Source organism: Lates calcarifer, linkage group LG8 (genome assembly GCF_001640805.2).
Source record: "Lates calcarifer isolate ASB-BC8 linkage group LG8, TLL_Latcal_v3, whole genome shotgun sequence".
NCBI classification, from domain to species: Eukaryota; Metazoa; Chordata; class Actinopteri; family Centropomidae; genus Lates; species Lates calcarifer.
Genome location: NC_066840.1, coordinates 24,852,865 through 24,924,953, shown reverse-complemented (window position 1 = coordinate 24,924,953; position 72,089 = coordinate 24,852,865).

Sequence of the window (72,089 nt, the reverse complement as noted above, 5' to 3'; positions counted from 1 at the left end):
GCTAATGGCCTCTGAAAGGGAGAAAACACATTCAATCACATGTACTCACAATGAAAGATACAGTGGCGTGTAACGCTAACCGGAGCAGATCCGCCGTTCGTTCCGCCGTGTCACAGCGCTTTGATTTTGTGTTCGATACACTGTTAGTTATTGTGCTGCTCTGTGTTTTTCTGGATGTGTCGGGCGATCGCCTTTAATCATTAGCACAGGAAGGTCCAGGCTGTATTGATTTAGATGAGCGCTCGACCCCATCACAACAGCTCATCATTAACGAACTCTTTACAAAGACAAACCACTAACAGGACATCAAGACCTCATGCTGATCCACAGGTGTTGCTGCTGCTGGACACAGATACACAAAGACTGTGTTTAATGGTTTTTAAGGGTAGAGATTTGACACATAACCTTAGTGAGAAAGGATGAGGAATTATTATGGAACTATTACAGGGCAGGTTGAACTGGATTTACTGTGGCAAGGAATAGGAGCAGGTAAGTTGTAGACTGGAGGGTGAATGAGTGGGAAGCTCACAAAGAAGGGAGTAGATAGGTGGGCTGCACAAAAAACCAGAGAAACAGTAAGGAGCCCTGCCATAGTACTGTGTGAGCAAACTGAACAACCTGCCAATGAGTGACTTAAATACTGATGAGCTGATGAGCTACAGGTGTGCTGACTACCTTCAGGAGGAGGAGTTGATTGGAGCAGGTGAGAGGTAGGGAGGATCGCCACGCCCAGACACACACACACACGGAGAAACACACAGACGAAAAGGGAAAACCGTCATGTCACCAAAGACTCAGACTAATACAAGAAAAGCAAAACTTCTTAACTCAAGATATATAAAACAGTTTGGGACAGAACCACTTTGATTAAATCTAAACATGTTGGTACCAACCTGTGAGAGTCTAAACAGAACCATAGATAGTAACATAGTAGTCACTAAAAGTTGATGTTTTACTGTCATGACAGGAAACAGACAGTTCCAATCTATGTAAGCGAAATGAATTAATACATCAAATGTGGTGACTATTTGACCAAGGCTGTCGTGTAAAAAGTAAATTCATGTCCACGTGCACGAAATCAGTAATTACATTTTGTGAACATGGACACAAACCCTGATGGTTGGTGATTTGCAGTCGAATGTCATCCAGCTTGTTGAGGAGTGAGCGAGACGTCGGGGATTGCAGGTTTGTGTGGAGCGGCTTTTAGCTGAGCCCAATTTGCCCTCGCTTCTGCTTCCTCTCGCTCCTTCTCCTGTGTCTCCTCTCTGGCAGACGTTTGGTCTTAATACGTCCTTTTGGAGCGACTAATCTCTGCCAGTATCGAGGAACAATGCAAAATTCTTTTAACTGAAGAATGTCGGTTCAAGTAGAAATCCTTTTTTCGCTGCTAACTCGAGAGTGCAGCTTAAAGCTATCTATCTATCTATCTAAACCTTCCTGAGACTGAGTTGCTGGTGCTGATTACAGACCTATGTAAACCTAATGTAAACCTTTTGGGAGTCTTATTAAACATTGATCTGCTCTCGTCTCATCAGCCTGTGATGATCTCAGTAGTGGGAGTCGCTGTATAACTGAAATCTTTGGATAAGGTTTCAGAGTCAGTGCTGACATTCATGGATTCCCTTTTTATTTATTATTACTTACCTATTGACGAGTTTGAATTTTTTCTTGCAGTTTGAAACTTTTAGAATATTTTGGATCCATCTCTATTTTGGGCTTTTAGAGCAACTGTTTTTTTATCTGTTTAAACTTGTACTTTCTTTTTTTTCCTAGGTGTTTGCAGTTTGAATTTCTCAGTCTCTCTCTGACAGACTGACTGTCTCTCCTCTCTGACAGAAGTGCTTACTTGCAGTTGGCCTTCAGTCCTCAGACTAACTCTGTTTCCTTTGTGCTTCAGTCACTGCTGTCGTTTAGCAGCAGCAGCAGCAGCCGTCTGACAGCGTCTCACATCCCGACTCACGGCCTGTCGTTAGCTCCTCGGCATATCAGAGCGGCGTAATGGCACTGCAAAAAGCCTAATTAGATCTAAATTAGCGTCACTTTCTTGACTCAACATTATGGATTGAGGATGAGGGACTAATTACGCTGCTATTAATGCAGAGAGAGGTTAATGACGGGGGAGTTTGTCACTAAAACAGAACGAGGAGGGACGTGATCGGCTCGGCTCATTCAGCTGCTGGAACTATACCCTCCCACTCTTTCTGCTGAGGTTGGCTGTTCTGCCAGTTTGTGAGCCGGCTGCACTTTCACTCTGCTCATGATCAATGTACACTTTATATGTGGTAAACAAATAATAACTCAGCTTTACAGGCAGTCAACTGCTCAGTAGATTAAAGTATAACTGCGGTGAGCCTCAGGATGCATGAACGCAACTTATTCGCCTGTAATTATGTGCGTAACAAATCATCAGGAGGTGTCCCTCCGAACTTTAGATTACATCTATGCACAGGTGGGACAGTTAGCAGAATCACAATACTCTGTTATACTGCGAGAGATTAATGCATGAAAGGCAACACTGAATGAAAAGCAGTGACATCTGTTCACCAGGACCAGAAATACACTGTTAAAAACCTCCATGTGAAATCTCCTAAAAGGTACTTTTCTTTGTCAAAAAGACTTTTTTCTTTTCATTTCTTTCATACAGAAAGTTTTCATTAAACCAGGAGTTATTAGAGCAGAGACTTAGTAAACAAGACCATGAATCTGTGCAGACATTCAATGTCAGACTTCAGCACTTGACAGTTTTCAAAGGAGAAAAGCTGATACTCAATACTAAGAGCCATCCCCTCCTCAGCACAACCTCAAAGCTTCTTCATATTATTATTTTCCTGTTTGTTCGGAAAGTTCTTCTCATGCATTTCTTTGCCTTAAGTAAAACAGTTTGAACTGTCTTTGTGTAAGGGTGTTATGCAAAATAAACTTGACCTCGTCTTGAGTCTGACGGAACATTCTTGAACATTTTTTGAATTCTGTGTAGAAGAATGTGACTCATGGCTGCGTCCTCGTGTCATGGAACTCCATGTGAAAAGTTTTTCTTTTCTTTTTTATTGTTTCTTTTCAGCAGATGCAAACTGCTGCAGGCTGGAGCTGTGCTACCCAGCCCATATCTGCAGCAGTGTGGGTCAGTCCTGTGTGCAGAATTTCATTCACTCTCTTTACCTCCATTTTATTTGCTGTAACTTTCCTGATGAATATTTGATTAAAAGCTATTAGAAGAGCAAACAGTGAGAGCAGGAGTGAAGTTCAGACCCAGTTGAAATGTGTGACTGATAGGAGCTGAGATCTGGGAGCAGACGCCGCTCAGCCAGCCGGAGCTCCTCAACGTTTCCCCCCATTCAGCGACATTTAATGTGACTCCAGAGAGAAACAAAATCTAAGACAAAGTATGCAAATGAGTAATTAGTTCAATAACAGTTTCCCAAAACATCAGCCCTTAAGCAACTGCTCTGCATTTATTATAACAATTACCATATGCAGCGCAGCGTTGTGATGGATCTGCCCCTCGTTGCTGCTGCCGCCGCCATCCCCAGACCGCAGTGAACGAATGAGCAAACAGCGCGCTAATGGGAGACAGAGGAAGGGTAAAAAAAACCGAGGAAACACATCCAGCCCAACATGACAATCAGCTCATCCTGCAGACGAAGAGGGGAGGAAAAAAAACTCCATTTGTGGGAGGAAACTCTGCCTCATTGACCTTGACAGAGAGAAATATCAAGTAGACTTTCAATTAACGGACAGATCCTCCACTGCTCCGCGGCAGCATGTCACAGATTCCTTTACACTGTAGAAATCAAGATGGAAACTGGTGAAATCTATAGATCTTTTGTCAGTTTCAAAACAATCTCATTTGCATATCTATTTTCAAATGCCGGTAGAATTACAACCAAACAAGACAGAACAATAATTCTTTTTACACTTTAATATCACACACTCAACGTGTCCCAGAGCACTGTTTCTTTCCATTTATGGTTTGCAGATATCTGATAAAAAAGTGCACATAAAAACATTGTAATCCAGACCCAGATGCTTTATGTTCCAAATAATGGCACAACAGCATGTAAAAATGTAAAGATATGCTCTGGCAGACTTGTTCTATGTAAAAAAAGAACGACCCTGTAACTTGGTTACTGATGACAGTTCCTTAAAATAGTGTTGGATAGTTCAAACCTCCAGATCCAGTATGTGCTGTATTTCATGCACTGATCCTGTGTTTTGCAGTGTAAAATCATGATGTGTAAAGTAAACTGTCTGGGTGAGGGTTAGGTAGTGGTGAATGAAAAACTTACCTGACTGAATCTTCTTAGTGGGATGTTTTGTCCTGTGTTTTTTTTACAGTGTACAAAAGGATAAAAATACATCTGTCTGTAACAACAGTTAGCCCAACCTTGAGATACAGCTATGAGCGTCTCTATGGTAACGGGCCCTTTCTCTCCAAGCTGGCATACGCTAACGACACCGTTGATTTGTCGCCCGGTCTCGGCAACCTTGTAAGGTGACGGCGAGGCGCGGGCCCCGTGTACGCGGCGGCGGCTGGACTGCTGGTGATAATTAGTCTCTGTAGCGGCGCCGCTCTGACTGGGCGCACATGTTCCAGCTGTCACAGGTGTATTCTGGGAGATGCGGTTCGGTGACAGGCGTGACAGCGCCATCTGGACCTGTCCGTATCGCGGGACGCCGACTCTGCAGTGACAAGCTGCAAGCAGCGCCGAGAGACTGCGAGATGAGTGTGCACGTGTGTGTGTGTGTGTCCACTGTGTGTGTGTGTGTTTGATGGCTTGTCTGAATTTTCAGGGTGCCAGCAGGAGTACATGTTGCATGGTGTGTGAGCAAATGCATGTCTTCACACAAGTTGTGGTGTGTGTTTTATTCCGTGTGTATCCTGTGGGTTTAACTGGAATCCATGTTGATTCAGTGCAGTTACAGTGTGAATGTGTGTGTGCAGGTGTACATGTGTGTAGTGTGTGTGTGTGTTTTAGTGGAAAGCTTGCTCTTGGATCTGTGTTTCATACTGTTTCTATATCTGGCAGCCCAGCAGGAATTCATGCTGCTTTTTAGACACATGTTCTCAGGATTCATACATGTGCAGTTTAGTTGCGTGTGCATGTGATTGATCCTGTGTGTGTGTGTGTGTGTGTGTGCACTGAATGTACTGTAAATTCATATATTTGTGTGTGTGTTTCCAGCCTCTAATGCTAATCTAGAACAAACAGATTTTAACAGGGTTTGTGTGACAGTGCTGATTCCAACAGTTTGGCTCAAAACAAAGTAAGTGCTCTGCTCTGAATATTCATGGTCCAGAGGCTGAAGAGCCACCAGCTCCCGAATTCAAAGCAACCCTGAGCTGGACCCTTTTCAATTTCTGTGAGACACAAGTCAATCAGTTCACAAAGCATTGTGGGACGGCAGGAGAGGTAATACTGACCAGTGACGCAAACAAATGTGGGCAGACATGTCAGAGACAACATGGACACATGATGCACATGAACGCAGCTTCGCTGCCAGTGGGACAAGGTTTTCACCTACAGTAGCTAACAACCATGTACCAATCTGTCGTCATGAGCTTTGGCTGCTTTTAGATAACATTCAGTTAGTTCTCACTGACACTGCTGCAAGACCAAACTCCTCCACCACTAAGCCAGAACCTGGAACCGCTGCAACGCTGATATGCTGCGTTTAAAAGATCAAATAAATCAATAAATCATTCATTCCACCGGCTTCATGTGGTTCTGTGTAAACGAAGGCTGTGTATTTGACGGCCTTCTTAACACCACTATTCCACAATCTGTGTACAAAGGGCTAAGTCAATACACCAGGTGTACATGAGATAATCGAATGAGTAAATGAGCAGAGTAATGGATGGTGCAGCTTGGCAGCTAGCTAATACTTCAAATTTCAAAATTGACAAAAATGGTTTTGACAGGATCATCTGAAACTGAAAAAATCTGAAATCTGAAAATTGCTTCAATACGATGTGCAACACTCCGAACATGGTTCTTACTTTGTTCAGTTTCCCTTCAGTTGACCTTCTGACTTTTCCTCTAGCGCCACCATCAGGCCACGAGTCACTGTTTTACACATGACACAGCTAAGTAATCATGAAATTTATCAAGCACCATCAAACTGCAACTTAATGAAAAACAACTCCTTCACACTGAACGAGTCTGAATGAGAAACAGCTTCAGATGCTTTTCAGTCTGAGCCCAGGGTCTTTGTTCCTGAAGAAACACGACGGACGTGATGCTGCTGCAGCTAGCTAGTGTGCGAGTGTGTGTGTGTGTGTGTGTGGGAGAGATGAAACAGCAGTGCAGATGAAACGCTGCGTGTATGTGTTGGGGGGTGGGGAGGGGTGCGGCGGGAGATGGAGGCGAGGTGTTGCCCGTTACACCGAGCCTCCCCCTGGGCTGGTAGCTCTGGAAGCTCTCTGGAAGCTCACTTCACTCAGATACATGCAGATCAAACGCTGCATTGATCTCTGGGCTTCATAACACACACACACACACACACACACACACACACACACACACTAGTTCTACCAACACCCCCGTTCTTTTCACCAGAAGCTGTGTGAAATATGAAACATGTGTTAATTATGATCACCCCAAGTGTCAGTTACTGCTCACTGTAAAACTGTATGAGATGAGCTCTGTGAGCGTTTTTCTGATTGGCAGATCTAAAGTCGTACTGGCTGATTGATGATTTTAAACCACAGTAGCTTGTAGCAGAAATGTTTCGTCTTGATATATTTTTGCCTGACAAAGTTGTGGCTAACATGTTAGCAGTCGGCCTCCTCCACATCCTGCAGACACAGAGCGACATGATCGTGTCCAGCGTTCCTCTCTTTAGCTCTGAGTTTGGTCTCCTCCTCCTCCTGAGGGAAATCTCTGGCTCTTTAGCTGCTGAATGCTGCGCTGTGTTCAGCAGCTGCTCTCTGACTCAGTCTGTCTGCAGTGGACAGTGTTTTGTGTGGTTGTCAGTCAGACAGCTTTAGAGCTGTTCAAAGGTATATTTCGACTTTTATGGTGTCAGACACTTGATCTCTGCTCATTCTTCAAAAATGTTTTGTTTTTTAGGACTTCTGAAAACAGCACAGTGCTTGATTGATTATGGAAATTGGGCAGATTAGGAAAACCTGTCAGCCTGTGTTAGATGTATGTTTTGCTTGAAGACTACACATTTGTCAAAGGAAGCCTGTTACATGTGGTGTTTGAAACACAGGTGTTTACCAGGCAGGGTCTGCTAGCGTCCAGTGTTTCTGAAGTTTCACCCACTGGAGACAAAGAGTCAGAACATCTCAGCTTCTGTTCCTGAAATCTGTTTCTGTCCAATTTTATGCTAAACTTGATTTGAAAGGAACTGTTTTTGATCATTATAGTCCTGGTATCAAAACTCAGAGTCATAATTTCATCAGTTTCATTTTATTTCAGCATCCAGTTGCTTGTTTGTGAATTTTGCCTTTTTCTGTTTGATACGTGAATAAAGGGTTTACAGACATTTCCTACCAGCAGAGGTATCAGAAAGTTACCTGTCCTATTATTAACTAGAACAGGTCAGTCATGAGGTTGTCATAAATGTATGTGCACAGTTTAGCTTTTGGCTCATTGTGTTTGCCAGTGTCATCACTGTTTCCAGGTTTCAGTGTGTTTGAGCAAAGCTTTCTAACTAGCACTCATTAGTCTGAGAAACAGCTAAAGGTAGATGACAGGATTGAAAAGATGTACACACAGAGCGCACACAACTCTCCTTTAATTGTCTCCAGAGTCACCTGGAAACAATCATCAACACACACACACACTGATCTGTATGCTGTTGGTGGCGAGTGTGTTTCTGCAGCTTCACCTGCAGTCATGTAATCTACAGTGGAGCTGAGATGGACAGTGAATGGAAAAAGCTCTCTTATTTAATTCAAATACTTTGATTATGCATAACAATGGTGTGAAGAGCCCTTGATTTAATTAAACCCCCCCAGCTGCAATAACAGAGGCTTAACATCAGCGACAGACAAAGCAGGATCAGTTTGGTGAGGCTAAACATGCCCTGTAGCAAACTGACAGAACTAGCTTCAGCCTAATGAACGCTGCGCTCCGCTCTGCTCTGTATTCCTGCTGCACACGTGAACACGCCGCCGCTGTGTTCTCAATTAAGTTGCTCCAACACTTTGGTTCGCAGCTGAAAACCTGCGGTCCACAGAGGGTGGATTTAAATCATTTGGTGACCTCCTGACCTTTCCTCTGGAACCAGCACCAGGCCAAATTTTTCTCTCTCCATTTCTGTTTTGAGGAAGAACGCTACGTGTCCAAAAGTATTTGGACTCACGCACTTGGTTCTTGGTGAATTTGTTGGTTTCTCGTAGATTCACATTAGATTTTGGTGAGGTTGTATATATGAGGTATGAGGAATGATTTGTGAACAATGATCTGATTATTTTGACTATTTTTGTGCTGCATGGAATACACTGCTTCTTACGTACATGACAAGAAACTTAAAACTTGAAACTCAAACTTTATTAATAAACTGACAGCAAGTTATGAGCGGCGCTTCGTGCACACAGGGATTATCAAAGACATACAGAGACAGAGATAGAGACTGTCTGCATCACTGCACAGTAAGATGTATTTTCATTTCAAACTAGATTTCCAATCAGAGCCATCTGCCTGTTGAAGCCTCTTTTCTGTGTATTTAGACTCGTTTTGAAGAGCTCGGCTGCTCTCGTGTGAAACCCTCCTGGATGTCGCTGAAGGATTACACACTTGTCTGGCTGTTAACACACCTCGAGGATCCTGAACACCCCCCCATCCCACCCCACCCACCCCACCTCCAGACCTGACTGGAAGAAGTTGACAAAGGCAGAGAGTCCAGAGGGAAAATAAATCCTGAAGATTCTTGTGAAAAACAGAGTTTTGTTTTCTTCAGTATCAACAGGAAGTGACCCACCCGCCTTCTCTCTAATTGTCAGAATGTGCCTGTGATCCCTCCCCACCCCGCCCCACCAACACACACACAGACACACACACACCTCATCACACTGTCACATCTCCAACTCCCCCTGAATTTCCCGGCTCCGGGCTCCAGAGGCGTCACTCTTCCTCTTCCTCGTCTCTTTGATGAAGAGGAAGTGGATCAGCAATCAGGGCACCAAACATAGCGTGACCCCCCCAGACTGCACATGCACACACACACAACAAACACACATGCACACATGCTATACACACACAACAAACACACACGCGCCCTGCAGTGTCTCCCAGGCCTCCCTAATCCTCCGATTCGTTCCGTTTTTCCAGGCGGGCAGTGAAGTACTTGTGCTCCAACACATCAAAGACACACTGCAGCACTTCCTGTGTGTGTGTGTTTGTGTGTGCAAGTGTGTGTGTGTGTATTGAGAAAGCTGATAAGGTGAGCGCTGCATGTAGATGTTTCATGTTTGAGCGTGTGTGTGTTTGTGATTTGCAGTGTGTTTACAGACAGCCGACAAGTTTCAGCTTTGACACGCATGAGAAACACTGTGACACACACACACACACACACACACACACACACACACACCAGTACAGTACTGAACCGCTCTGTTTACCCACAACTGAGACAAAACCAAAACACAACATTGTGTAAACACTGATTTAACACTGATAATCATCAATCAGCCGTTTGTTTGGGATGGATTTAAAGTATCCAGGTGTGTGTGTGTGTGTGTGGTGTGTGTGTGTGTAGTTACCTGAGATCTGTTTTCTCTATATGCAGCCTAGTGCATCGTATAGAGCGTCTCAGTGTACTATGTGCTGCTCTGCTCAGGATCCTGTATTTTGCTAAAAATCCAAACACGATCTTTTTCCTGTGACAGATGTGAAATGACTGAGACCAGCTGTGTTAAATGTTATTGAGCTTTCTGTCTGATGAATACCTCTCATTCTGCTTCCTACCAGTGCTTTGTTTCCCTGTGTTTTGTCATTATGGTGATTAAAACATTTGTGTGCTTATGTACATCTCTGACCCCCATCTACTCATGTTCCTCTTTATGTTTTGTGCTCTGTGGTGGGACGGAGGCCTTCAACAGTCAGTAGCAGGATATTAACGCTATGATATGAAGTGAATACCTCAACCTCAAAGTGTGTTACAAAACATCATACAACCTTTATTTATATTTCAGCTACTTTGTGCTGAGGCCCACTAATACAAGGACGAGTGAATGAGCAAACAGTTGATGATTATGGCTACAGTCACAGAGCCTGTGTGTTAGAGACTGAAGGTTGAATGGTTTGTGGAGTTGAGTGTTTATTGGTGTGAATGGGTCAGGTCGCACCACAGGATCCAGTTGGCTTGACTCTATCAGCTGAACAGGCTGATTCACTCCTGATAAAAGCTGAAATGTTCTCTAACTGCCGGTTCAGACAGATAATAACAGAGGTGAAAACAGCACGTGGACGTTTTTCCTCTCTGCATTCGGCTGCAACGTGAAGTCCCACTGTGTGCCTCTGACCTGAAGGACACACACGCTGACACTTCATTCATCAGTAATTGCTCACCCACGTTATAGTGCTGACCTGTGACCTGCTGGCATTCAGACTTGACACATTGGTACTTTGTGTTCCTTCAGTGTGTCACTGTGGAGGATGTGCTGGGTGGTTAATTGCCAAGCGTGGACCTCTTCTTTTATAGAGAGATCCATCATCATCAGTAGAGGAGCTCTCAGTCAGCTGCTCAGGTGAATTCAAATCAAAATCAGCCCCTGCTGCAGTCAGGTTAGATAAAGCTGAAATGTTCTCTAACTGCCGGTTCAGTTAGGACTGACCTCACCTGGTCAGGGGACCCTGGTGAGCTCTGATGCTCAGGCACCACTTTCTGATTTTCTTGTGAATTCATCCACAGGCCTGCTGACAGAAAAGCATGTTTCGATGTGAAAAATGTCCAGTGATGGTGATGTGAGGCAGCGGTGCCCTGCTGCAACACACTGACATGGACGATTGACTTGATTAAAAGCAAAAGTTACACAACAGACTGGGACATTCAGTGTCATTAAAGACGACATGAGGTTTGGGGGAGCTGTCATCTGTGACCTAATTGAAGGGTCAGAGGTCACGTCATGCTAAACTCCTCCCCTGGCTTTTTCCTTTTAATAGACTTACAGCAGAGGAGAGAGAACATAAGTCATGTAACCTGAATGATGTTCAGAATGAGCCCCATTAAATGTTTTATGGCTTTTTGAAGCAATGCAGCGTCTGCTCAGTCAAATCTTTCAGCTGGATCCGGACGTCTTTTGTTGGAGTGATGGTGGTAAGTCGCACTGACGACTGGGTTTGCTTTTCAAAAGTTGTTCAAAGGGTTTTTTGAGAAAAGAAAAAAGCAAGTAAGTCTCTCCACAAAAATAAACTGAATACTAAAGCTGGAAGCAAGATTACAGCGACTGAATGCAGGTGTGGGGGGATAAAAAGGAAATTTAAGGTTTTAGGACAGCGTCAACCCACCTGTATACAGACAGTGTTTCACATTCTGCTTAATATTGAGGTTGTGTCTTATCAAACAGAGTCAGATGAGGTTCTCCTCCATCGTGACCTGAATCTATGTTTGGAAATTTGAAGTGAAGGTTTCTGTATATTTGACTTTTGTTTGTCCACCAGGTCTCTCATGCATTTTGTCTGAAGTCAGATTGTCTCACTCTTTTCTCTCAGTAAACCCTCAACAAAGGATGGAAACACACTTAAACCTAGAACCACGCAGAAAACTCATTCAGTTAAATTCCATCATTTCCCCCAGAAAAATCATTCAATAAATGCATCATTTCCGCTGAGCAAAGTTAAATCAAATAATCCAGTCTGAGCAGCAGTGATCCAAGAAGAAAGATACCTGAGGAGGACAGGTGTGTGTGTGTGTGTGTGTGAGTTGGGGGTGAACAGATGATCACTAAAGATTAAATGACCTCACCTCTGAATCAATATCATGCTAGTAAGCGTTACACTCCACATCATTAGGTCATTAGAGACTGACGAAGCTCTGAGGACAATCAGAGATTCTCATGACAACATATTTGCAAATTAATCAGGCAACAGTGAAAAGTTTCACCCAAAGCTGTCGCTCATATGACTGAAACCATTCTGAATTATCTCCATCTCTACAGCACAGTCCTAGATTTGCTTTGTTTTGGTCGCGCAGCGTCACACAGCCTGTGGTGTGATCCTTCAGGCCCTCGCAGCCCGAGCCATATGAAGCTGATCACCAACAGCCTGTCCAGCACCAAACAGCAGACAGACACATGAGAGACCAGCTCATGAAGACAGTGGAACATCTAGCAATTAAAAAGCCAGATGTTTCTCAGGAGTTGGAGGAGACAGTTTAAACTCTCACAGGTCTGAAGACTCAAGGCTTTGTTTTCTGTACCGTTTGAAAACTACCTGACCACTCAGACTCACCTGAGTTAAATACCATTCATGGCTGGTGAAGCTGCTGTTGATCAGCGAGGAGACATTTTGCTCCTTCAAGTCATTTGTGTTGGATTTTTCCTGCTGGGTGCCAACTCCTCCTTTGTACTCAGCTTTTATATACACAGTATATTATCTATGTACTCACGACAAAAAGGGAACATAACAGTGGATACTTTGTCGTCTTTGCAGAAGTTTGAACATGTAATTGCAGTTTCAGGCTAAAGGGAAAAAAAGTAATTAACCTTTTAACAACCCAGGCTCACAAACAGAATCATGGTATCACTTATCTCTAATTTCCTTTTTCCTGCAGCTGTCCTGGAATCTGCTTTTTATTCCAGGTCCATTATCTCATGTCCTCTCCTCATCTCCTCCATCTGTGTCATACACAAATGCAAAGCCCCACCCTGCTAAGAAGTGCAGGTATGTGTGTGTGTGTGGTGTGGCTGTGTGTGTCTTTTATTAGTAACAGCCGTCACTCAGCCTCCAGGGTCTGGGAGTCCCTGATGATGAAGCCATCCATTATTTACCGAGTAGTCCGGCAAAAAAAACAAGAGAGAAAATCAATTATTTCAATGGGAATTATTCAGACGCTGCTTTGAATGTTAACCAGGGAAAGAGGTGGATACCTACAGAGAATGCATAAAAAGACAGAGAAGTGAGTGAAAGAAAAGGAGAATAAAGAGAAATGAAGAGAACTGAGGCTCATGGAGGAACTGGGAGTAAAGTGGAAAAGGATGAAGAGAAATAAATGAGAAAATAAAGGAGTGTGTCCAGCCCAACAAAGAGCAGAGGCTCAGTTAAGAGAAACACACATACCTTCAAAATCTAAAATGATGACTGTGTTCTGATGTTATATTCTACAAACAGGAAACTCACACCCAGACCAAAAACACACTCCATTCGTCACTGCTCCGTCCGTTCGTCCATGTATCTGTTTGTCCATCTGTCCTCGTCTGTGGGCAAACTCAGAGATGGGGTAGAATATGGAAATGGCCGCTGCTCTGCTCCTTCATTATTCATATTTCAGTAGCCGGTGAATAATCTGATTACAGCTGATGAACACGCTGAATTATTCAGGAGGCTGTGATTGGGCCTGGGGATGCGACCAGGATGCGTTGAGGGGAAGGAGACCGGAAACAGGATCCCCGGGGTGCTGAAGCCCCCCCCACCACCACCACCTCCCTGTGGCGACTCCTTCCTCTCTCCCGTCCCTCTCCGTAGTTTTCCAGTTCAGCAACTGGGTTAATGACCGCGTGGCAGAGTGGAGAGGGAGCGGCGGCGGGAAGCCTGATGACGTGCTCTCACTGCGACCTGCTGCGAGGGAGGTGGGCTGAATAACTGAAGGGAGGTGTTGAATTGATCACCGAGCTGCAGGGTGCAGTGATCGGCAGTGATGAGTTATGTAATAATCTCCCACCACTACTACACACACACAGTTAAAGATGCATCCAGCAGCAGACATAATATCATAACATCAACACGCATCATCATGTTCAGTAAAAGGGGAAAGTCTTGGTCATTTAGTGATTACTGTTTCACGTCTTACAGCTTTGTGCTGTAGCTCGTCTCTGCTCAATCTGTCTGAACTGTCTGAGCTGCACTGTGGAAATGTAGTGGCCAGTTTTGAAAGGAAACAGAGAGTATGTGGATAAAACAGACTCTGTTCACAGTGAGTCCAACAATGTTATAGAACTGGAACAATAAATCAGTGGAGTACTTTTAACAGCCAAATTGCAAAGTGTGATCATGGTGCTGATCCTACAGGGCGGACACCTCAGGGTGAAGACCAGTTCATCCGACATGTACAAGTTAAATCCTCGGTTATGAAAACTGTGTTAGACATTTCCTGTGTCTACACAGTTAAAGCAAACCTGAGGAACATCTATGGATGTAGAAGGAAGCAGAATCATTTACAGCTTTTATTATCGCAGCCTTTCTGCACAGCACTGACACCAGAAGTCAGTGTTTCACTCTGAGCTGCAGAACACTAAACCGTCCTGACGTTCTGAGGAGGACGAGCTCGAAGCTTCAGAGACGCTTCAGCCAGCGAACCCAGCTGGAAGTGATTAAACCTGCCTGACCCAGGGTGGCTCCAGAGGGGGGGGTGGAGGTGTAGTGATGAACCTAGGCAAAGGAGGAGGCAGAGGCCAGCCAACAACACCGAGACACTCACTGCACCACCTGCTACCCTGATACAAGAGAGACACAGCTGGACCACAACACACAGAACAGGTTCTAGTTTTTATTATTAAATGTTTATTCTATAAAAAGGTCAAAATAATGTCCCTCAGCACGAGGTCCTGACCAACAGGCCTGAAACCAGAGATTTAATCTACAATCATTTAAACGGAGAAAAGGCTGAAAGACGTGACTGAAAACTATCAAACCATCACCAACATTATACATACTTCACTTATTTTTGATGGAATAATGTGAGGTTTCTCAGGGGTACAGATCTCTCTGGATAATAACTAACATCAACCCAAACTCATTTCCACACATTCATGACAGACGACGTGCTGTAACTGTCACAGGAAGAAATCTTCAGTTTAATGTTTGTGGACTTTAACAGTGTTGGTTTTGCAGCTGGTTTCTGCTCAGGGCTGTGACCAGAAGCTCGGAAACACTGCGGATACTTCCATCTGACAGAGAGGCTCTTTATTTTCAATATCATCTCTGTGTGTACTGATCTCCTGCTTGCATAATTAAGTGTTCCTGCCATTTTAAGTTTCTTTGAAACATAGATTCAGCTCAGGGAGGAAAGTGGTGATTCACGCTGAGAGCAGCCAATAGCGTGCTTGTTTTTCTCTCGTTTTTAAAACACTAACCACGTCTCTGTAATTTCGCAGCATTTAGCTGCACTTTCCTCCAGATCTTTTTGCTTTTTGGTGCGCTCCCTCTCACTTCCACCTTTTTTCTTTCTCTCCTCTCTCACCTGCTCCATTTTTTCTCCACCGGTTGTTGACAGGAAGAGATCATACCACCACATTAAAAGCAGGTGAGTGACTGAGTGTCTGATTTACACGTTTACCTCAGTATTTTTAACACTGGCCTGACACCCTCGACCAATCAGCTGCCCAGGCCACGAGGCGTTCTCCTGTGGCCCGTCGGAGCTTGTCTCTCAGTCTTGGTGACGGCCACAGACATCACATTACACCAGCATTTCAATTCCCTTGATTCTAGTTCAACTGATTTCCTCATCTTGCATAGACATGCCTGTTTTTTTTTTCTTTTGGTGAAAGCTTTAATCTTAATTCTTGTTATGCTATGATGTCGTCAGCCTAAATTATATGAAATGGAAATCACGTTTCAGGATTTCTTCTTCCCACTTACATCTGATATACAAACTATTGCACAGTGGTGTCACACAAATGCAACATGTTCTCAGCATTGTGTCAGGCATCAGTTAGCCTGGTACCAGACCTCTGAGTCACTTGTGTTCATCAGCAGCTGTTTCCACAGTTGGCAGAACGATTGATCCGATCAGAGCTTTGTCAGCAGAATCAAGAAAGGGGACGACATCTCCCTGTGCCACAGACAAAAACAGCAAGTGTTCAAGTGACTAGAAGTTGATTTATAGAAACTTAAATCTTAAACTGAATAACTGCTAAACAAGACTCAAATCCTAAAACACTGAGCATCAAACCTCAGTAGCTGAAACTGCCTGGTGCTCAGTGCCACAGAAACAACCACCGAACACTCAAACATCTCACACGTGCACTATTAAACCTTTCAGAGGCTGTGGATAAGTGATGCAGACGGCTCCAGTCCTCCAGTGGACACAGACAGCTGCAGAGATTCTATCAGAGGACTCAGTGGAAATAAAGACAGAGCTGCTTTAAAATGCTTTGCATGTCTGTTTCCGTTTCGCTGCGTTTTGTTGTTGTGGCGTCTGATCCGATTGACTGATTCAGTGGGGACTGGAACCTGTGTGTGTGTGTGTGTGTGATCATGTGTGGTTAGCTTAGCACTGTTAGCAAACACAGCCTGGGTAAATATGATGAGAGGACGCCGTACATGAATTCACTGTTGTGCAGACTTTGTAGGACTGTGAATAAACACGAGTGTCGTCCAGGTTGAAACGCTCTGACAACAAAACCAGCTGAGAATGAAAAGGTTCTGAATTCCTCTCTAAGTTTACCTGAAGTTAAAGTCTGTTAAGTTTTGTCTCCAGCTGAACTAAAGAATAGTTTGTATTTTCAGGATTCATATCAGAGGTCATGCCCTCAGCAGTATCTGAATATTCCCCTCTTCACATTTAAAAAAAAAGTAGCTCACAATGTCTTTTATTAGTAACATTCTTGTTGAGAGCTGGAGGCCAAGCCCAGACCTGATACTGATTAAATATGAGGATAATGGGCCACATTTTCAAACAGTTTCTCCTGGAAGACATTCATGGTGTTACACTGGTGAAGTGGGTGTGAATGTCTCTGCTGGACACCCACAGACACTGTTTCCATCTTATCTGCAGACGCTCTTTAGGATCAGCAGTAAGACTCTTCTGAGCTTTTTCAACATCCATTCAGTAAAGGATCAGATCTCTGTCAAGTGAAGCACAGTTAGTGCATCAGTAACATCATATACTGTAAGTGAATGTGACCAAGGGAGATCCTCAGTCTCAAAAAAACAAAGACATCCAAACCAAATCAAGTGATATTTACAGGAACATGATTACTCACTCTACACTCTACTCTTCAGACAGCCAATCAAACGCCTGGTTTCCACCCCGACCGTAACGTTACCCAGAAACCCACAGGGGGAGGAGGTCTGTGTGGCGTGTGTACAGGACGAGCTGGGAAACTCACAATGGGAGAACAACGCTAACAGAAGCAATTGTATTAGAGCTGATGAGGCATTCATGCACAGTCACATCAGATCCATGCATGAGGAGCATATGGAGACAAACACGAAGCGCTTCAGTCGCACGGACGATCACCATCATCCTGTGAGTTCATTTCACATGTGATGAAGTTGAGACATTATGATCAGATCAGTCCACTTGGTCCTCGATCTATTCCTTCGTGTGTCTGCTATTTTCTTGACATTCTTGTCTATGACAGGTCAGAGCAGACAGCAGATGACTTTTCTTACTCAATGTAAAAACCTGTTATTACATATTTTTTGACATTAAATCTCTCTTGAGCCTTTCAAGCCTTGTTTTATTAAAGAGGAATTCATTTTGGCTCCTCTGGTTGCAGGAGTAGAAGTCATGTGGCTGCTGTAGCTGTGTCAGTGGAAAAATGACATCTGCCCTGAGATACAACAATAAACCAACTTTTATAAACATTGAGTACACACAGTACTGGGTTGAGATGATGCTGGCCTCCCACTGAACAATACTGAACCGAACTGTTTAACTGCTGACCCCTGCTGCAGACGCTTACAGTCCACAGATGTGCACAGATGCTGCACCGGTGCACACGTAGCCTGTAGGCAGTGATGACAAGTAGCTTATTTACATGATAGAAACTGGACCAGCTGGTGGTTTGCCACAGCCTTAGTCTCTGTCAATTTTATGACTGTAGACTAGATTCATCTCAGAAAGCCAAAGACGCACACATGATGTATTCACACTGAACTGAAGGTCCTGCAGTTTAAGATGAATTGTAAGTTGTTCTGTTCATTAGTTCATTATTGTGTGCAGTATTCAGCAGGATTATCTACCTGTGGTCACATGCAGTGTGTATGTGGCTTTAATGACTCATGAATGAATTCACTGAGACGAAAAACACAGAGGACATTCTGTAATCTTTCCTTTCAATTGTATTATTACACATGTTGTTCATTTACATCCATCTGTATATGATGATCCTTTATTCTTGTTTTCTGAAAACTGAACGTTCTGCACTGAGAGAAGCTCTCCATCCATAAATACATACACAGAATGTATAGCTGCTGTCAGTCCCAAATTACCAAAAGCAATTTCAGAGGAAAAAATCAAAGGTGAAAGTACATCATCATTTGTCAAAAGCACAAACAGAGAGTGTTGCCAGGGAGCTGCAAATAGTATTTCAGCGCTGACCTCACACTCTCTCAACCACAATCCACTGTGGCCTCGTGTTCCAGCTGCTCCCAGGATTGAGATGTTTTTGAGGAGAGCCCGACGCTGTCCGACTGAGACAATGAGATTCTTTTAAAGCCAGAGGACTGACTGTCTCTGCCGGCCGTCGATGCTGAACTGGGTCAGCCGTCTAAACCACCGCAGGGAGATGGCCATCGTCAAATACTAATCAGTGCTCGGCCAAGGGTGCACTTCATTTCTGCGCCTGCAGGACCCTGAGGGCCCCCCCCTCCTCGCTTGGTAGCAGTCGCAGAAAAATGCTTAAGGACAAAGTTTACTGTCAAAGCTTCTTGGTCTTGATCAAAGTACGGCCCTGTCCAGACATCAAACTCCTGGTTTTGCACACACATGCACGCACACGAACCCTCGGCATTTTGGTATTCAGCCCAGTGGTTTTTGTTTCCAGGATTTTGTTTCCTGGAGCTTTGCTAATGCGTCCTGACAGAACCAGGCCTCTAGCTGTTCTGAGATCAGCTTCTTTTAGAGAGAACCTAAATGAGGTGCGTGCTGGGGACTAACAACACAGCGCTAAACCAAAGGTCAGTTTGCTCATCTTGAGATGAGCCTGTGAAAACAGCTGTTTATCTTCTGTGCCTCTGAAGGAAGTAATGGTGCCTTTTATTCCATTGGTTGTCACCTGAACCAAGATATACAAAGTCCCATTCATTTAAACGACCCTGTGACCTTTACTGTCCACTCTTCAGCTTCACTCGTTTCAAGGCTTCTATAAGAATCATCAATATGTGGTTTGTTCTCCATTTAAACTTCAGACCCTCAGTGAATTCATCGTGTTCTGTCAAATCTCAGATGTTGGGGAATCCCCGCACACACGCTGTGATGGATTATCCAGTCTCATGTCTGTGCAAGGTGATTTTCATAGGAATGAACTGAACCAGCAGCTGCCTGGAAGGAAGGAAATCCATCTAAAACTGGTCTGATGTGATAAAAATCTCTACCACCGACAGCTCAGTGCCTAAAACAGCAGAAACCAGAGGTACTGAGTGATATTCAGCAGTTAATGTGACTTTACACTTTACGTGTAAATCATGTCACAGTGCCGTCAGAGCTCATCTCATCTCAGCATTTATTGGAGCGGCTCCTGTGATCATCAGGCAGGGGTTCTTCCTGCTCGTTATCAAATTAGACTGAACGCCTCCTTCAGGGAGAAAGAAATGGAAATCTTTTTTTCTCCTCTCTCTCTCTCTTTTTCTTTCCTTTAAGTAAATCAGTGATCGCTGGAAAAACCCTGGGGACATCATAATAATCAAATTACTCTCGGCTGATCTGAAGGAGGGCTGATAATCGGCAACGGGGGCTGGAGATCCCCCAGAAACACCCCCCCTACTCCACCGCAACCCCAACCCCCAACACACAATCACATTCCCACTGAAGCAAACACATCTATAGCAGAACTATTATTTTTTATGACATGATATGAAAAACTGTTTTGCCTTGTTAGTAATAATCTTTATGACAAGTGTGTTCTGGATCAAACCCCACCCACCACATTAATTCAAAACGTGCCATGTTTTCTTCTTTACCTCCTTAATTCCATTAGCTCTTCCTTTTCCCTGCCTTTTCTTTCTCTTTCTTTCTTTTATGACTTTATCAGTCCTCACCCTCCTCTTATACTTCCATACCACCTCCCCTCCCTTCTTTCACCCCGTTCCATCTCCTCTCCTTTTCCATCTTTATCGTTTCTTTAATACACCTCTGTTTTCTGTCCTTCTCATTTTATTTCTCTGCCTCCCCCTGTTCTTCCTTTCCTTTCCACCCCTCTTCTTTCCCTCCCATCTCTCCACCATCTGTCCCCATACCTCCTGACCTTAACATCCTGTAAAGGGACCAGTATTAAGGAGAAATTGATGATTTACCTCACAAGTCAAACGTTTTAAAGAGCTCACGACCTCAAATTAAGCTGCTGCACAAACTTTTTATTTTGTCAGCGGTGAATAACCTGCGCTTTTCAGATGACGTTCTGATCTGGAAAAGACCTGCGATTAATGAGTTTTAAAGAAATCAGAAAAGAAGCAACATGTTTTTTGTTTTTTTTTTTGGTCTGTAATTGGCGTTGTTATGTTGTCACACATCAACCGAGCTGATGAGGAGGGAAAATATTTTCACACAGTTAAAGTAAACCTCTTCTCTGGATCTGACTCATTATGTTGATGGATGACGCAGAGGTTCAGCTGCGCTCGCTGTAATTTGATTTTTGTACATCCAGGTTTGAACAGTTAATTCTATGTGAAGAATTGTTTGTCTTTGTGGCTGAAGACTCCTGTGGTGCTCTGGTGTCTCTGTGCTCGAGCGTCCTCTGGGAGGCCTTCTCACTCCTCAGGACAATAAATTCATCTTTAATGATGGCAGCCCAGATACTGGACATCTGGAACTACTGTATGTAACTTCCTGCTGTAGATCCAGCACCAGCTCATCTTCCACCCTGTGCTCCTCACCCTCTCCCCCTTTCCTTTCCTTATTTGCACTGACAAACTTCATGATAGAAATTACTAATTCAACTTCTGAGACTTTGCTTTGAGAACTGCATTACAGTTACAGGAATAAGCTGCTGTACTGGCAAAAAAAAAAGTTTATGAAAATCTCAAACACAGCAGGTCCTTGGAGAAACTTGTATTTGAAGAACAGAGTTTCAGAGACTCATGAAACTGTACCTGTTTCTGCGTCTTAGTTCCTTGACTGAAACAAACAATGTCTGGACAAATAAGCTGCTTTCATTTCTCCATGCAATGTCTTTTTTCTTGAAAACCTGTTCAAAAGACGTTATTTTTACTCCACATGAAGGAGCATGTTGGATTTTATTTTTTGGTGTTTTTAGTGATGGAGCGGTGGTGTTGAAGCTGCTGACAGATGGCTCCGTCTGTTTTCACTTATTTCGCGAAAAGGTTAAACAGCATCAACAAAAATAGACCAGACCATCTGTTCACATGCAGCGCCTGAGTGAAACATACATGCTGTACATACACACCTTCAGTCCACAAAATTTACATAGGATGAAAACACCAACACGTCTGTCCACGCTGGTGTAAACTGATGTTGTAGTGATGCAGTTTCAAAGCTTCATCTGACCACTGGTGTTTTCTGCCCTGTCAGACTCTGAAGGATGTCACCTCAGTGCTCCCAGAATTCAGCTGTGAGCTCTAATGAATCAGAATCATCCTGTGAGAATGACAAACCGAACTGATTTCTGAGGGTCACACAAAAAGCAAGAAGAAAATTAGCATGAACCCACAGTTCCATCATCTCCTCCTCCTCCTACCTCCTCCTTCCTCCTCCTCCTCCTCCTCCTCTCACTCCGTTGTGTCTTTTCATGCCTCTTTTCTCTGTTGTTGCCTTTTCTCTTCCTGTGCTACATTATTGCAGCACAATAACAAACATGCTGTTGGAAGTGAAACAAATTGCTGTTTTAATGGGATTATTTTCAAAATGACACACAAAACGCTTTCTGACGCCTGTTTTTTCTCCGCACTGTGTGATTGGATTGTTATTTGAATTCATCGAGGCAACAAACTTCATCCTACCTTGTGTCTTTTTGTTGTTTCTGTTGATAGACTTTAGGCTAAAGCATATATGTGTGTGACAATGTGTGTGTGTGTTGAGGACATTGTGCACTCGCCAGCTGAACAGGTTGCTTAAGGACGTCTCCAAACTGATTTTTCAGAGAGAAAAGTGAAAATAAAATCCATTAAGAAGTAAATAAGTTTTTTTTTTCTTGGCCCCTCAGCAGACAGCCGTGCCTAAGCCCATTGCCGAGCCCTCCTAATCTCCTAATAAGATTATAAAAGTGAAAATTTGTTTGTACATGCAGTAGCTGCAGATAATTACATGTCTCGTCACATAGTGGAGCCGCCCTGAAATCGACTCGTCTCTGGTTAGAGCTGTAAATGAGGAGCAGCTCAACCTCTCAGGCCCAGATGCTTCTCTTCAACGTTACCACTTCCCTCTCTATTCTCCGTCTTTATCTTTCCGACCTCCTCATTAACATCTTTTTTTCCTCCTACTTTGTCCTTCTTTACTTTCCTACCTCACCTTTGTTTGTTTTTCTCCCTCCCACCTGTTTCTTTCCTTCTTCACTTCCCTTTTTCCTCTCCTCACTTCCTTCTTTCCATCATTTCCTCCTGTTTTCATTTACATACCTTCATTCCTTTCCTACTTCGTCCGTCCATTCCCCCTTTTCTCCTTCCCACATCCATATTCACTTTCCTGTTTCTCCTTCCATCCTTTTCCTTCCATACCACCCTCCTTCATTCTTTAGTTGCACATCTATTTCCTTATTCGTGACCTTTATCTCCTCCCCAACCTCTTTCTCTTTCTTTACTTATGTTTATTTCCTTACCCCTTCCTTAGTTACTCTGCCCCCCATCCCCAACTCATCTTTTCCTACCAAGACTGTTTCTTCCCTCGTTCATCTCCTTCCCTGCCTCCTCACTCTCACTGAGCCGAACCAGCTCTCTGTTAGCTGATCTGTCTGTGGCAAATAAATAAATCTAGTTTTATCCACTTGAATCAATATTTTGAAAGGCTAAATTCAAGTCTTGTGTTTATCATTAAATTCTAAAAAGGAGTAAACAAATCAAAACTGATGTTCTCGCAGCCTTTTAGGAAAATAACCCACAACCTCAGCAGCTGGGATCCTGAGAGTTGGAACTTCTTAATTCAGTAATGCCCATATTAATCACATGTAACTAATGTCCTTCATTATCATCATTAACATTAACAGTATTTTGTTTATTAGACAATACTTAGCAAAAACTGTAGGCACTAAAAGTAAAGTGAGGATGCTTTCAAAAATTCTGCCATCAATAGTTTTCATCTATCAATCAATCAATCAGGTGCAGTGACCTACATCAAATCAATGTTTGATCTGCTAATCAGCAGTAGACACAAAGAACTGAGGCTGGTTGGAATCATTAGATTTGTATGTAAATAGTAATAAATCAAAGTACTGCCTGTACCTGTGTGTTTGGCCCACCGTCACTGTGATGATTCCACCAGCAGCTCCCACTGTCAGAGCTTTACAGGGGTTTTACATCTGTACCCATCACCGACAAACAATCACAACTGGTCCAGCATCTTAGTCCCCACAGATACAGTAAAACAAGCCCACATACACACACCTGGTTAACAGGAATATTCCTATTAAAATCAAATATTTTCTTACCCAGTGCTTTTCTGATTTGTTTTCTTATAAATGACCTTGAAAACATTCTATTATTTTATACATCATTTTTTATTTTTCATGTGAATTATATTAAAAAAAAAAGAAAGCAAGAGAAAGTGTAGCAGGAAATCACAGGAGGGAATCACTTCCTCCCAGGTAATTTATGGGGCTGTTCTCTTTTCTATGCAAAAGTGCCTGAACCTCATATATAAGCACTATACATACTGGATGTATATAGCAAAAAAAAGGCCATTATATGAAATGCAGCAGGTCTCCCGGGCTGCAGCACCAATACCAGGTCCACAGTCTATCAATTCACATCAAAAGCGAGACCAATTTTACAAACGGAGGCTTGCGTGTCCACATGTCCTTGAATAATAACAGCATCAATATTCAGTGTTTCCATTACTGCTGGTAGCGGCGCTCAGACGCAGCGGTGGCGTCCTGAGAGGATGAGAGAAAAACTGCTCAAACACCACGTTAATTTCACGGAAAAGAGCCTGTGAGATCGATATTGACAGAAGATGCTGCATGTCTGATTCATGAAAGCAAAATGAGAGAAACCAAAAGACGAGATCAAAGCGTTAGTTCCACTGCAGACAAGGTCAACTATTAGAATCAACACACTCCACCACTCTGTCTGCAAGTGTTCATATTTATTAAATAAATACATTTTCACCGCAGGCACCATCAACTTCACCTTCGGTCATTTATCTGACGCCACAAAAGTAAACCCAAACTCGACAGTAGGCAGCCCACACACAGCTGACATGAGTGTCTTGTTGATGTACAACTCACAGCTGGAGAAAATGAAGAGAAATCTATTTGATCGATAACAATATTTACTGAGATTAAACCCTGTCCATGTGAAACATCTTCATCAAGCACAGACCCACATGAAGTGAACCGGACTACACTGACCAGAAGCAGTTTGCAGTTCACCATCCTGCTCAAGGGAACTTTGACCTGCGGACAGATGAGAATCAAACCACCAACCCTGTGATTGTCAGAGCACTCGCTCTCTCTTACAGCAGACCGAGGACGCGATCGTCAGAGTGTAGAAACTGCTGCTGCAGTGAAAGCAGTAGGTGGTTGATGGAGCCTGTCAGTTGAATCACTTGGAGGAAATGGTGGTGATGGGGAGGAGCAGCTACAGCACCATTACTGTACCCGCTACACCTGCAACTGCTACCAACAGATACTGTACTTAATAACAACGTCCAAGAGCCTGTTTGCACAACAACTGCAGACAGACAGACGACTGGATGGATATGACTCTCACAGAAAATAAGAACAGAAAGAAAGAGGAAACATCCTCCACAGAGGAATAAAAAAAGTTAAATGTAAGAAAATCTCCTCCAGGCCGACTGATGGCCAAGTTTCCTGTTTCCTGTCGATTAAAGTGTATACCAACACAAATAATGTGATGAGGCTGCACCTGCTGATGTGTTAATGTCTGGTTAATCTGCAGATTGTTTTATTCATCGTTTGATGTAGAAAAAATGAGCATCGTAACTTCCCAGAGCTGAGGACCAGCAGTCCAAAGACAAAATGTATTTGATTAACTAACACACGTCACACTAAAAGCAGACTACAAGGCTAAAGGCTTTTCTAATTTCCAGGAACTTGATTCTTCAGTCTGTTTTTATCTGAGTGCTGCCTCCTGAGTTCCATTATTCATTCATCAGTCTTTGAGGGTGTGTTGGTGGGGGGTGTATTGGTGGGGTTGGTAATCATAAACCATGTCAGGATAAATACACGAGTGCATTCACTTTGCAAATGAGGCGACTCTCTCAGCCGAACTCTCTCTCTGTGTTAATGTTTGCTGAGCCCGGCTGATTGATGACACGCCGATCTGCAGCCTCTCATCAGGCCGAATATGAGGAGCTTCACATTCTGACCACAGCAAATAAAGTAAATAAAGCAGAGCCGAGCTGTCACTTCTGCTCTGATAGCATCGTTCAATATGCTGGGGGGGAGGAGGGGGGAGGAGAGGAGGGAGGTAATTTCAGCTCATTTCAGCTGGAGAAGCTACACTTCCAAAATGAGAAAGTACCAACAAAAGCAAACGCTCCAAGACTAAAGGAAAGATGATTCTATTAAAGTGAAGCAGCCACAGAGTCCGTCCCACTTCACCACTGTACTCACACTATATATAGTTTCACTGTGTGCTGATACAGTACATTATTTCAGTGGTACCATGAATGTTAACAACATGAACTCTGAACCTGGCTTCATCCAATGTTCAGATTTCTGGGCCCAAATTTAAAGCAGATTAGCTCATATTTAATTAGATAACACATCATTTGTATATTTTAACATAAGATTTCAGAAAGCTTGTAACTGGTGAAGTTTCATGGTGATATCTGCTGATGAACTGCAGCTTCTAACAGGCCACACATACAGAGGCCTAACCTGAAACTGTTTATTTATCCTGGCTCGGCCCGACCTGATATTTCTAACAGTCCCACTACGTTCAGATTTGTCGTCCCAGCTCAGTGATCGTATTTTGAAGCTGTCCACTTCTCCATTAGGGGATTTGTGGATAATGTTGGGCTCTGTAACCAACCACAGAATATTTTTAACGCTGTATTTTCCTGCAGCAGGTGTATCCAATCAGGAGCAGGCAGTCAAACGTCCAGCAGTGACAGCTCGCTCGCTCAGCTTTCAGCTACTTTAGTCTTTTATCATTTCTTTCAGCCGCTGGGTTCAGATGTGAGCGCTTTGCATTCCTCTTTGTTTTGATGTGTTTCAGGTTTTCAGCTCCTCAGTTTCCAGCCTGCAGGCAAAGTGTCGGGGACGCTCTCTTTTTATGGCACCATCAGCATTACATGAGGTGTGTTTGGGAAGCGTGGGATTTTTCAGCCTTGTGTTTCTGTTTCACCTCCAGCCTGAACTGCCGCTCGCAAATTATTCATGTGGTGTCACGTCAAGGAGCTGCTGCAGCATCTGCCTGCGGGGACAGCCACAGCGCGAGTGTGTGTGAGGAGTGTGTGTGAGTGTATCATGTATATTATGCAAGCTGGAGATTTGTGTGAGACTGTGTGTTATGCAAGCATGTGTGTGTGTGTGTGTTGTAATTCCCACTCCAAATCAAAGTCCCTGACAGCTGCCTTAATGCCAGCTGCCTCTCAGGTGATGAAGGGCCTGCTGCTCGTCGCCACGGATACCTCCATCACCGACAATCCCCCCCTACCCTCGCCCCTCCCTGTTGACGGCGAATCAATCACCCCGCTCACCGCTCTGTATCCCTGACACTGGCATGTATAATTAAAGTTTATTCCCCCAGACCTCCCAGTTCAGCTCCGTCCTGCAGCTTCCTGCGCTGCTGCCACAGAAGAAGACAAATATGAAACGGGCATTCATATTTCAGAAATCAGAGTGGAAGTGGGGAAACTGAACTGCACTGTGGCCATGCTCCTCAGTGTCAGTGAACAACTGAACAACTGATCCCTGAGACAGATGGCACTGAAGCTGAGGAGGCCATGTTTACATCAAAAGCAAAGATCCAATTTAAAACCCAGAGGGTAAAAAAACAAAAACCTTTACCCAACGACAACTCAGACCTAATGTTTCCTGCGATGTTTGGTGGAAAGTTAGGCCAAAGGCAAAAGGGGAAAAAAAGTTTTTGTTGCTGATCCAGCACTCCTTCAAGGACTCTTGCTAGAGGTTTTGAAGAGTTTTGTTCTTTTGTTGTAAACTTCAGCTTTTGGTCTAAATAACGCAGCACACACATCCCACAATTCTCCTCCCCTCCCTCCACACATGGACATCAGTTTCAACTACACAACAAAGGAAATTGTCCCTGGAACAGAAACTCTCAGGCTGCTGTGGCACAGGTGAGACCTGGTGGAAACATAATTTAACCCAAATACAACCTCTGATAAAAGAGGTGGTTAAAAAGCAGGACATAAGCAGCAGATAAAAGCCTGAGCAGACGTGAGGCAACACAGAGAACCACACAAAGAAGAAGAGCCTGCAGAGAACTGACCTCTATTTATAACCTCAATGAGGCTGATTGTGAATGAGGAGCAGCTGCTGACAGGAGACAGGTGAGAGGGTCAGGTGATCTGTAGAGGCGGAAATCAGTGGGTGAAAACTCGAAATCTGCACTTTTTTTTGGACATTTTAGCAAAAAGACTGATTGAAGTTTGACCATGATCAGCTGATTAATGAGGATGAGTGGCAGACAGAGTATGTTTTAATGTATTTTATATATATAATCTCCAAGTGGTACTTAGTAAAGTCAGGATCATCAATTACAATATCAAAATTCAAATATTAAATTCTGAGGTTTGTCTCTAAACACATTATTTACGTTAGAAAATTGTTCCTGAAAACATGTAAAGTCTGTGAACTGTGTTATTGTGATGTGGAGTTCAAATGTTTCAGTTTTCTATCAGTTTCATTCTCAGGATTTTATGGGCGGGTCTGAAACAGGGGCTCAGTGATGCACTGGATAACTCCGCCCCTAAAACCTTGATAAATCTCAGCGCTGAGTTAGCATCAGTGCTTCTTGCACTTGACTGCAAATTATTATAGGTTGTGCTAGCTAGCTGTGCTGTCGTCCCACAAATGCATCTTCCCTGGATCCCAGAGAAGCAGAACAGCTCGGTTTTTAAATTTCCAAAGGCAGTGAGAGGAGGATTACACTGTTCGAGTGGGCGTGGTTTCAGTGCCTCCAGCAGACACGCCCCCATCATTCCATATTTCTAATAAAAATGGCGTACTGGAGAAGAGTTGTGTGACTTTTTAATGTTAATGAAGTTGCAGAGAAGCTCACACTCCTCTGCACTGTGTGCATGAGAGACAGAGACATTAGAAATTGTTATTGTCAAAACAGTTTTGTATGAAGATTAACAGTTTATGTTGTGTTTTATAATGTGGAGCTCAGAACATCCAGGCAGGATCCTTTAACTGCACTCACCTGGGAGAGCAGTCACAGCTGCAGCCAATCAGCAATCAGAGGCTGAGACAGGCAGAGCCAAAGTCTGAATTCAATATATTTTAAAACAACACTCAACACTTTTTTTACTTTACTCAAATTAAGGCACTGAGAAGGTGACACTGCTCTTGATACTGAGACGAATGATATCAACACCACGGACAAATTCCAAATAATATCCAGCAGTGGTGTGTGTGTGCATGCAGTGTGTATTTGTGTGAGTGTTGAGGTGTATCAAAGAGAAATTGACTCAGAAAATCATTCACTGAACCTCAGACCTAAGCTTCCTTTACACACACACACACACACACACACACACTCCACATCCCAAATGAAAGAACAAAGAGTGATTTCCTCATTAAGACTGTTTTTAATGCATGAAGAGATAATTTATTCATGAAAATTAACAAATGATTCATTCCAGCAGAAACTTTTAGGAGCCATTGTGTTCAGATATGTTTTATTATTGTTATTATTACAGTCTCGCTGCAGCACCACTTTATCGCCGCAGCATTATGTATGCACAACTGATTAAAAGAGTTTTGATCACCTCTGAAAATTACAGTTTTAGCAGGTACCTCTGGTAATTAGCAAGCACCGCTGATGTTACTCAGCAGTCAGCAGCTTCAGTAACACTTTTTTTTTCTTATGAGCATTAGTTTTTGTAATTCAGACTTTGGGTGCACTTTCTCCTCTTGGTTCTGCTTATTTCATTTTTTCTGCTTATTTTATTGTTTTGTTTTGTATTTTATTCCATCTCTCCCCCTGGTTGTTTGCCTTTTTGTTCCAAACTTTCTAACCTTGTTAAAAAGTTTCTTAAAAGTTAAGTTTGTGATTATTAGTATTGTTTTACTCAGAGAGAGGCAGTGGCCACAAAATGAGGGATTTATTTATTTATGATGTTTGTTTGTTTGTTTTTTACAGCACAGATGAACCAATAATGTCAGTATATCAGTTTGCATTATTTATAGTCTCATCAAAACTTGTGGAAAGAGCATGTCAGTTATAACTATGACCACAAATTTATTTTCCTTATATCCTGTATAAACTGTTATAACGGACAGGATCCTCCACACTGAGGATCAAACCAGGAGCTCTCTCTCTGAGAGGCAACAGACAAGAAGATGTGTTTACCTAAAAGTAACACGTAGACATTTACACCATGATATATGGAATATGCATGGGCAAGTAAAATTAGGGAGAGAAAATTAAGGACTTTTAAGTTAGGAGGTTTTCTGTGGGACTAGTTGTCAAAGTCCACAGAGAAGAGTAATGGCGTGGGATCATTCATGTTTCCTGGTTCTTGCTCCATTTCCGTTCTTTCCTCTCCTGTTTCCACTCTCAGGACTGAAATGTCTCCTGGCAGCGACAGTCAACTGCAACTCAACTTCAGAAACTCTGAAAACTCTTAACTGTGTTTAATTCAAAGGCCTGTGTTTATCCTGTCTTCATGGACAGCTTCCTCCTGTTTCTCTTTAAATCATCACCATGAAGTGTCTCCTGAATGTGAGCGTGTTTCTGCCTCTTTGTTTTAATGATGTTTTATGCATCTCTGCTGCTCTGCTGCTCTGATGTCTCAGACTCAGACGACACTGAATGGTTCGAGGCAGAGGTGTGAGGTAGAAAAGTGCAGGAGAAATGTGTTAGTTTGCAGAACAGCGAGGCCTCAAAGAGTTGAGAGAGCGCAGCGTCAGGTAAGAGAGCCTTTGATGGATATTTAACACAGAGAGGCTGAGCCGGTTTAATCCCGCCTTTTGTTCAGCCCACAGACACGACGGGTTCAGAGCTAACGATAGCGCCGGCTGAGAGGAAACTTCAAAGGTCGGGGACTCGGACGCCTCCTGATCCGCCTGCAGCGATGATAAAACCTCAACAAAGGCTCTGAGACGACGGTGAGGACAATGACCTGTAGTGACCCCAACACCAACAAACAATACAGATGCTGAACAGCTGATATTCACTGAGGACACAACCCTGCATCGTCTGCATGAAGAAATCGGAAGTATTCTGACTCTTGGATGAGCAGCTCCTCGCTAAATTCAAATGAACCAATTTATCTTTGCCTGAATTCCATCCATGTTGAAATGAACTGGAAAGATCATTTTGAATTTTCTAGTCCTGAATAAATATCGGTCAAAAGGAAATGAGGAAAAAACTCATTCTCCAGCTGCAGTTTCTCATGTTTCTCACTGTCCAGAAACGTAGACATTTTGTGTTTCAAAAATAGAGGAAACAATGAATTGATTAATAAAGAAGAGATATGTTTCCACCTACCAGTGTAAAATACACCCGACACTATCACCGGCCTCCACCTCCAAATATAAATATTACGAGTTGGAAAGTGAGGAGACACCCACAGCTCCATCCACACATCTTTAAACTATCATTATTAAACCTGATGGAAAGATCAGGGTCCACATGGATCAGAGACACACTTTAATTCAAAAAATATTCACTTTCTTCTTTCAGCGTATCTTAAAGGAAACATAACTGTCATCTCGATGCTTCACATGCTTCTATTTAATTTATGAATGTCACATTAACTCCTACATTAATGCAAACTGCTGTTAGAAATTAGCATTTATTAGCATCATTTGTACAGAACAGGAATTTCTTTTTAGTGTTAATGAACCTTTATTCACACTGAGTGACAGGGCTGTCACTTTTTCAAAAAAAGATTTGAATCAATTTGAATTTTCATAACAAACAGCTACAGCAGCTTAGTTCACTGATGAGTCAGCAGGGCGTCCGATAGGTCAACCTGAGCACATTTCCAACAGGTTACAGCAATATGAACTTATCACCCTACGTTCAAATAAAATGTGTCAGCCCTGCTGAATGATGACTAACACAACTGGGTCAAATCACTCTTGGTATATCCAACAGTCTTTAAAGACAAGAAAACCACTTCTTCATCCAGGACTAATCCAGATTCAGGCCTGATCCTGGTTTAAGTTACTCTCCACCCGCACAGAGTAAAAGTTGAAATTCAAACCTCAGTTAAATGAAGTGAGTCATATTGAAGACAGACTGCTTTGGTTGGTGTTTCCTTCATTTTGCACTTTCTTCATTATATCAGAGTGTTTCTGTGTCACTGAGGCCATAACTCTGCCTGTTTTCCCTCTGCCTGTCCATCAATGCCGTCCACACACACACACACACACACACACACACACACAGACTGTCGGGTGTATTGCCCCAGTCATGATTTTTGCAAATGAAGCTCGGCTGCAAATCACGGCGGCTCGGCCTGAATCAGCAGCTCTCGCTGATTTCCAGACGCTGCATGTTCTCAGTGATCTGCACAGTTAGGACTGACTTAGAGAGAGTCTGCTGTGAGCAAAGACAGCTGCACATAAATACAGACTGGGCAACTTGTACCCAAGCTCTGCACTATAGATGTGAACTAGGAGCCATGTTTCCATGGTAACAGTGATGGTCGTTGACCCCCACAAACTACACTTAACTCCCACATTATCCTCCTAACAGAAGCAACGCATCACTAGATATTTTAAACCCTGTTTCTGTGGGATGTTTCCATGTTTTAGCCTCTAGATTTTAGAACATTTCTTTCTCTGTGCTTCTGTTCGAAACTAAACAGTCCGGTGCTGGTTTTTTTGTACTGAATTTAAAGTTGCGCAGCTCAGAGCAAAAGCTGTAGATTTTGTTCTTCATCTCTTACATTGTAATTGTGTTGAGATCACTGAACAGCCAGCCTGGACAGGAGGAATGATTACACACACTGCCAGCTCTTTAAACCTACATACAGTATGGCATGGAAGTATTATATTAAGACAACACTACACACAAAAGTGAATATTGTTTTTTAAATCTTTAACTTCTGGATGAGTCACATGCTTCTTTGCAGGTTGAGGAAATTCTCCACGCCTCACCTGTTGCACCTGTTTGCATTGAGCTGAAACAAGGATCTGTCTGTCTTTTAGGTTTGTATTTTGGCGATGCAGGATTTTACCTGAGAATCTGTAAAGTAAAACTGTACAGAGCCAAGTGATGAATCTTTAAGTCTTGGTGAGTACAGCTGTTGTTCGGTTCCTTAAACCTCCAGACGCTGCTGCTTGTAACGTCGAAGGTATACAAAAGATGTTTTTAGACACGTAAGGACAGCTCCTCCAGGGACGTATGACAATACAGTCGTTTTTTATTTCACAGGAGTTTTCAGAAGTCAGATTTCAATTCGACTCTGCTGCTCTGTCTCAGTGTGACTCTAAACATCAGCCTCACCCATGTAAACCTGCTGCTGCGCCTCGCCATACCTGCTGATTAAAGCTTTCGTGCTCGTTGATTGGCTGTCTCACCTCGCAGGCTGAAGCGTCTGCTGAGGCCGGTGCGTTGTTTCCCTGCAGATCTGCAGCTGAGGAGGAGGAGCAGCACAAGTTTCTCTTCTGGGAAGCTCTTGTCTGTTAATTAGCAGTGAGCAGATGGAAGAAAGTCCACATCTCGCTGGGGATCAATTCTAACCAAGAAGCAGTAACAGCAGCGGCGGCGGCAGCAGCAACCTCAGTTTATTTATTTCTTAGCTCAGCAGCGGCAGGGCGATGTCACCTCCCTAACGTGCGAGGAGGAGGAGGAAGAGAACCCGGGAGAGTTTACAAGAGAAGTCTTAGACACACACAAGATGCAAGGAGCGCCTGGTTTTCAGAGATTTCCTCAGAGACCCTGAAAGGAGCGGCGTTCAGCTGGTGGTTGAGTGTTGAGTTTAGTTACTTATCATTACTTTGTTTACAGCCATCTGTTTACACACACATCCTCCTCATCTTATCTGCTTGTGTCTCTCTGCGCTCTATATGCCGTGAGCCGTAACCCGCCGGCCTCCTGCCAAAACTCAAGCCTCGCCACAGCTGCGGCGGCGGCGGCTGCTGATTTCCTTTCCAGTGGCACATAAAGCGAAATTTGCTGCAAACAAAACGTGACTTTGTGAAGGCTTTTGTGGAGGCATCTGCAGAATCACCATCCCATTCAGGCGCTGTTTTCACTCCATTTACCAATTTGCCCACACAGTAACTGCAGAGGTGTTGAGAGCAGGATGACTATTCTGCTGGTTCAGGGGTGTAATTCTAAACTGGGATCCCCTCACAGTGGATATGAAAAGTCCACACACCCTGGTTAAAATGGCAGGTCAGACAAGATAAATTATTTCAGAGCCTCTTCCACCTTTAATGTGACCTTTAACCTGTAAATCCAAGCGAAATTCAAACTGAAACGGTTTAGGAAAAAAAAAAAGAAATAAAAATAAACTCCTACAATAACCTGTAATAATCCTTAAACTAATACTCTGTTGAAGTACCTTTTGATTTTATTACAGCCCTCAGTGTGTTTGGGTCGGGGTCTTTCAGCTTGGCACATCTTGACCTGGCAGTATTTGCCCAACCTTCTGTGCAGAGATGGATTGGTCAGATTGCGAGGGCTTCACAGTACACAGCCTTCATCAGGTCCTCCATCCTCCTCTGGTGAAGCCGTTACTTGGCTGATTAGCTCTGGGTCATTGTCGTGCTGAAAGGAGAAACTCCTCTTCATCCTGTAGGTGTTTGCACCAAATGTGCTGTTACCTGGAGTCTTCAGAATTCCCTCCACCTTGACTGAAGCTCCAGTTCCAGCTGAGGAAAAGCAGCCTCAAGCAAAAGTTCAACTGTCTCATCAGAGTACACATCAGATGTTCAACCCACAGACAGCTGACTTGATTAATCAGAGTCACAGATGTAGACTATTGAATGGTTGATTGGTTGATTCTGAACACAGAGACATCACCAGTTATGAGAAGGTGTTTGCACTTATGCAACCAGGACATTGTGACGTATTACCTTCACTCTTAATAATTCAAACCTGCTCTGAGTTTCAAGATAAAGTGAAGTTTGTGTGAGATCAGGTTGGTTCAGTCTGATCGTACCTGAAGGAGGTTGTCAGGGAAGTTTTTGTTTCTGCACAAGTGTGTGTGTGTGTGTGTAATGAGGACTGACAGTGTTTCTTATATAAGGCAGGATAACAGCTCACTGTGCTGATCCTGCTGAGTTGATTAGAGATTTGATTTAAAAAATTGTAGTGATGAAAAAAACAACTTGCGCAGCAGATTGTCAGCCGATTGGCAGAGGGAGGGGGGATGACACCCACGGCCCACTGAGAGGAGGAAGAGGAGTATTACACTGAGTAAGAAACAAACTGAACCGAAACTTTAAACTCTGAGCCTAGACTTGTTGTCTGTTTCCATGGTAACGTTCATCAAACTGAAAACCCCATCACCTAAAATAAGATCTCTATGATCTAGAACTAAGAGCTCAGTGAGCTCAACACATTCTACCAAAGATGTTCAATGCACCTATTACAATGATACTGATCATGTTTTCACGCATTTTTCTCCTTGTGTGAGTGGAGCTTATTAGACAGAAAACTACAGAGCTGCAAGACAAATCAATGAAGAGAAATGTCCTGTGTGTGGAAGAGGACTGACACATTCGAGTTTAATATGCAAACACTTCTAAACAGTGAGGGAGGCGAAGAGTGTTGGTCAAAGTGTTACAGCAGAGTCATTAGAGAACAGGAGAGCTGAGTGATGACGCCATGCACAGAGGGAAGGAGAGAGGAAGCATGGCGGTCTCTCACATACGATTTATGACCTCATTGGTGGCTGTTGACACGCAGCCCACGGCCTCTTCAATTAGGAGCCACTCAGCTGGAAAAGGAGGAGAGGAGGGGGGGTAGAGAGAAGGTAAAAGGATGAGGAGAAAGAGGTTGGGGGGGGGGACAAGTCGAAGGTCCACGGGGCCATCCCTGTGTCCCTCGCCATATGTTTTCACTTAGTCAATCATGTCGACACTTCTGGAACAATCTGCCGGTGACGACCCGGCGCTGAGCGCGCTCGCCTTGACACTTTGCATCCGCCATCAGCTGCTGTCTCATAAACAAGATTTAATTTCCTCTTTATCTATTCAAATTGGTGCTGTGAAAAGCTACGTCATTCAGTTGTTTTTTTTCCCCTTCTTGTTATTTTTTTTTTTTTCCAACCGCACTGGGAAAGAAAGTTTCACTGATTAAAAACTCCACTCACAGACCCAGTTTATACTCTGCAGGAAGGTTCATTCAAACTGACACACAAACAAATCCAGAAATATCAAGAATTAGAAACTGGTTTGGTGTGTTTGTTACAGTGACAGCACTTCCTGCTCCAGAAGGAGAAGGGGATCATGGGTAATATACGCCACCAGGCTTTGTTTCAGTTCAGGGAGTGGGACTATGCAGTGGGTCAGGTCAGATTGATAGGCTCTGTTTTCTGTACATGAAAACCACTTAGCCGCTCAGACAGAATTAATTACGACTCGTGGCTGCAGAGGGCGCTGCTGCACAGCAAAAATTACATTTTATTGCTTTAAATGAAGCAGAAATCTGCATGAGTTTGGGCTCACTTTTATTAACAGTGCTCCAGTCTTCAGGCCCTCATCAGGTAAAATTCTCTGGAGTGAGGGTTAAGTTACTGCAGAATACAGTAATATATCATATTTGTCTTTGTTTTTATTCATTTGTAACAGAAAAACAGCAAAGAAAAGGTGAGAAACACAACCTGCCATGGACAGATAAAAAGTAATTCAGGATGTTTCCCAGTGTTTCACACAGTGAGGACAAAGTAGAAGCAAGATCATCAAAACAGAACAAACAGGAAAACAGAAGAATCACCAAACTGAATAAAACATTTTGAAGATCAGAACAGCTGATCAGGGCAAAATGATTCATACGGGAGCAAGATGCAGTGTACTGTGCTCTGAGAAGAAGATTATATTGGTGAGAAAAATCTAATCAGGTGAAGTCATTTCATTTACAAAGAACCTTTAAAAAGGTGAGGTGGGAGTTCACCTCATAAGGTTTCAATTATGCTGCACATCCAATATAAAAGTGGGAGGCTGTTCCTCAGTCTACAGGCCCCAAAAGCAAACTCTGGATTCCCCCTGTGTTTCAGTCTGGACCCTGGAACAGCCAACATCTTTAGGTCAGAGGACCTCAGAGACCTGGAGGATATATGAGGGTTTAAAAGGTCAGGGGTGTAAGAGGGGTCAAGACCACTGAGTGCCTTAAGAACAAACAATATAATGCTGCAGTGGAAGTCAGCAAAGAGAGTCCGACTCATGGTCTATTATTGGATGCCAGAGAGAAGTTGAGCAGCAGAGTTACAGTAGTAATTTGCTTCTCCAAATGGAAATCAGAATAAAAATGAAACCACTGACATGAGTATTTTTGGCGCGGGCAGCGCACATTAATAAACATTGCTGAATTGTAGAATTAGCTAAGAGGCTATTTTTCATCAGCGTCCCTGGACAAATGTTAAACACCGTAGTCACCCCACCACCATCCGGTCTCCTGTGTGCTGGTTATTTATTTTATGGGTACAGTTGACACATAGCTAATAGATGGTAAAGTTAGAGGGGCCAAAAATGTGGTTTGGAAAACAAATCATCTCATGAAAAGCACTTTCAGGGTTGAGTTCCTGCAAGAGAGCAAATATTATCAAATCAAACACTCTTAATTTAATGTTTTGTCTTTTTTTTAAGCCTTTGCACTCATCGTCCTGTCCCTCTCCTTGGTTCAGATACAACCTTCGTATTCCCTCCATTGTATCATAAAAATGTCTCTCATTCCACATCTTGGCTGTTCCACAGTTTCAGCTCAAACTCTGTGGAAGAAAAGAGAGAACAAAACTCAAGCCTCACCAGGGCTCTCTGTTACATTCAGAGTCACCGCTCAATTTACGTGAGGCAACCGGCCCCCCTGAGACGGCGGCCTGAGGGAACAAATTACCCATCTGAAGATGACCGCAGGGCTGATGGTGATGTGTTTTTATTTATAGACAGAAAGTGATGAGGAAACACAAAAACACAGAGAGCTCCCAACTAACCTGAGTGAAATGAAGCAGGTACACTAGGGAATGATTGACGACACACACACACACACACACACACACACACACAGGACAAGGATAGAGGAAATCACTCTGCTGCTAGAAGACATGAACATGCTTAAACAGCAGCCTGCAGGTGGGGTCTTGGTACCTGAACAGGTAGAGACCTACTCCTCTGAGTCCTCTGAAGAATCACTGATCATGAGTGATGTGTGATCAGTTTACATACATTCATTTCCTGTTCCTCTACCTTTCCTCTAATGTTAATGTTTATTTAATCAAATAAGCTTCACAAAGACTTTTTAGGAGGAGATTTGTTACAGAGAAATAAATGGAGTCAGGACCTGGTTAGTCCAGCTCAGAGAGCAAAGAGAAGCCGAGCCAAAACATCAAGTTTGGCTCACTGTAACACACTGTGTTAGATTCATACAGAAATGTTAAAATGATGAACGATGTTACAGTTTGTTCTGAAACCACTTCCTGGTGAAGAATAACCACCTGGTTTCCTGGAGTCTTGGTGTGTGAGGTTGTTAGGCAACCAGCGGACACTAGCAACTGCTCTTTTATATCATGAATCTAAAAACTCCACTGGTGGAGCTGAGAAAAACCTGCAGTCATCTCAGATAAAACACATCCTCCACAAAAAGCAGAATCACAGAAGCAGCTGTGAAAACCTCAGCTCAGTTCACCAGTCCCCTCATTTCCCCAATCCTCTTTGACCTTTGACCTCCACAGTAACCACAATTTCACAAGGAGAAAAGACTGAGCAGCGATCTGCCTCTGTGTTAATCTGATTATAACCTCTCTGACATTGTGATAATCAGATTAAGGTCTTTACACAGCTACACTCTGACTCTCTGTTTAATCTGGTTCAAATCTAATGATTAGTGTGTGTGTGTAAATGAGCTGACTGTCAGGGGCACAAGTTTAACCACACAAACTGCTAATGAAATTAAATTAAACTCTGAACAGACCGAGTAAGTCAAATTTGAGAGAATTTGGAATACTGATAGTGAATTAACATGATATTAACACATGAAAGCACAGCAGTGAGAGCGGATAATCACTCCCAAACTGAAAGAGATTGTATCTGGATTCAGCAGTCAGAAGCTCCTCTGATGTTCAGTCTCTTTTTAGATTTAAGTCAGAGTTTGTTGAAGAAGAAGAGGAAGAAATTGATCAATGAGTCTAGATCAAGAGAAAAAAAACATGTGTGTGTGTGTATATATATATATATATATATATATATATATATTTATACACAATTACAGGGTTTTCACAGTGTCCCGGAAAACCTGCAATTATGTTTAAATTCATTTAGTCTTTGTATTGTTTTTATATAAAAAGAGACAACAGACACAGTTCATCTGACTAGAACTGAATATAATAATAGCTGATCAGACAATTGCAGGAACAATGGGGTCACACAAAGACAAACGCCAAAAGTAATAATAATAATAATAATAATAAAGGACATTTTTTTTAACAGTTTAAATACTAATACCACTTGAATAAAGACGGTACCAGAGAAGTCATATAATTTAACCAGTGAAACAAAATCTACCCAACACAACCTCCTGGAGGGAGGAAGGTGTGGGTAGGTTGGGGATGTTATATCTACATGTATAATAAATAAAGTATCATTTCACACACACACACAGTCAGGTCTCTGTGATTTCAGGGGACATTACATTGACTTACATTAATTTATTCTAACCATAACCATAACTACTACTTGCTAATGTTAACCCTTACTCTAACCTTAACCTTATCCTAACCATAAAACATGTCTTCACCTTAAAATTGAATGATTGACCTTATGGGGACTTGCTTTTTGTCCCTATAAGGAAGACAATACACTTGTCCCACAACGTCACACTACACACACCACAAAACACTTATCTTATTCATTAACCCAGCTTACACCCTACAGTTTATCACACAGTTGATTAACTGCCTCTGGGTTTGTTCCCATCTGTTCCTTCTTCACTTCTGTCCCCACATGAATGTTTTCTGACACTTTATTATTACTTCTGTCTCCCTGATGGCTCTTCTCTCTCTTTCTTTTTGCCCTCTATCCTCTTCTCACATTTTATATTCTTTGTTGCAGCTCTAACCAACCATCCAGTCAACTTCTATTTCCCCCAGGTTGCAAAAATCTTAGAAACAGATATTTGAAATTCTGGACAAATAAAACCGAACCTAACGGCATGGTAAATAGCAAATCTGTTTTTGTTTTTTTTTTTTTTGGTTTTTTGCTTGTCTCTTTGTTTTTTGTGATTAGGATGAACAAGCCATTGGAAGCCTCATAATCTCCAATATATCAGAGGACTTACTAACTAACTGATATATAACATGATGTTTCTCCAGTCCTGAGAGAATTAAACTTTCAGTAGTGTTTATATGAGATTTCCAATTTCCCAGTTTATTTTCTAATCATACATTAATGCAGTGTTTGTGCCAGCTGCTATTTTTCTTGCACACTCTGTCTCCCTGAACTCATACATTTTAAATATACCTATATCTGTATTGAGACTATTGATTTTTCCCACACTGTTCACTGAATGTTACTCTCTCTGCGGTGGTTACTCTTTTTATATAAAAAAGGTAAGAGCTTTGATATGTGAGACATATTTGTTGCCTTTAATATGCATTTTCATGCCTGCAAGTATCAATAAAATCTGAGCTGAAATGAACCATAGTCTTCAGATAATCTGAAGAGGCTCTGTAGGTCAACAGGTCTAGTTTCTGTTTTTCTGCCAATGGCAAAAATATTAAACTTTATCAGTGTTTTAGTGGACAAACAAGCAACAAATAGTAAAAACCAGTAGAATCATAACTTTGTTTTTTAACCTGGGAGAAGGAGAAATCAGTGAGGTTGTGTAAGAAAGTCAGGGAGTGTATCTGTAAACTCCTCAGGGGTGAAGGATGCAAGCAGCTGATAAAGTGTCCGAGTGCTGAAAAGAGAGAAAAACGTCAACGGATGGACAGACTCCAGCAGCAGCAGGTTGGACTGCTCATTAATTATTAAGCCTAATCAGCGCTATTAGTCAACTGTGTTTGTGTTTGTGTGCAAGTGTGTGTGTGAGGGGGTTATTGAGTGGTCCGATCCAACCTCTGGCTGCTCTCTTCCTCTCAGCAGGATGAAATCTGCTTTCCCTGAAGACCTCCTGAACCACAAACACCTGGAAATAACTTTTATCGAACACCACAACAGTGTGTTACATCACTGATTAAACAGGAGATAAAGTCACTCTTACTCCTCAGGATTTCCTCTCTGCAAACTCAGGCCTGCTGGTTCTCAGGTGTGTTTTTACTTCTAGATCTTTCTGGATGTTCACTGTCTGATCAAAAATCAAAACACGTCCTCAGGTTGACTTTGATCAAAACTAAAAGCTTAAAGTAATGTCAGGCAAAAATTATAGATCAGATCATTTGTAAGACTCCAGACAGAGAGCCAGAGTTAAACCAGAACTTCCAGGTTCTGTTTAAGTAGTAAAAAAAGAAAAATAACCCAGAATTCACTCATCTCATTTAGTTTGATATTTACTGCATTTTAGCAGCCTTTAACAAAAACTATTTCCTACAAATACCAAGACCTCTGTCACATCATTCTCACATATGAACTGGGGATAATGTTCAGAGAATCAGACCGGACGTGTGACATATAACAACATCGTCCCCATAACCCTGCCAAAATCACCATGACACAGACTGTTATAGACCCTAAAAGCAGTCCCCTCAGAATATCCTGTCAAAGTACTGAGCAGTGAACAGCTGGACAGATGTACTGTGCAGGTGAGGTGAAGGAAGCGTCTTACTTACCAGATAACAAGTAAGCAGGAGAGATCATGTTGGATCCAAAATCAATTCTGGATTGTGTTTAGTGCGAGCTACTTGGTTGGCTAATGAGAGTCAAAAGCTTTGTCACTCAAAGGTCAGTCCCTGCGTAGCTCAGAACCAATCTGCCCCGAGGCTTTAATTGGGAGCAGTGGGGCGAGTGATGTATAACACCAGCAGAGCTCCATCAACTACAGCTGCACTAACTCCCATCCAGCTGTTCTACACCTTTATTTCTCCAGGGAGTACTGTCGACCCGCAGCCTGCACACACTCATACATACAGTCATCTCATGTCCAAACACCAGCATGTTTTTCTCTTCTTTCTGCCTTTTCATTTACAGTATGTTCATCAGTTTCTGTCCCTGTAAGTCTCTCCCTATTTAAAATATTCATTGGTATTGTTACTTCTTCAGGCTAAAAGTAGTTCCCAAATGGTTAAGAGAAACTTGTCAGTCCTAATTTTAACACTTTTTGGCTTGGCTTTATAAGTGCACTCCATTTCTCATTTATTTGGTCATCTGTTAAAAAAAATATCACATGCAGGTTCAGCAGTATACAAGTCAATGATTTCTTTTGTTTCTTGTGTGGTAGTTTTTAAAATATCTCAAATATCTTAATGAAATCTAAAATATTTTTTGTTCTTGTGTGTATCGATCAATTTAACTCTGCCACAGACTTTCTGAGGACACTATAATAAGCACTGCATGTCTAGAGTTTATTTCCTTTTATCATTTGACTCAGATTTCTTCAACATTTCTTTAGGTGTAACTTGAAACAGATATGAAGCCTCCTGAGGCCTTCTGCTATTGTGTATGGACTGTAAAAAGTCGACTGCTGTCTGAAATTTTAATTTACACAGTGAAAGTTACAAAAGAGTCCTTTTAAAATCCTTCACTGAAAAGCACTTGGCCTCCTCGCTACAGTTCAAGATTCATCTGCTTTTTGAGAGGAGAGCTGTGGTGTTTGCAGCCTTCACACTGTCTCCATGATTACTACTGTGAAGAACACTCCACATTTAAACCAAGGCCACAGCAGAGCAGACAAAAAAAAACTTAAAACACTGACAGTGAAGAGGATAGCTGAAAGTGTCGAAGTGTAATTCTTCTGCAACCAAAATCAAAGAAAAGAAAAAGGTGTGTTTTATTTAAAGCACTAAAATTGTTTAAATTGTTCATTCAAGATTTAATATTTGTAGTTTTATTTTTGTTTTTTAAGTGCTGTTGTTTTTTGGGGTTGAGACAAAGACAGATTTCCTGCTGTTGTGGGTCATAAAGTTTTATTCTGTTCTATTATTTCCCTCAGCCTAAAGATACTGTATCCAAACTGCTTGTTTTATTTGACCATGTTGGTTGTTTTATCTATCACTATTCTTCACTGCTCTTTGGTTTTAAAGGTGCAGCCTGATTAAGTAAATCACTCATTTGGAACTAGTTAACAGGATGAACTTTATTTAGTGATGGATTTATAACAAGCTGCAGATGAACGGGACTTTGTGCTGGAAGTTGTCTAAAGACATAAAAGTGGATACTGTGAGGAAACTAGAAGTACTGCAAGGTAACGAAAACATAACTAAATCCCCACCCTGACCTTTTAGTAACTCTGTAATTAACCTGCTGAAAAAAGTAACTCTGAAGCTGTTTTTAAAGTCAATGAAATACAGATAAATTAAATATGTTCCTCCACCAACTGCTACCACACTAAACCTACTACACTAAGCTACACTGTACAATAGGTGCCAGGTGTGATTAATAACAAAAGCTAAAAAAGAAACTAACAAAAGAAACCACTAAAATAAATTTTTTTGAAGAGCCTTTTGAAGGCTGTTAAACAGACTTTCGAGTGTTTGCAGTCGATAAAACAAAAAGAGAATTTCTCTGAGCTGCTGCTGTTCAGGTGAGATTAAACAACATTAAAAATAGTTCAAATGAATAAATATAGAGAAATAAAAACCATGAAAACAACAAAGTTTGAGCAGAAAAAGCAGCAGAGTTGTACATCAGACAGTGGAGGTCCGGACTGGTTATATTGGGAAGCCCCCAGTGTTTGACTTGATGTGGATGTGTGTGTGCAGCAGGTAGCACGGAGGCAGTGAAGCTTCCCGGCAGAAATCAAGGTTAAAGAAATGAAGTTCCACGCTGCTGGGCAGATAATCAGACACAGCGAGTTCATCTCTGATGAAACTTAAGTTTTGGGGTTTTTTTTTAACTCAGATCTCAGAGAAAAAGTGAAGGCAGAACCACTTTTACACCTCTACACCTTAACCACTGACCTCTGACATGAATAAAGTAGTTTAAAACCTGAGTAAAATTAAAGATACTTGGTTAAACAGTGACCCAGGTAAAAAGGTGAAATCTTCCATTTCATGTGTTTTGTTCGAGAGATCCCTCAAATTTCCTCCCTTTAGAGGCACACCATGAAATGGACCTTATTAACAAATCAGCAGTATCTGACATATCCATCCCACCTACGTTATTTTCAGTCAACATTAAAGCTGTGGCAGGAGTTGCTCGGAGAAATCAAAGAAATAAGTTGACTTCAAGACCTGTTACTTCAACGACATACAATCATCAGCTTAATCAAACTGTAGAGACAGCCGTCAGTAAGGTGTAGTGTATAGAATATATAGAAATCCAGCAGGACTATCACATCTAAGTGGTGTCTGTATGGTCCAGCATTCTCTCTCTTTTAGCTCTGTTTTTGGTCTCCACCTCCTGCTGAGGGAAATATCTGGTTCTTTAGCGGCTAAATGCTCCACTGTGTTCACCAGCTGCTCTCTGACGGAGGCAGGAAGAGTCCTGCATCAAAAACCAAAACTAGGAGCTAAAAGAGGCTAAAAAGCTTCTTTCCATCACTGCCTTTGTGGCGAGTGATATGACAGAAGTTAATTTCTGCTCAGTCTACAGTGGAGGATCACCATGTAATCCTCATTATTAATGCATTAAACTTGTTCCACTGCCTGCTCTGATCTCAGGTCAGTCCTCCTGTTTGCTGGAGTGCAGATGCTGCCCTGTTTGGCTGTGTCTCATGCACCGCAGTGACACCCAGCCGTCCGTTTAACCTCGTACCCACATGGTGGCGGTGGTCCAGAGCACTAACACGCCTGGCCGCTCCAGCTCCGGCCTGTCAGCCTGGCTCGGCAGCGGTGGTGATGGTGGCGGCGTTGGAGCGGGAAGCAAGTTAACGCCTTAATCCAAATGGTGGATCCATCCAGTGGCAGCGCAGCCACGCGTGCAGCAGCCAGTTAGACTCTCACAATCTGCAAGAGGCGAGGTGTTCAATTCCAGCACCGAGAGGGCCGAGAGGCGTATCTGATGACGGATTCGATTCTGTAACCCCCCGGTGCTGTTAGAGCGGGAGAGCGACAGCGGCGGTGACGGCGGCGAGCTGCGAGGCATCAGGCAGAGTCAACCACCGTGCAGCAGCTCTCATTTTTCCACTCAGAAATGGAGAGTGGGTGGGTGGGGAGGTTGTAGTGGGTGACGGGTGGAGGGGTTGAGATGGGTGCCTCGGTGCCCCCCCCCCCCAACAATAAGCCCCTGGCTGAATGTCACACTCCAGTCCCCCCCCCCTCGCTCTCCTCTGCGCTCACTCATCACTGCTTATCACTGAAATGCAGCCCGGCGCTGTGCCGCTCCGCCACACACAACACACACAACACACACTCCAGAAGCTCACATACACTCATGTATATACACACACACTCACTATCTTATTCACACACACAAATACTCACAGAGTTGCCATAGAAAGTCACCAACAGATATTCACAGATTCATGCATGTCCTTGCATACTATCTGCTACATACACACACACACACTCTTTCACATACACACTGATACAGTTTGCTATGTAAGCAGCCTCACATGCATAAATTACACACAGAGATACACAGAGTCCCACTCCCTTATGTTCGTATTATCACTGTACTATCAAGACCTTCATTGATAGGATGTAGTTTAGAGTCATGTGACCTGTTAGTGTCTCAGGTCTTTTAAAGGCCCGACATCATCACTAGTCTCTGGCTGTTCTTGCACTCATGCAAATCCTGCTTTCTTGATCACAATCATGTACTGCTTTTCTAAGGTTTACATTGAAACCATAATGTCTGTGAACATAAAAGATGACCTGTGTGTTTCTTTGATTCGTTTGAGGGATTCAGGATCAGGGTTAGAAAAAAGCAAAACATTTGAGAAAAGAAAAACAAAACAAAACAAAAATAAACTGTTACATAATTTTCTGTAACATGAGCACATTTTTTTCCTTTTGAATTGTCTTGTGACCACAGATGTAAGAACCATAAAGTCAATGCAGTCGACATATCAGGTGTCAAACTGTCTCATTAATCGGTTTATGATATGAACCCTGTCTCTTCTTTCCCTGGTGCTCTCTCACTCTGAAGCTTCCTGATTGGCTGTTTGACTGCAGGTATTCTTCTGATCGTCAAATCAAACCGAGTAGAAATCGCATTCAGCTTCCTGTCTGTTACATAAACACATTATGTAACTCAGGTTGGTGGAGAGTCTGTTCTTCCAGAGGTGTTTGTGTGTGTGGGAGTTGGTGAAGCAGCTTTCAACATCACTGACTGTTACATCACAAACAGAAAACTGATGCACCTTCATCCAAGAAAACCAGTCAGATATCAGACTGAGGTTTGACAAAACTGATTCAGTAATCACTGTAAGAATTATCATTAGATTCAGTGAGTTTGTTCTTTTGTCTGTTTCCTTTTAAAAGCCTTTAAAAATCCACACAGACAGCACTGTTACATAATCTGTTACAAATTTCCTTAAAATCATAACGAACAGACGTAATGAACAGACATTTCTTCTTCGTGTCAGGTTTGCAAACAGGACTCAGACCTAACAGCAGATTGATGAGACTTTTACGTGTATAAAACCAGCAGTTTGCAACACATGTCAGTCCTGCATGTGTTGTGAGAGTCAAAGTGAACAGATGTCAGGTAAGACAGACAGATAAACCATCAGAAACTGGAGCTGAGTCAGTTAAAGGAAACAGGAGAATCTGCTGGCTGTATATGTACTGACTGACTGATGAGTAAATGGAGAGCAGGTGTGCAGACAGGTAAGTGAGCTGTGTGATTCTCAGAAGTGGGACCATGAGGACGTCTAGTGGACAGGTGAGGGATAGCACGTCCAAAACCACAGACCATGAAGAGTGTGTAATGATGCATTCGGGCAGTCCTTGTAAAACTGGAGAATACCTCGCATTTTGTGTCACTGGTGAAACTATTACAGGGATTGCACCAATGAATCAGACCCTGCAGGCTGGAAGTAATGGAAGCTTGTTTTTGTCAGCAGCCAGGTCATGTTGTTCGTAAGCTCAGTGAAAATTAATTTCCAGTTGTTGTGATTCATATTTGTGACATGACATTTTATAGAAACGCCTCACTTTCCTGTTGAACTGTAAAGATTTTGATTTTATTTTCAGATGTAGTCTGATTTATTCTGCTCACAGACCACATGTTTGGTGGTTGATAACCTTTATCACCCACCAGTGAAACCACTACCTGCAGTGGACCAATGGAAAAGCCCCTGCAGGATGGAAATAATGGAAGCCAAACATTAAGTCCACTGATTGTTGTTGTTCAGCCTGGACATGTTGTTCATTACTTCCTGTTGGTTGTTAGTGCTCACCATTCTGACAGTGCTGAGGTAACAGAGAGATAGAGAGTCTAAAGCAGAGGAGGCTGTATCATGTATCATCATTTATAACTCTGCTCTGCAGAAGAATGAACTGCTCCACGAAGACGTCGTGCTTACTGGGACAATTTTACGTATTAGAAAAGAGTTCAAATTAAGTGATTGTGGCAAATTCATTGAACTGAATTTGGTCTGAATCTTGCTGACCAGGCCTCAGTGGATGCAGATAGAGAAAACTGTCCATTCTCCTGTATGAATCCTCGTGTGTGTTAACGAAGGAAAAGTACAAACATGGTGAAATACAGGAACTCCTTAAAACTTTTTGTTTTCTGCCTCTTCTCCTCTGGAACAGTTTATTACTTCTGATTTGTTTTTCCACTTCAGTCTGCTGCTGTTTTCATTGTTCAATTTTTTCACACTCACACACAGAAAATATCTATTTCAACATTTTTCTTCTTCTTCTCTCTGTGATATAACAAAGCTACTTTTGTGTTTCCTCCAGCTGACTCCCTGTTAGCATGCTAACACCACTGAAGCCACAGTGGCCTCGACTGAATTAACGAAGGCGGATATTAGCTCATTGATATTCATCCTCATACTGAGGAGATCTCTCTTCATTGCCAGATCCAACCGACTGTTTAAGATGTTTAAAATAGTTATTGAATGTTTATTTCATTTATTTCAGGCTTCTTATCAGGCAGCAGCGGCAGGAAATGCAGAACGAGGAGTGTTTTTTAACAAGTGTGTTTAGGCATTCTCACTGCTGCTTTAAACACTTATCATTATTCCTCAGGCTGTGTGCGCTCGAATGGGCCAGCAATATGTAATTGGGCACTTGGCGTGTGTGTGTGTGTGTGTCCATTAAAACGCCTGAGTTTGTTAGTTCTGTGTGAGTCTAATGTGTGTGTCTGTGTTGAGATTGTGTATTTAAGTGTGTGTGTGGTATTGTTAAGAAATGCCTCATCGATTAGCTGCTGGATTGGGAGAGGGAGGCACGATGACATGAAGGAAGAGAGAAGGGGAAGGACGATGAAGCGGAGGAGGAATGAAGGAAATGAGGTCAAAGTGGGAGATGATGAGGAGAGAGACAAGAGGCCGCCATCAGAGCTTCCAAAAGCTGAAACAAAGCCAATCTACTCCTTAATCAGAGACACAGGAGTAAAATTTAAAGAATCAGAATTTTAATAGTCACATTACCTCAGTACCTCATCTGTCTATCCCCTCATCTGGAACTGGACAGTCAGATGAAACTGTTCAGAGAGATTTAAGTGAGTGAATCACACTGAAACTGTAAAAGTGAGTGGGGTATGAACATTTATTGGTGAACTGTGGACAGATCTGATAAATACCATTCGATTCACGTTGATATCTGATTATATGACTTCCTTGTATAATCTAGATGTTGCTGGAGACCTGTTCGACTTGACTGCAACTCTCTGTTTCTGCCTGCGGCTACAGATGCCTGCTCTCAGCTACTTTCCAGGAGAGGACAAATCCTCAACGAGCTTATTTAAGAAGTAGAGGACAGAATGAAATATGACAGGTGAGATAGGATTTAGTGGAGGAGAAGAGGAGAAAGGCAAAAAAGGAAGTGGGATATGAAGAATGGATGGAGGGGAGAGGTGATATGAAGGTGAGAAGAAGAGAAAAATGTTTAGGGTTAGGGAGGTTAACCCTGACAATGATGATGATGATGATGATGAATTTCCGACCATCAGTCTCCAGTTTCTCCAGCTGAAACTAGAGCTTCACAGCCTGTAGTTTCTGTTTGGATTTGATCACATTAAGAATTGATGAGCCGCTGATATTAAGTGTTGGCTCTAAATGGATTCGACGGTGAGGAATATAAAACCACAGCAGAAAATTTAATATCCGAAATATGATGAATGCAGAGGAGGAAGAGCATTGACAGGAAACCAAATTGAAATCAATCAGAGGTCAGGTGGAAACCTAAAACTGTGCGAGAGGAGAGAGGAAGACAAACAGGAAACAACTGTCGGGTAAAAGAATAATTCATAAAGATCATCATCATCAACATTCTTAATTCACTGTCTTAATCTTCACTGTCCTTAATGATGTCATCTTCATCAACACCGTCACCATCCTCACCATGGCAGCCATCATCATCATTTTGTCTCATTTCCTTTTCCAAGTGTATGAGTTGAGAGAAAAAATAAATACATGAGCTAAAGCTAAAATTTAAAATAATACCATCGCTTCTCATCATCACCATCTTTTTGTTTGCTGTTACCATTATTATTATGATTACAGTTATCATCAGCTTTATTATGTTTTTTTTCCCCCAACATTTAATTTGCACAATTCTTATACAACAGAGGAGGATAATAACTTTCATTCATTTATTTTGTTAAAACCTGAAAAAACAGAAATCGACTGGAGAGAGGACTAAGAAATAAAAATAAAATATAAAGTTATCATTATCAACCACATCATGATCTTTATCATCTCCGCTGTCCTCTCTTTCTGTAATGTTCATCATGACCTTCACGGTCATTGTCGTTTTTGTCATCAACGGTGCAGTTATCACAATCAATATCATCATCACCATCATCTCCATAATCATCTTTACTGTCACATGGTCATCAGCTTCATAATGATCATCGTGGTCATTTTCATCAGCAGCGTTATTGTCACCATCATCATAACCATCACTGTGACCTGAAGTGTTGTCTTTGCTGTGTTCATGTTCCTGTGTCACTGCACAGTGAAGTTCAGCACCATGGACAGCTCCACCAGTGTGTGTTTGTACTTGTAAATGCTACATAGTGAGGACCAAAAAAGGTATTTCCCCCCACAGAGTGAGGACATCTTTGGGAAGTGAAGACATATTGGCCGGTTCTCACAACTTCACAGGGTTGTTGGAGGGTTAGGGTTAGAATTAGGCTGAGTTTAGGGTTAGGCATTCAGTTGTGATTGTTTGGTTTCCTGTAGCAGTCCTATTTTGTCTTTTGTGTATGTGGAATGTTATGTCAATGAGTGTCCTTAAAAAGATAGAAGTACAAGAATGTGTGTGTGTGTTTTTTTTCTTTATACTGTAGTGACTGTTTCTGTGTTGAAGCAGCTATAATCAGTATCTGTATGATACCAGTGACTGAAAAAAAGGGACATGAACCTACAGAAAATTATCAGATGAATCTGCAGCTCTGCTCAACTTTACTGAGCTTTATAGTGAATTTCAGCTCAGTGTTTATCTGTCCAGACCACAGGTTCACTCTCACCGCTTTGATAGCGTCGTTTTTGTCCACAGCAGGCAGATGTTCTCAGAGAAATATCTGTAATAAGCCACTGTCCACTACCTGCTCAACAACAAACAGCAGACAGACTCAGTCAGAGAGCAGCTGGTGAACACAGTGCAGCATTTAGTGGCTAAAGAGCCAGAGATTTCCCTCAGGTGGTGGTGGAGACTAAACACAGAGCTAAATAATGGAGATGAACACTACTCCATGTGAATCACCATGATGCTGTGCAACTGCTGGATGTGCAAATAAACGATCTGCTACCAAGTTTAACAAGGCAGCTTTAAAAATGACATGTCAGTGTTGTTTTCACAAGCTGCCTCTGCTGCCCCCTAGTGGAAAAGCCAATTAGCAAAGTTACATTCTGAGGATCTATGGAATGTGTTTTGTCAATGAGTGTCCTCGTAAGTATAGCACAAATGTGTGTGAAAGAGAGAGAGAAAGTGTGTGTGTGTGTGTGTGTGTGTGTGTAGCAGCCCTCATCCATCACTATGTATTCAAACAGGCAGCAGCTCTGACTGCTGGCTAAGCAGAAGCAGGAGAGAAAATTAAAAACATTCATTTACACACACACCCACACACACACACAGTCCATCTTTTACTCCTTCACCCTCCATTCATTCCAAACAAGGAGTCAGTCAGCACTATGACCACAATACACCAACACAGACACACTGACACCAAGTTAAACCGGCATGTTTGCAGTTTCCAGTCCAGCTCCAGTCAGCCCTGCTGGTTCTGTGATGATGCTTCCCAGAACAGCAGCTCTCAGCGGGTCAGGAAAAGCATCATCTGGTGTCTCCTGCGGTGCAGCAGTGCTGTTGGTGCTTCATGGCAGCAATAATCTGCATTAACAGCTGTCTGTGACCACTCAGACACACACACAGTTTCAGGCAGACATCAGCGTTCAGGCAACACGCTGCTTTCTGTTTGAAGATCTGTGTTGGAGTTAATTAGGCCCAGTTGATCCTGCAAGAAGCGATGACCAGTGATCTGATCTCATGTTGAATCTTTTGACAGAGAGGATTTCTACTTCATCAAAACACAGAACATTAATATCATATTCTGTAAAAGCACTGCAAAGGTCATTGACCCCACTCCAACACACATTTAACTCCTGAAGATGCACCTTTATCTTCACATTCATTAAAATAACAGTTCCAAACAGGTAGGTAACAGATTAACATTTTGCAGTGAACAGGGAACATTTTAAACCCAATAGGTGACATTTGAACCTGACAGGTAACATTTTAAACCAAGCAGGAAACCTTTAGAAACCAAGTGATAACATTTTGAACCCAACAGGAAACATTTCAAAACCTTTTTTGTTCCTCACAGCTACCATCACTCCATTTCTCTCATCCTTCGGTTCAGAGATCAAAGCTTCATTTATCATTCGCAGTTTGTTTCTCAGTTTGTTTCCTTTTAATAAACCGGCTTCATCTCTCTCCCCACTCTGCTGGACACTCTCCATCTATGATTCATAGATGTAAGGTACCGATAATGATAAATAAAACCACACCAGAGTCTTCTTTTCATCTACAGTAAAATGGAGGAATAAGAGATGAGGTGGGTCAGGTAAACAGTCGGTGTGGAGGCTGGAACAAGGAGCAAAGAGTTCAGAAGGACACAAATATTATGCTGAGAAAAAGTGACGCAATTTTTGGACAGAGGTCGATTTTTCAAAGCTTTTGCACCACGCATAACTTTGCCCGTTATTGGACTTGTTATAATATGCTATCAACTTAGCATGTCTTCTCTGCAGTCTATACAGGATAACCAGTGTTAGCATTTAAAAGAACTTCAGTCCAGCTGCTATGATATCAGCTTAAATCTGACAAAGCTGACAAAATAAGAGTCTGGAATTCTAATTAGATTTATTAAATCAAGTGTCCATCAGTATTTTCTAGGTTAAAATAAATGCATGAAAAAACATTTCACATTTAGATTGTTAAAATTCATATAACTACAGTCTCATGACGACTGTGCACATTCATGTGCTGTGTCATGCTGTCAAAAGCTTTGTTTTTCTTGTCTTCTTTTTGTTTCCTCTCTAGTCCCCATTTACCTTTTTATCTTCATTTCATCCTTAATCTCTTTTCTCTTTGCAGTGTCTCTCTCTTTGTATTTTACTCTTTCGTCTCTTTCTCTGCCCTTTTTTATATCTTTACCACCTCATTCACTTCCAGTCTGTCCTATTTCCTCTCTCTCTCTGTTCTCTTTCATCTCCATCTGCCAAATCTCCTCTGTAATGTCTCACTGCTTTTTGACTTTTCTTTCTAATCCCTCACTTTCTGTTTCCCACGTTTACATGAAGGTTGCTGCTTGATGACTCAGGCCTCCCACCTTCTCTTCCTTTAGTCCCCATCCATCTGCACATCTCATCTGTTCCCTCCAATCGTGTACAACATAAAACATGACCCATCTTGAAAAAAGAAAAAGAAAATATACACTAGTGTGTTTAAAAAAGAAAAAAACCTGGCTCTGAATCACGCAGCGTGTCGAGGCGGGTTTCCAGAAACAGGAAGTCCTCTGAGAGAAAACACAAAATGATCACAGCAGGTGCACTAAAGTGTTTTTCGGGGGTAGTGGGAGAATATTTTTGGCTCAAATGAAATATGTCTATTTCTCCCTTGGAAGGCAGAAGACTACAAAGCACAAGGAGTCTCTCTTTCTCTTTCTCTCTCTCTCTCTCTCATCCCAACAGGAAACACACAGCTGTAGAGTTTAAGAAGCAGGAGGAGGATGATGGAAATACAGTCGTTGTGTTTTGGCGTTAATGCCTCGACTCTTCAGGGAGCGACAGATGAGCAGCTGAAACAAAACTCCCCACGGCAACACACACACACACACACACACACACACGGGGAGAGCAGGTGGAGGAACGCACACACATTACAGTACAGTAATATCTTAAAGCATGAAGCAATATTTTTTCTTATCCTAGCGAGATGTAGAGCATCACGTCCAAATGTGCGTGCAGGATATTTGCACAAAGCAAAGCAGGGAGTTAAAGATGTGTGTTTCTTCCACTTCACACAAAGCAAAGACGTAATTTTGTGAAACACATTTCTTCCAAGATTTGTCAGAAAGACTGCTTGATCAATGAAATCTGCCTGCTAAATAATGCTATCTGATCTAGCTTAATGCAGTCGCATGAGTCTGTCTTTGTTTCTCGACCTGTCAAAATGTTATTTGGTGAAACGGTCTTTGACTGAGAGGCAGATATTTGAACAACTGCTCAGATTTCCATGAAATTCACTGTGGATGTGCAGGGTCCCGAGAGGGTAATACCACAGACAGTATATGAGAGACAAACCACTGAGAGAATCTCAAACAGCCAATTGTCTGATGAAGCAAGGAGCATATGAAACCATTCGTGCTGTTGAACTGACACAAGTACACAGATGAGTTTTACACAGTTTCAACTGATGGTGACAGTGAGTGCAGACAGATTATGAATAAGTATGGAAGAGGAGGATATCAAAACAAAAACTTGTGAGATGCATCAACTATATCAAATTCCAATGTGCAGATTTTTATTTTATTAGATCCAAAGAGGATGAACCTTTGGGATTTTAATGATCACATGAGGCAAAATATTGAAAGGACGTAATAACATGAAATTTGATGTGGCAAATCACGGTCCCCTGAAGAGTAATCCTGATGATTTTTTACGTTTCTTTTTTTTTCCACCCTAATGTAATGACAAGACTCAGAAGAGTTTGTAAATCTCTGACCTTTGTGAACACAGCCTTGGCTTGTGCTTTGATTAAAAAAATGGACAGGAAACTAATGAGGTACTTTTCTAGACACATGTATACAATCAATCTCCAGATACATTTAACATCAGGGTTCATTAAAAACATGCTTTAGTGATTAACTGCAACTACAGTTAACAATCAGGACAGATCATGTTATAAAACCTCACATTCACAGAAGTGTTTAGAAATGAAAATCAGTACACTGCCTCCAAATCACCCGTCACAAAGGCTGCAACATTTCTGATAAACACTGTGAAAAGTTGAGAAAATAATTTGACCACAACAGCTGCTTTTTGTTTCTTCTTAGAGCCAACATTTACTCACCTGCGGGCTGGCTCCGCCTTCAGTACTGCACCTCTCTCGTTAATGCCACCCACCTGGGGGAGCGAAAAAAAGCTCCCAGGTCGTGGTCTGAACATGGTGGCAGTGGATTTGTGGAGTTTTGTCTCAAAATCAAAATTAGCTGCAGAACTTTAGACCTACTCCCTGTCCATCCAGCAGAAACCCTGCAGCTGCAAACTTTCTCTGGGCTTGTTTTGTTTCTCTCGCTCCTGGATGTTGACACATTATTTACAAGTGAACTCCAATTAGCATTGTGTCCTGCAGTTCTCATCTGGGCATTAATTTGTGTTTCTGTCCTCGTTACTTCCGTCTTCCCCGCCGGATGCACTGCGTTTTGTTTGCAGTTGCTCTGTTGTTTTTTCATAGTCATAGTAATGCAGTTTCTCCTCATTTCATTTTATCTGCCTCGCATTATTTTTATCTTCTTTGGCTTCACTGGCTATTGTTCATTGTTACAGATGGTACTGTCTGCAGTTTTGTTTGTTGTTGTTGTGGCGGTAAGATTCAGTGCTGAGGCGAGGTGACGGTGCTGATGTGAAGTCGTCATTATCCCGCTTTAACTAACACCAACGCCTGGGATTGGCTGTTTGCCAGCACCTTTTATTTCCCATGATTGACTGTCAGATGCTGTGCTTATCTGAAAAATCAATTCCGTTAACTGAAGCTTTTGTGCAGCAGAAGCTCCAAACAAATCAAATCTTCCAGTCAAAGGGAAGTTGGACGTCCATTCCATCTCATTTCTGTTGTTGTTGCCCTAATGAGTTGACACGTTCTGCAGCTCGGAGCGTCTAATGTTCAGACATTTTCTGTGTGAGAAAGACCAGATATTTCTCCTTCAAAGATGCAGGAAAACTGGAAGAAAACGAACAATGAATGCCTTTAACTTTAATGGCCTGGCCTTCCCTTTGTCCTTCCCTCCCCATTTTCTGCCAGAAGACAAAAAAAGATCTCAAAGACGTGTCTCAGTAATGGCGTGCCCCGAGGGAGGAGAGGACAAGCACTGGCATATTTCTGAATAAACACTTAATGCACTATCATCTTAACAAGGTACCATAATGGATGAAGCTGCGACCTGAAACGGACAGGTAATCAATCTGTCATTCAGTCAATCAATCAACACTGTGTGTGTGATTAGAGCCGGCTGTCTCCTCATTGTGTTAATGTGATGAATGCTTAAAAAGGACTTCATGTTTACAGCTTTCTTTTATTCAGTCTCTGTTCTTCTTCAACTGTACCTCACTGTTGTTTTCTCTCTGTCTTTACTCCCTGTTTACTTTTCATTTCGTTTTAGTTTGCCTGTCTAAAACTGCCCCACATTAACATGTCTCATGAACTGCTGGACTGATTTTCATGAAATATTCTAATGCAATGCTAATTCATTTTTGATCCCTTGAACTTCCATATAGTGTCTTTATCACACTGAAATTTCCTCAGAGCTGACTCTTTGGTCAAAGTCAGGTTGTGTATATCTTAAACTACAGCACAGATTTCCCCAGAGGATGAACCCTGTTATCATACCAACAGCTCAGATATGACCCACTGGTGGCCGTCAGACCTTCATCATCATGGTAACAATAATTAGGACATGGTTAAGGTACTTTTAACTGAACTGTAGCTGTTTCTGTAGTAAAACTGTGATTTGCACACCTACATAACTGACTGCTCACGTGCCTCAACTCATCATTTCAGTCTTTTGTGTTGTCAGATGTTAACGATTAACTTCTGAAGAGAAATGATGGACTAAACTGTGAAAATAAGATCCAGAACATAAAGAAGCAGGATGATGCTTTAGTCTAACAGGTGTATGTATGTTACAGAATAAGACAGCTGTACCTCTTTGGCTTGTTAATGCAGTCCTGGCCGTTGTCTCCAAGGAGTGCTTAAGAGAATAAAAGCTTTGAACTGGTTTCACTTTCAAAATCAGTCTCTTTTGTGGACTGGAGCGTTCTGACAGAGTGAATTATCAACAGCAACACGCCAGCCTCCGTCTAAGCATCACAAACATTTCCATTTCCCATTTTCCTCTCATCTTCCTGTGTCTCACCGCTTTCATGGTTCTCAAAACAATCAGCTTCAATCACCCTTTTTTCATTAGTGTTGAGAATTTTAACAAATTGTGCCCTTTTTGATGATTGCCTAATTATTCCCTTTCATTTCTGTTGCATATCTAATTCAACAACTCCTTCATCTTTTCCTCTAAGGGCTACGTTCGTCTCTGTTCTGCCTGTCAGCCCACTGCAGACATCGGGACACGTCTGATTTTTATTGGCTGAACACGGATTTGGTTCGACATGCTTGTCTCAGAGCTTCAGCTCCTCTAAAGCCGTCTGTTTGTTGTTTTCTTTCAGCTGAACATGTGGCTCTTTAATTCCTGTCACCTTCCTGTTTCTTTGGCCAGTTTTCCAGTGTCGCCTCTTTCTCCTTCAGATTATTCAGAGGGAGTCCAGAGAAACCAGGAGCTCAACTTGTCATCTGCATGAATGCACAGATCCCACCTTAAATTCTGTGGCCTGAGGAAATTTACATGAAGACTTTGTCCAATTATTCTCTCCCTGGCAATATGAACAGTGTGAGCGTCACGCATGGTCAGCCCGGCGGTGTCAGACGTACCTCTCTCTCTCTGTCAGTTTACAGAGCTGCTCTACAGGCCGAACAGGTTTTTGGCCTCCAAGGACGCCCACGACTGCGATGGCACTGTCAGCTTCTGTCACACTGCAGAATGTGATATTCAGGCACTAAACTGGAACCTCTTCACCTCCTGAAATCATTAAAAACCTATACTGTTTACACTCCGTGGCGAAATGTGCGAGGACACACACGTGATAGTTGAACAAGCCATTTCCAAAGCCACAGGCATTAATGTGCTGGTGTGGGCTCAGCCTCAGTTCACACACATGTACAGCACAGTCAGTCACACTCTGCTGTATCACTAATATACTTCAGACGCCGTCAGAGAGCAGATGATTTCAGAAATGTTTCAACATGAAACTTTGTGAAGACATTCATGGTCACCAGAGGATGAACAGAAACTCTGATGACCCTTTGACCTTTCATCTAACACTACTTATGTACGAAATCCTCCAGTGATTGAATTAATGTGCTAACTTACTAAATATTAGTATGTTACGCTGCATTCAGGTAAAAGTGTAGCAGAGTGTAAGTAGCTTAGACAGATGAAAGTTGATCTGAGTCTGACAGAGCTGAGTCTCAGATGTCTGAGCTGATGTCGAGCATTTTCATCCTTTTCTGTGCTTTTAACACATTTAAATCAAGAACATTTTGCTCCGTCTCTCCTCTTATTCATTAGCTGCTGCTTGCATATTAGTTTTTGTGAAGTGTTACAGATTCGGAGCAGGTGATGCATCATCTCATGGCTGTGAATCGGCATGGCGGGGCTTTTCTGCCTCATTTGTGATGACGCAGCTGCCACTGGCCCACATTTTACACCTCATTTGTATGTGGAGGCATGAGACATTGTAAAACAACATGAGAACATTAATGACTCATGTTTAACACTTGGGGAAATATACATATATTCTGGTGAGTCGTGGATTCTGTGGGCCAAGAGAGACGAGGAGCAAACAAAGCAGGTTTACTGAGGATCTGGATGTTACTCAGGTTATTGATACTGGTGCTTCTTGTACTGTGCTGTACTGTACTGATGAAAGGCTTGTGTTGTTTAATTTTTTCTGTCACCACCTGTGTCTCTTAGTCCCTGGCACCGTCTTTTACTTTCATACCAGCACAAACTTCACATATGGTTCCACAGACAGTAGAATCCAAGTTGTAGTACATCAGAATTACCCTTTAACTGGAGCTTTAAATGCAGGACATGTGTCGATGACAGAGTTTTGTTTGTTTTTTTACATAGCAGCATTGATACTTCTACTTGTGAAAGATGTGAGCACTCGTTCCACCTCTGATGAGCAGGCAGCAGGAGTTAACCTTTGCCTACAGACATGGCTCTCCAGCAGCTTCAGGAATAAAAGGCCTGACTGTGATCGTCTCTGATTTAACAATAAGACCAGAGAGCACTGATGTAAAAATTTAGCCTCAAATGGCTTTCAGCACAGCGGCCCACACCGGCGCAGTGTGCTCCCTGATGATGGGAGGATGAGCCGGGCAGTGGACGGTATCGATCCTGTGGCCCAGTTACGATGGAAACACAATATTCCACATGCTGCCTGATCTACCTTTGTGCTGCTGATGCAGTGTGCAGCAGGTCCAAGTGTTCAGTTACTTAGCAACTGTCGCCACGGGCCACAGGGTTGGGGGGTAGGGACGACAGGGAGTCAGTGGTCAACAGCAGTGTTGGTGCAGCAGTCGCTCGTTCACCACCTGAGGGACTAACACGTGATCCTGGTTTCTACTCAACACACAGAGAAGGATCTGCTCCTCGGCCAATCAGAGTTCTTCAGAACTAAAGAAAACGTGTTTCAACAACCTTCTTTCAAAGGATCACAGCTTTAATAAAAAGAAATTCAAGCCTCCAGGTTGAACTCAGTCTATTGCTGTTTAAAGTGGATGCTTTTATACATATAATATTAGTATATGTGGACGTGTACATTTTGTGTTCTCTGGAACATTTTTCATGGTTTGGGTTCAGCCTGCTTTGTCCTAATACACTGAACGTCTTACACTACAATAATATTACAATCAATTCAAAACTAAGTTTGGGTTTGATTCTCTAGCACCTCACTGGGTGGCACTGAGATGCTAGACACAAAGTGTCCTTCCAACTTTGTATCAACGGTTTGTCTCTTTCTTACAAACAGGACACTGCTCCTGGGCACAAAATCAGCTCCATAAAGAAAAAGGTTTTCCCTGGTTGGTGTAGAAGAATGTGACTGCTCTGCTCCTCACCTTAGAGATGAAGTGATGATTAATGCCAATGGTGTCACAGTCACGTTACACATCACATATGGGTTTAGGAGTCCACACACAGGAACAGTAATTACTTTAAATAATCTGTAAGCAAATATTTCTCTACATTTGTTCCAGAGAAGATCTGCAGCATTATTCTCTCCTCCTTCTACCTCGTATTTTTTCATTTATTATTATTATTGATATAAATATGGAAATATCAAGTTTTACTCTAAAGTGAAGTGTGCAGTGAAACCTCCCCCCTGCCCCCCTCACTGGATTCACACCTGTGATAAAGTGTGAACAGCTGAGATGCACAAAATGGGACAAGATGTGTTAAATCTGAAGAAGGTGTTACTCTTGTGTTTGATACCGACGCTCATTACCTTACTAGCAGAGGTGAACACCAAACTAAATGACTGGATTTTTCTGGCAGCGACTTTCAGCAACAAAACAGGGAAGAACCACACGCCTCAATTTGTTAGAAATAACAACAACCAATCTGTGTTACTGCCACTAATATTTCTGTATTGTACAGTTGCAGCCCAACCGCTGACATAAGCATCCAATCATTGTTTCTGATGAATCTCACCTTTTTTTTTCTGCCAGCAGTGTTCATATGAGCACCCATCCAATCATTTATCTTTTGTCTGCTTGGAAAAAAAAAAAAAAAAAAAAAAAGAGCCTCCTGGAGGACATTATTTTCCGTTATTACAATATGAGGGATTATAATTGTCCTCCCGCAATTACCTTCTCTCCTCCAGAGGCTTTGTCACTGGGAATGATTGGCCTCTAATATTAACCCAAATGCATTTAATCAGCCAGTGCAGGTTCCTCATGCCGTATAATCACACTTGCAATTAAAAATGTATTACCTCTCTGCCTGTTAGGCCGGACTGAGCTGCCGGAGCGCTGGTCAACCAGGCCAGCCTGATTAGCATTATTTTACTGTGGAGCGTTACCGCCTCTGCGCTGAGCCTGCCAGCAGTCGGATCCAACACTGTACTCTACGCTGTTTAGTCAAACATGCAAATGTACTGTACAGTCAGCGGTGCAGGAGAATCAAAGACAGAATGAAAGCAGAGCAGAATCTCTCCTCGGGCTCATGAATGGAGGTCAGGCTGTGTCACTTTGTCGAGTTAAATGTGGCTCTGAGCAGGAACAGCTGAGTCACCGTGAAAAAATAAATGCACCTGAACAACCTGCTGATGCTCACATTGTCTTCAGGACTTTATTCCACTTGCTTCCAGTTAGTTTCTGGAATTTTCTAAATGAGTACCTGTATCCTGGAATCAGACGGCACCACCTGGCCCTCCTGTCAATGCTGGACGCTCCACATTCTAAGTGTTCATCACTGATACGTTATATTTTATTGATCTTGGATCTGCAGTGGACCAACTGCAGCTATCTGAGTTTCTGTACCACTGAAACTCCCTCTGCTTCCTCATTAGCCTGCATTCTGCTCCCTGGATATTTCCCCTGCATCACAGCCCTCTGGTCTTTCTGTTTTGAAAGCCAGCACACGCTGAAGATTTACAACTCGATTACACGATTTAGAAAATGTGAGCGACCACACACATGATGACAGATAATGTCAGATATAACCACAGTGGTGAGCATGGTCCTAACCATCAAACAAACTGTGCAGCACAGGTTTATCAAACCTCATCATTGAGAAGAGAGAAGACAAGAACTACTGAAGGCAACTCAAATGTGTGTACACAGTATGTGGGACAGTATGAGGTTAGAGTGGCAGGGGACGACAATAGGATTTTGAAAAGTGAGGAGGTCCCCCCACACCCCTGGTCAGACTGCCTGAAGTTTGTGTGTGGCTGTCTTTATTCGGATCCTGTTTGTGGATGTCTCTGCTTCGGAGTTAGCGACAGCCTCTTTTCTGTGTCAGGGACTAAACGTGCTGTTTCTTTGTAGCCTGTCTGTTTTCATTTCCTTGACTGAAATGGTTGATGTTCTTCCACCACAACTACGACTATTTCTCTGTGTTTGTCCCTGTGTAAAGCAGGTGTATTAGTAGTTCAACAGACACATACTGGCCTTTAAGGAGTCTGTATCAATGATGGGTTGATTCAGTTCTTTTTTCTTTTCTGTTTTGGGGTAATTTTTCACTGAAGATGTAGAATTCAGGATAAAAATAGAGATTTTCAGTCTTGAAAACTTTCCATATCAAAGTTTGACCATGATGATTCACACTCAATCTGTCACTGCTCTATTTTTATGAGCGAGAATAAAGACTTGGCAACGGGATGGCAGGACCACAACAACATACAGAACATGACTGACACAACAGTCTGGCAAATGGGGAAACTGGCTGGTATATAGACTGTGAGCTGATTGGGGAATGGGAAACAGGTGAGGTGGGTGTGAGAGTCAGGACTGGGTGATTAGGGAATGAAAGACGGGTGAGCAGGTGGGGGTGAGAGTCAGAGGACTGAGACACAGAGGAAAGTCTGAGGACATCTGGTGGACAGACGGAGAGTGGCAGGAGACAGGGACAGAATGGCAAAAAATAAACTGAGACAGGAATCATCAAAGTCTTTGTATCATCAGTGTAGTCAATCAATTAGAAAATGTAAAAAAGATCAATATTCTTTTTTGTTAGCAGGACTACCTCTTTGTTCATATCTAATGACTGACTGAGGCTTTTAACTGGAGGTTTTATGGCAGTGAATGAGCTGCCTCAGACTGTACAACAGCCTCCTGTGTGGTCAAACCACTCACTGTTAATCACGGCAATAAGATAAGCATAATTGGATATCTGACTTCCCGCAGAGTGTGAGTGCATGTACAGACAACATATTGATTTCCACTGTCTTCATAATTAAAATGATTTAGCTTCAGTAAAGAAACACCCTGGCTCACCGGTGTGATAATTATCATGTGTGTTATGTTCTATAAGGACGACGTTCCTGCCTTCAATTCTTCCGTGCTCTCCCCCGCTGAACAAACGGACTCTCTCCAAATCATACCATCAGTCTCTGCTGGGTTTGAAATGTGACGACTGCGACCTGCTGCTGGGATTTCTATTGGATCATGGTCATCAGCTTCCAGCAGCTGGCGGGTGGCCCACAGAGGGGAGGAGAAGACGAAGAAAAGCAGGTTAGAGATGTTCCTGTTTTCATCCTGACTGTTTATACTGCGAGCACTCTGCATGATGAGACACAAGAGAGGCGCTTTGTCACAACATCTTTGATGTTTTACTGATTAAACTTGAGAACTGGAGGAGACGGAGACACAAATTCAAAACTTTGATTTCAGAAATTTAAAATGCTTAACCAGCCGCACAACACCAAACACCAGATGTGAATGGAAAGGCAACTGTCAGGCCATGGATGGAATAAATGGAGAGAGAGCAAAGATCCTGAGCCTCTGATTTCACATCTCGCTCTTGGCCTTGAAATTCTGACCCTGTTTGTCGGAGACCTTTCGATGCACTTCAGTGTCATTCTCTCAACAAAATCCAAAATGCAGCTAGGAAAATTCCTCACTGGTTCCAAGAAGAGGGACCTCGAATTCCTCTCGATCTGCTGACCTATCACTGCTCTTTGTTCCATACTTCCAGACCGCCACACGCTCAATTTCACATGAATTTAATTCTTCTTTTAAAGTAACACTATGTAACTTCACTGAGCAGCAGCGCCCTCTGCAGCCACAAGTGGGAACTCGTTCTGTTGTGTTCTGAGTCTGAGTCGTTAAGTGGTTTTCATGAACAGAGCTGAACTGAAACACAGCACAATGGTGTATATTACCCATGATCCCCGGCTTGTGAGCAGAATGCTGTCACTGTAAAAATGAGCATTACTCTGAACTCTGGGTCTGATTCCAGCAGTTTAAGAGGATGGATGACGGAGGCTCCAAGCTAAAGAGTTATATCATGTTGCTTTAAGGGAGAGAGGAGTGTCACACTTAATTTGCTTTCAGTGACCAGATGTAATTTGTTTTCAAAACTTTATATTGTTTTTCATTATGTGACTACAGTGTGACCCAGTGGTTCACACCCTTTTTGTTTAACAAAACAGACCCAGCTTAGGCTATTTTAGATATTTAAATTCAGCCAAGAGAATGAAGTCACCAAAATGACTGTATTAAATACAAATTCATGCACTGACTCATTTCTAGAAGATGCCTGAGACAGTGGGAGCTTCAGAGGGAACAAATGGAGTCTTTTCTCTCCGCCCTGGCTGAGCTTTCTCTTGTATTAATCTCCTGCTGTCCTCTCCTTCGTCACAGTCTGTGGCGTTTCTGTATTAACGAGCTCGTGTTAGCGAGGCCACTCGAGCAGCATCTGATCGTACGTGGCAGTCTGTGCTTTTATTTTTTTATTTTTCCTCTAACTCTTTTCCATGAAGCAGAAAATGTGGGCCGCAGCGAGCCGAGAGCAGACGGCCATATCCTAATCAGTTGTGATAGTCTGATAATTAATGGGATTTGTTAATTGGGTCTGTCCTCCCCGGGGATGTTTCCTGTGAATATTCATGGAACGCTCTGCTAACCTTCCTCCTGCCATCGCTTGAACTTCAGCAGCCTCAAACACGCCGATTTTGTTTCCTGTCGTCGTCGTTTTTATCTCCAGGACAACAAATGTGCCGCCACCGATCCAGGCAATCAGCACCTTCTAAATGTTTAATACGGCACTACACGGGCGGATGATTCCCGCCATGCTCCTCACTGTCAGGAAGCCAGGCCGCCGCCGTGCACGCTGCAGTCATAATTACGTTGGCGACATCTTTGCAAGGTTCCAGTTGGGTTTGTTTTCTCTTCAAACAAGGCGTCCCCTCCGGTTTCGTCTTGTTGAGCTGACAGGTGGAGAGCCGCCATCTGAGCACCTCACACACGCTGTTAGCGTACTTGCTAACATGGCGTTGTCAGCAGCTACAGGTGTAGCTGAACCAAACAGTGACGCAGCATTCACAGGGGAGGACTGTGAGGCGTTCAGGTGCTGCTCTGCTCTATCTGCATCCACCAGAGGACAGGCTGGGAAATGGCAGTATTTGCTCACCCACTACTTTTCTATGAGTTTGTTGAACATTTAATGAACTGGTGTTTCTGTCAAAGAGGAGACTTAAACTAGATGAATGAGAGCAAGAGGGAGAAAAAGTGACAATGTAGACAGAACTGGACTTTACTTGGTATTTCCATTCAATAATACTGTGTCATTCTGCACTGATGTGAATGGAACTACATTCATACTGCAGACACAAGTGCATCTAAACTGTGACAAGAAATAAACAGATGGCAGCAGGAGTAATTCAAACAGGAACATTTCTATGAACCAACTCACTAACAGAAGAATCAAGGCTCACTTTACCACACGTTAGTCTTTCAGTGCTCTAAAGACTGACTGAGTTAAACAGGGTAAAACTGTAACACTGTTTTTATGCTGCGTCATCAGAAACAAAGCTCGGCTGCAGGAGTCTGTTCTGCTGCAGGAAAATTCAGCGGATTAACCTTTAATGGTCTGACTTGTGTTCCTCCTCTTCACTTTTTCCACACTCTTTCTCTTTCATCCTCCTCCTCCTCCTCTTCCTCTGGGCCACAGCTGACTCGTCCTTGGGAACACGGCGTCCTCCCTCCCTCCCTCCCTGTGTGTCCTTGCTGTCATCGGCTTGGTGCTGGCGTCCTGACCGCGATGTTCTCACCGTCCTCTTCTCTCCTGCTCTGTCCTGGACGCTATATCGGTCCACTCGCTGTTTCTAAAAGCGTCTCTGGTTCGCGTTGGGGCTTCCTCGCTGCCCTTGCCCCTCCCTCCGCACCAAGACAGCTGCTGTTTGGCTGGGGGAGGAGGGGAAGGGGTATCTCGGTCTCTGATTGGCTCCTCGGAGCAAAGAGAGGCAGGAAGAGCCCCACCTGCCGGAGCTGATGGATCACCTGTCGGGGAGAGAACCTGCTGTGTTCGGGACGGGGACACTCGCTGCCCTGCTGCTACCGAGGAGGACGAAGGTTCATCCTGTTCTGCTCGTCCTGACACTCAGGACGTTCACTTTACACTTCAATGTATTTAAGTGAGGAGTTTGTCCATATTCAGCTTTTTCCTTCGATATATCTTATTCCTCTAAGCCATAGAGCGCCACTATTTCCACAAACTATTAAAAACACATCAGTGAGCCGCGCTGTTGCACTGGGTGACATGATCCTTCATCACCATGAGCACACACACACTGCTCGCTGGAAGTAGTCCCCAAAAATATACCACTTCCTCCAGTTTGTAGTGTACTACAGTGTCCAGCTGAAAATATGTGTAAATAAACTTTATTTATACAGAACTTTTCAAAACAAAATGACTTTTTTTGGGAGATTTATGTCGTCATTAGGAACCAGTTTACTTGGAGCTCGGAGGGCCACAGAGAGCAGAGGAGTCTGATCTTAGGAGTTTTGTCCCCACTTGATTTTCACATCCTTCACTTTCCTCCAACATTCAATGAAAGTTTAGTTTGTTGAGTTGAGTCTTTGAGTTAGAACAGTTAGTGTTTGTTTCCACAGGACGCTGCCCCTGTGCACTGTCAGCTCCATGGAGAAATGCTTTTCCCAACGTGATGTGGAAGAACCTGACTGGCTGCGTCCTGACCTCAACCCATCTAACACCTTCAGAAAAACGACTGAGCCAGACCCTGACCCGAACCCTGACCCTTATCACACAACAGTGTTTGACCACCCTGATGCTCTTGTGTCTGAATGGGAGCAAAAACCCTGCAGGTGGTTCAACACCCGGTGGAAAGACTGGAACCAGAATGATGGAGGCTGTTGGAGCAGGAGATTAATGTCCTGAAATGTTCCAGTGTCCACATACTTTTGGCAATGCTGCCTAAGATGTGCTGTGACTGTGCCTTAAGCCTGTAAATAAAGAGAGGGTAATAAACAGTTTTAAGACAGTGACAGACAGAAAAACCAGGATGAGAAGAACGTTTGCACTGAACCATCTCAGTGTGATTCTTGTAAATTAAGGTGAGGTGCAGAAGACATATCCAATAATGAGCTATTTTTATTTATTTCTTTTTTAAGTCAGTCTTCCTCCCTGACAATTTTCACTTTGCTTTCTCTGAATTAAGTGCACAGCAGCACCATCATCTGCGGCACAAACTCTTTCTCTCATATTACTTTCCATGCTGTGTGATATGAAGCGTTAACAGGCGCCAAAAAAAAAAAAAAACGAGTCATCATCGTTTCACTGCGGTATTGTGAGTGAATGGGGAGCCCTGTGCGAGGAGGAGAAGAGGAAGAAAAGCAGGAAGGAAGAGAACGAAGCTCCACAGAAAATCATCTCCAAAGAAAAGTCATTACATGAAATAATCATGTCAGCAGCAGCAGGGGGAGCAGAGGAAAGTTATTTCTCCTACTGAGTTATTTCATCCATGAACAAAGTATTTATAGACTCATTTCTAGCAGCAGCCACTTTGGTGACATGACCCACTCCCATTCAGGAGCAGCCTTTCAGTCTCCGTCTTTGTCCTATACTATGTAATTAAAGAGCAGCTTAACACCTTATTATAGATTAAACCCCTTTTCATGTTCAAAAATATACTCAAGTCGAGATCAGCCCCCACACTTACCACACAGCCACTGACACTCCTGAGTCCCCGTCCTCATCCCTCAATCCACATCAAATCTCAGACGCGTTTTCCAGTCGTCCTCTTCTGTCTCGTGTCCTCAGGATCCAGCTGTGTCACATTCCAGTTACACTGCAGCTCAGTCACGTCACAGCTCCAACGTCCACTGGAAACATCACCTATGTTAAGATTCGTCTTCTCAACCACATGTTGCAGGCAGCACCTGAACGCCTCACGTGCTCAGGATGACTCCTCACGTACGAAGACTGTGTCTGTTTGACTGCTCATCAGTTGGTGGAGCATCGTGCTGCTGCTCTCTCCTGTGTGTGTGTGTGTGTGTGTGTGTGTTGGGTTGACTGCGTTTTAAACACAATAAGCAGTCGTCTGTTTTCTCAAAGTTCCATCAGAGCCATAAACAGACATTAAACATAGTTTCTAAGTTCTGCTCCTTGAAAATAAACTGACTGAAAATCAGATTCACTGCTCTGATCTCATTTCTCTTTCTGTTTTCCTCTGTCTAATATCTGACTGCAGAGTGAACGAGTGTTGGCATCATGTGGAAGGTTTTGATGCTGTTGTGTCTGCTGTGTCTCCACTGTCCACCAGGTTACAGCCAATTTACCAACATTTATCATGTTTTACAAGCAGAGTATTCAGATATTTTGCAGCTGTACTTTCACAGTACTAATACTGTCTTGTGTTCTGTACATCTACATTAAGGCAGTATAATTTATAAACATGAAAGAGAAGAAATAAAATGCTGTTATGATGAGCACTGGGACCAGAATCAGACAATAGAAACAACTACATTCATTCATTTATGCAGTGACTCTAAAAGTAGAATTGGTGTTACTCTCATTTATAATTTAATATAATCATGCTGAATGTAATAAAATGTTTTGGACAAGCTACACTACATATATTTGTAAAGATAATAAATTACTGCAAATGAAATAAAACAAAGTCTAATGTAGATGTGATGAAGTGTAACTGGTAAAGGTCACTGAGAGAATCAGAAAAAACACTGGAGAGTTCTTCCTGTTCTGTCTCACTCGCCCACAGCTCGTCTCTGATCTGAGGCTGAGAATCAGCAGCAAACATGAAAATTCAATGAGAGTGAGCGGTGGGGGGGGTGCTGACAGGTGGAGGTGAGAAGGAGGTGTGAGGTCCAGCGTGTTCGCACAGCAGAGGAGAGTGGGAGGTGGACTGTGATTGGTTGCTATGCAGGAATAAAAACCTCGTTACAGAGTTAAAGGCTCAGTTCACCAAAACACATATTTCACATATTTATCCACAAACACCGTGTGATATCTGTCCAGGCAGGTAGAAGACTTTTACATGTGTGGTTTGACCTTCAATACAGAGGATGTAAATGGAATTCACTTTTTACTGATCTACCAACAGTTCAGCAGCAACATGTCTCTGAATAACCCACACAGACCTCACTGTAAGCTTTTCATAATCATTCTACAGCAGCTACAACAACATTCTTAGAAACCCAGCTTAACAATAGTCAAGAGACAAAGTAAGTTTTGGGGAATTCTTGCACGTGAGACTGTGTCTTCTTCGTAGACACTGATGGAGGACTGAAGCTGCTGCTGTTCAGATGTTGCTACAGTCTAGCTCAGTACTGCTCTGATTCCACAGATTTTTTTGCAGTAAGTAACGAACCACTTCACGTAACTGACGTGAAAGTGTCACTCTGTGTTGGCGTGTGATCCCGTCACATGGAGGAGGAATGTTGCTCCTGTTTACAGCGAAGAATGTGCATCTCATTTCATGAGATTTAATGTGGCTGTTAAAACACTGCTGTCTCCTGCAGTTCATTCTGCACTGTAACAAAAGGCTCAGGATATTTAATGCAAAGCTGCGTCTTTGCGCTGACAAACCTGACATGACAGTAAAATGAGCCTTTCCCGAGCCTCGTCAGCCCTGCGGAGATTTGAATAAAACAAAACGGCGGCCTCGAAACAAACAGGATAATTATGGCCTCGGGTGTCGTGCGCCTGTCTGTCTTCCTTCCTGTTGCTTTTATTCCACAAACACTGAACCGGAAAAAGTCGCCTCTTGTCGCCGAGCGGCGCCTCCAAGCCGCTCCACAGAGCCTTCAGTGGCAGATATTAAGACCGTGACAGATGAAAATGAATCTTCCATTCCTGCACACTTAAAGAAGTGAGACAACAGAAGCTTGTGGGTTATGTAACTGTCTGAAAACCATCAGGCAAACTGGTGGAGGAGGTGGAGGCATGGCTGCACTGATAATCTTTATTAATCAGGTTTGTTGTCTGGTTTTTACTGTGTTCTGTTTCCATACATTATCCTTACTCTGTATGTTATTATCTGTAACGTATACACCATGTACCAATGCTGACTGTGCATTGTGTCTGCTGTTACACAAGAGCTATTTCTACTGCTTTGTTCAGGAAATGGAAGGTATTTACTGGAGAATGTCATAAACCCTGATACTGAATCATACTGCTGATTTCTAATGTGAAAATTTCACAAATAACAAGGAAAATTGTTCTCAAGTGTTTTCTGTTGAAGTTCTTATTTTCTGCAGAATCATTTTACCACTATTCAATAGTTCTTCACATTTTTCCAGTGTTATGTGACATTTCTGTTCAGAGAGGTTTTCTGAGTGCTTTTGCTCTGTAGCTTGGTATTCTTTACTTCATGAAGCACTGAAGGTTCGAAAACACAGAATTAGAAAGAAGTCTTGAGACTGGGAAACTGCTCTTAAGGTCTAAAACCTTATTTTTAAACACTGTCTGTCCATGGAGTGAAATATTTTTGAGAGCACAACGTGCTCGACATTCAAGTGGTTAACATCAGGGGAACATAGTTGCCGGGCAACAACAAAAGGATATTAATTTGTTTTTTTTACAAAAACTATTTGTCATTTTTGATGAAGGTCCTGTTTGAGTATGAAGCTGTAAACATCCATCAATCCGTTATCTATACCACTTAAGGGTCGTGGGGAAGCTTAACCCAATCCCAGCTGACACTGGGTGAGGGGTGGTCACCAATGAACCTGCGGGAGGAAGCCTGAGTACCCTGAGAGAACCCACACAGGAACAGGTGAACCAGGTGAACCAGGGTTCCCAGAACCTTCATGCTGTGAGGCGACAGCGCCAACCACTGCACCACTGTGCCACCAAGCAGTAAGTAACAAGGAATTATGCCCATGTTCCCAGGGTCCTGTGTTCCCCAGCTCCATATTCACTTAACGTGACACAGGGATTTTCTGTTCCAGTCTACACCTGAGGGAACTAATCAAATAGGTTCGGTTTGTTGTGTTCGTATGGATGATTTGAAGTGTATTCCTAATTTAAAAAAAGGATAGTATTTATGAAATATTTGATCCAAGCACAACAGGAATATTAATGTGTGTTAATTGAATACTGACACACATAGAACCCTGGGACCATAAAGCTGTGGGAACAATGAACAGGTGGAATGGATGGTAAAACATGTCTGAACTGGGCTCATCAGTTTGATATTTAAAACATGTGCTCAGTAAAAAAACAAGACATGTTGATCTGGGAACAAATGAAGTTTTGTGACTCATTTTTAACATGTGTGTGTCCATGTTTTTATGAATTTCATCACTGGATATCAATCAGCCTTTGATTTTTTTTTAGTGCACCTTCACCTGAATGTCTGAGGACTCTGTCTTTCTGATCAAACTGGGAAAGTGCTGAGGGAGGAATCAGGCTTAAACACTGCAGCTGCTGGTGGTGTTGATGAGGTGATGAGTAGCAGGTGTGCAGGAGAAGGAAGGGGAAGCCCCGCCCAGTGCAGCACAGGTATAAAGACATATAAAGTAACATAAAATGGATAAACTCCAGTAAAGTACAAAGTAAATCTACTTTCTGTCCACCAGTGGAGACCCAGTCTCTTCGTTTTATGTTGTCATTAAACCTTTCAGCTACAAATTCATCTGCTGATACTGAGGCTAAAAAAATCTACCTGTCTGAGGAGATAATCATCTTATTCCCAGTGCAGTTTACTTTGTATTGATGAGGGTGGAGGGTTTTTTTTACAGTGTATGAGTATGCAGAGAAATCCAGAGAGTTTTCAGTGAGAAACAGGCTGATGAATTAAAGAGGAAGCTCCTCTTCTGAACATGAACATGGACAGCAGCTTACACAGTATTTGCTTGCACTTAGTGCCTGAATGAATCATTCACTCATATAATTTATTGACTGGCACCTTTAAATGATGAATGACCAGGACAGAGCCTTTGGCAACAGCTGAAATCCTCTGTGGGTGAGGGAAAACAAGGAAGCTGGAAAACACGAGAAACAGGCAGCCATAAATAAAACAGCAGTAATCACATATTGTTGTCACAAATCCCAGAACAAAGACGGGCGTCCTTCTTCCCTGAAACCCAGCGGAAAAACAACAGTCACCCAGCGAGAAATATAACCATATGCCTCAGACACACCTTGGCAGTTCCTGTAATTACACTTTATCCTGCAACAGTATTCTGCTGCTTGGACAGTTATTTACTACTCAGGGTTTAAAATATTCATGTCTTTTTCAGCCTGGGTTACCCCAAAACAGTTTGGTCATGTAATGTATTTAAGTATGACCATATTTAAAGGAACACTTTGGGCTTTTTGGGAAATCCTCTTGTTGGACATTGTGGGCAGAATCTGATGAAAAGATGAGGCGACTGTTAAGAGAAATTACACCTCATCTATACACTCCAGGACACAGAGGAAACACACCTCTCGTCTCTGAGTTTGTTTTTTGCCCTTTGCTTTTTCTGTGTTCACACTGCTCTCCAGTGAGATGCTGCTTACTTCGCACATTTCTGGCTAGACCTATTTCTTCTCTGTCACACCTGTCAGGGTGACAAAAGAGCAAAAACACAAGCTTTTCCTCGTGTATTCTTTCTTTCGCTTTACGCACCTATTTATTATCTCCCGTCACTACGGTTTCCTTCCACAGCGGCGCCGTCGGCGCTGACCTCCCTCCATAGAACCAAACCCTGGAACCCCGGCTCTAACGACGGCAACACTGAGCCTCCCAGAATACCCTGCGATTTATTGGTGTCAGAAACACAGAGGACATCTATTCATGAAACACTCATAAATAAAACATGGGAGGGGGAGGGGTTGATTTGTATGACAGGTGGATTGGACCGGGGATTATTCCTGCAGATAGAAGGAAGAAATGCTGGAGGACGTGTCGCCCACAGGCTGTCACACACAAACTGGGCTAATGTTGGTGACACTGGTTGGCGTCTGCTTCATGCATCTCCATACCACACTGCATTTTTTTTCTTCCTCTCACCTTGAA